This window comes from Pituophis catenifer, unplaced genomic scaffold, assembly GCF_029215685.1.
Source record: "Pituophis catenifer annectens isolate HBS135680 unplaced genomic scaffold, rPitCat1.0.hap2 SCAF_2, whole genome shotgun sequence".
NCBI lineage: Eukaryota > Metazoa > Chordata > Lepidosauria > Squamata > Colubridae > Pituophis > Pituophis catenifer.
This window is the reverse complement of record NW_027256882.1, coordinates 136,952,061-137,023,333: the sequence shown is the minus strand read 5'-3', so window position 1 is coordinate 137,023,333 and position 71,273 is coordinate 136,952,061. Positions and strand designations below refer to the sequence as shown.

At 40.4% G+C, this 71,273-nt stretch overlaps 3 protein-coding genes across 8 annotated transcripts; 2 read left to right on the top strand and 1 right to left on the bottom strand.

Moving 5' to 3' along the window:
* Positions 1-14,599: 14,599 nt before the first annotated feature.
* On the top strand, positions 14,600-44,786 carry TMC6 (transmembrane channel like 6). The gene is made up of 20 exons (XM_070934685.1): positions 14,600-14,790; positions 16,198-16,322; positions 20,467-20,589; positions 20,735-20,893; positions 22,060-22,165; positions 22,320-22,413; positions 23,502-23,756; positions 24,935-25,128; positions 26,033-26,177; positions 27,477-27,629; positions 29,106-29,278; positions 29,778-29,859; positions 33,690-33,787; positions 35,907-36,002; positions 36,422-36,497; positions 37,403-37,536; positions 39,312-39,488; positions 41,321-41,399; positions 42,940-43,019; positions 44,347-44,786. The coding sequence occupies exons 1-19, from the start codon at positions 14,735-14,737 to the stop codon at positions 42,994-42,996; spliced, it is 2,382 nt and encodes a 793-aa protein (XP_070790786.1). The 5' UTR covers positions 14,600-14,734; the 3' UTR covers positions 42,997-43,019; positions 44,347-44,786.
* Positions 44,787-46,722: 1,936 nt separating this feature from the next.
* On the bottom strand, positions 46,723-57,892 carry ARL16 (ARF like GTPase 16). 2 transcript variants are annotated; one of them, XM_070934683.1, is made up of 5 exons: positions 57,831-57,867; positions 57,433-57,569; positions 55,081-55,194; positions 47,726-47,841; positions 46,723-47,613 (listed from the first exon to the last, which is right to left on the bottom strand). In XM_070934683.1, the coding sequence occupies exons 2-5, from the start codon at positions 57,511-57,513 to the stop codon at positions 47,448-47,450; spliced, it is 477 nt and encodes a 158-aa protein (XP_070790784.1). In that variant the 5' UTR covers positions 57,514-57,569; positions 57,831-57,867; the 3' UTR covers positions 46,723-47,447. The 2 variants fall into 2 exon arrangements, with proteins under 2 accessions (XP_070790784.1, XP_070790785.1); XM_070934684.1 differs by lacking the exon at positions 57,433-57,569 and having other exon boundaries at positions 57,831-57,892.
* Positions 57,893-58,925: 1,033 nt separating this feature from the next.
* HGS (hepatocyte growth factor-regulated tyrosine kinase substrate) lies at positions 58,926-70,467 on the top strand. 5 transcript variants are annotated; one of them, XM_070937661.1, is made up of 21 exons: positions 58,926-59,012; positions 60,447-60,531; positions 61,356-61,431; positions 61,508-61,600; positions 63,089-63,212; positions 63,827-63,864; positions 64,386-64,454; positions 64,609-64,733; positions 65,025-65,103; positions 65,200-65,298; positions 66,026-66,121; positions 66,548-66,586; positions 66,705-66,848; positions 67,184-67,397; positions 67,646-67,818; positions 67,930-68,070; positions 68,172-68,349; positions 68,466-68,599; positions 68,992-69,120; positions 69,320-69,415; positions 69,624-70,467. In XM_070937661.1, exons 1-21 carry the CDS (start codon positions 58,976-58,978, stop codon positions 69,735-69,737), a joined length of 2,283 nt encoding a protein of 760 aa, XP_070793762.1. In that variant the 5' UTR covers positions 58,926-58,975; the 3' UTR covers positions 69,738-70,467. The 5 variants fall into 5 exon arrangements, with proteins under 5 accessions (XP_070793762.1, XP_070793760.1, XP_070793759.1 ...); XM_070937659.1 differs by having other exon boundaries at positions 63,812-63,864; positions 65,200-65,289; XM_070937658.1 differs by having other exon boundaries at positions 63,812-63,864; positions 67,187-67,397.
* The last annotated feature ends 806 nt before the right edge of the window (positions 70,468-71,273 follow it).

Sequence of the window (71,273 nt, the reverse complement as noted above, 5' to 3'; positions counted from 1 at the left end):
TTTTCTTTTCTTTTCCCTACCTTTCCTCACTTGTCTCTCCCCTTTCCCCACCCCTCTCACTGCTCTTTTATTTACTTTTGTATTTTGCATTTTATATTACTTTATAACCTAATAAAAATGTATTATGAGAAAAAAAATAAATTTTAGAGATGCTCAAGACTGAATTGTAAAAAAAGCAGCTGGTGTTAGAGAATTTACAGTTATATAACTTAATAAAAAAAAAAACCAGCCCTGCTCACCAGTTGCAGCTGACCAAGACAGAACCATGCCCTGACAACACCAGTCATCTTTCTTAGCCCATGACACAGCCTTGTGTATGAATGACAGCATTATTTGTACTGGTAAAAAAGCCAACGTATCCCATCACAGTGTTATGGTACAAGTAGTCCTTGATTTACAACCATTCATTTATTGACTTCAAAGTTACAAAGGCATTTTAAAAAATGGCTTATGACCATTGTTCACACTTATGACCTTTGCAGCATCCCTGTAGTCACATGATCAAAATTCAGAAGCTCGGCAGTTGGCATGTATTTATGAGGGCTGCTTTTTGTGACTGCCATATAATCCCAGAAAAAAAAAATGGCTATTTTGAAGGGTTGCCTATAGGTTTTTATATTTGTGTATTTTACACTCTTCAGAGCACCAGTTTGGAACTCAATCCAAAGCACTATATAGCTCGACATGTTTATTACTATAAAATAACATTTTCTGGTTGCAAAGTAGAATCTGTGGTGGAAATGTTACTATTTTAAAGACATGTAAATCTTCTATCAGAACATCAGAATTCCTTTGGAAGTGAGGATGATCTTTCTGATTCGATAAATTTATTTTATATGCCACATTTATATATTGTCCAATAGCTGAAGAATGTGTGTGTGTGCATGTGTGAGAGAGGGAGGGAGGGAGGGAGGGAAGGAAGGAGGAAGGGAAGAGAAAGAGAGTGGGAGAGAGAGAGAGAGAGAATGAATGAATGCCTAGTATCATGAAAACCAAGAGAATGGGGCTGGATCCATAATCCAGATCTGACACCCATTGTCCCTTTTTATTTAGTATTTATGGCAGGTGGACATATAACAAAGCAATGGCAGAAATGGATGAATACCTGCCTTGATCCACTACAGTACTTTAAACATTATGTGGTCTTGGTATGTCCTGTTTGCCAAGTTGCTGAGCCAGTGCGGAAGTTGGATATTTAGTGCAGTATTTTTCAACCTTTCAAGGAGTGTTGATGGTCTCTCTCAGAATTCCAGGTGTTGAAATCCACATATTTTAAAATGGGCAGGATTGAGAAACACCGGTTTAGCCTCTAGCCTGGGATAAGGAAAAAATACATTCAGGGAAAGTCTAACAATGACAGCAAATTAGGCCTACATCTTTGTAAATGACCCATAGGTGCCATTGTCACTTTCTCATGGAAAGCGTATACTCTAATCCTCTACAATATTCCTAGTACTGAATGTTAGGAAAATTGAGAGAAAGATAAAAAAAAAAGAACCCCAAAACATACTAATTGTTAAGCTAAGATTCAACATTGGAGTGCCAGGGACTGCTCCAATGACCATACCTGATAAATACTATTGCCTATATACTGAAGCTTTCGAAAAGGACATTGAAAATTATCAAGAAGCTGAAGCAACTTGCCTAACTGAAAATGATACAACCTTTCAGGCCTTCAGTTTAGAAAAATGGCAAACAATGGGAATATAAAATTGTGTGGGATGTCAAGACAGCAGATAGACACCTCTTTAATAATTCTGGAATTGGGTTCATATGATGAAAAAAAGTTATGAGAGATTGTCTCCTCCCCCCAAAAAACCCGCAACCAAATATTTCTTTACACTCTGCATAGTTAGACAATGAAATCTACTAACGTAAAATGTGGCAAAAGCCATCAGCAAACAGCTTTAAAAGGGATAGCAACTTCACATCAGATAGGTTAGGTCTTATCTATATTTGTTAGCAACGATGGTTAAACATTCAAACATCCTGTCGCTGGGAAGGCAAATTGGGATGGCCTTCTCATAGATACCGAGTTCTCACTTTAGAAACAGAATGCAGGATGAGACAAGACTGTAATATACTTATGATTGATGTTCTTATGATCTATGTTGCTGCTTCTAATCTTGGCAGGATGGCCAGATAAGGATATTTTCCCTAACAGGTCCAAAGGAGTGATGTGTATATCCATAAATAAAAGGCATGATCTGCGCATGCGCAGAAGCATGCGTGTGCGCTCCTGTTGCAAACCGGTAGTAAAGGTAAGTGGAACCCATTCCTGCCCCAAACCCCCAAAATGCACCATGCACCACCCTGCCTGCCCCCTGCACATGCACGGCAGAGACCTGAAAACCATTTGGCCAGTGGGAGGCACACGCGCATGCACGGCGGAACTGAACTGGGGCGACGGCTCACATGCCCACAGAGAGGACACTGTGTGCCACCTCTGGCACGCATGCCATAGGTTTGCCATCACGGACATAGACCAATATAGTTAAGAAGCTATATCATCACAAAGTCCTTTGAGAAAAGCAACCAACATTTAACAAAATTTGTAAAAAATTAGTTCCTTCATTTTAGATATCAGAAGCAATGAAAATGAGTAAGTGAGATGAGGAAATAATGCACAGGGGAAGAGTGGTAACTGAATGCCTGCCTCCTGCATCCCCTAAAATGACATTTCCTGTTTTTGATAGACTTGGTGCACACCAATCCTCCCAGAACTTACAGTTTGGCAGAAACAATTGGAGTATCAGCATACTTGGTAGACCAGACCAGAAACTCAACTCCACAGGAGAACTAGAACTGTACCTTATTGAGATTGACTACAATAACATAATTTTTATTATCTCTAAATATTTCCTACTGACTCAGTTCTCCAGTGAAGATATGAAGAGAGACAGTTTGGTGTAATGGTTAAGATGCTGCCCTAGAAACCAAGAGGTTGTGAGTTGTAGTCCTGCATTAGACATGAGTCAGCTGGGTGACCTTGGGCCAGTCACTTTTTCTCAGCCCAATCCACCTCAAAGTGTTGTTGTTGGGAAAATACGAAGAGGGAGCATTATGTATGTTTGCTGCCTTGAATTATTTCTAAAAAATAATAAAGGCAGGGAAAAAAACTAATACATTATTCCAGAAGTGTTGCCAGAAAGAATGTTGACTGGTGTCATAACCGTAATTCATGCATGCCAAGAGTAATGGCTGCATCAATTACAACTGCCATCATTCTCAATATATGTCCAGCAGCCATATTAGAATAATATATTTGAGAGATGCTAGACCCATAATTTTAAAGTGACTTACTACACAAAAGTAAGTTTGCCATTCATTGTTTTTATTAATCTTTGTACGTAGCCAGCCTCTAGAGGTCTCCCTTGCCTTACACACAGTTTGATTAATGGTTTAAAAATTATTAGCCCTGTAGATACTATCAGACAAAGATGGATAACTTATCATCCTACTGATGTCACTCAAATTAGCAAAACCAATCATGAAGGCTGTTGTAATTCAACAATATCTGCAAAGCAACAGCTTACCTACTACCATAGAAGGTATAACAGGGAATCCCCAAACTATTTGTTCAAAGAGCACTTTTTTACATTTTAAGAGCATGCCATGTGGGTTAAAAGAAACAAACAAAAAAGTTGCCATGAAAGCTGGTCCATTCACAAATGATTTCCATTAATTGGAGTGACCAAAAGGCAAATTGCCTTAACTTCCTTGTTTTCTAGTCTTCCAAGATCCTATTATCAATCTATAGTTTAATTTTGGGGGTTTTTATGATCCTGTAGGCACATTTAAAAAAACCAAAAAATTGAGTTATAACATCTGCTATTTTTATTTTATATGAATAGGAATCTAAGCCATTATTGGAAAAAGATGACTAGAGGCCAATGTTTAGTTTTGCAGCATGCTGATTTCAGTTTGGTAGAAATAATAGCACTCTTCACACACCAGCTTTGATGTTTTTATACTTGGGCAAGAAGGAGGGAGGGAAACATTTATCCCTTCCTGTGGTTGATGTCATAATGTCATGAGAGAGTCTTCTTCGGTCATCCAGGAAGTAAAAGGCTGAGTTACAACCCCTCCTTCTCCTCAAACATTGCCCAGTCTTATCTATTTGTGCAGCTGAAAAATTATTTCCTGTTGCTTTTTTTTATTTCATCCAGAAAACCTTTCCCAAACTGGAAGATTATAGTTGATGCCCTCCTGAAGCTGCCTTTGCTCACTAGACTGAAGATTTAGAAGGATTATGATAGACTTGTGTCCACCTCTTTCCTAGAAGAATGAAATATTTTAGGAAATATTAAAAAGGCAGAATATTATGTTTCCCTGGATGAGAAATGGAGAAGCATGTTTTAAAAGATGAAGCAGCTCCCACCTTCTTGCCCCCCACCCTTTGTCAAGGGGCCAAAGGCAGAAACTCAATCTTTGTCAATGGACCATCATCTGCAGCACAACAGGACCCATCTAGCAACAGAAACTCACCACATGGCACCTGGGAATATTACATCAGCCAGCAAGGCTAGCTAAGACCCCCACCCCCTGGGAGTCTGACAACCAATCAGGATACTCTTTCTGGGCCCCAGGAAGTTCAAAGCCAGAGAGGGCATAAAACTTGGGGACTCGCTGCGTCTCGCCCCCTTTTCTGTTCAGGAACTCAAACCATGTGATCCTGTCCACCATTAAACCATCTTTCCAAGTAGTCTCCATGTTTCCAGTGTCTTTTTCCCCACTTGGAGCTGAACCCAGAAGGATATCTCTTCCTACACTTGAATACTGGACCCTATCTAACAACATGAAATTTGATGGTGAAAAAAGTAAGATTCCACATTTAGGCAAGAAAAGCCAAGTGCACAGGTATAGAATAGGTGGTACCTGGTTCAATAGCAGTTAACTGTGAGAGAGATCTAGGAATCCTGGTGGAGAATCGTTCAAATACAAGCCTATTCAAATACAAGCAGTGTGCTATGGCCATCAAAAAAGCCAATGTGTCCTAAACGCATTAACAGAGATAGAATCAAGATCACATGAAGTGTTAGTTCTGCTTTATAATGCCTTGATAAGACCAAACTTGGAATACTGCATCCAATTTTGGTCGCCACAATGCAAAAAAAGATGTTGAGACTCTAGAAAAGGTGCAGAGAAGAGCAGCAAACATGTCTGGGGACTGGAGGCTAAAACATATGAAGAACAGTTGCAGGAACTGTACGTGTCTAGTCTAGTGAAGGGGCAAAGGGACTAGGGGTGACATGATAGCACTGTTCCAATATCTAAGGGGCTGCCACAAAGAAGAGGGAGTCAATGTATTCTCCTAAGCACCTGAAGGCAGGAAGAAGCAATGGATGGAAATTTATGAAGAAGAGATCCAACCTAGAAATAAGAAGACATTTCCTGACAGAACAATTAATCAGTGAAATGGCTTGCCTCCAGAAGTTGTGGGTGCTCCATTAGTGGAGGCTTTTAAGAAGGGATCAGACAGTCTGGAATGGTATAGGGTCTCTTGCTTGAGCAGGGGGTTGAAGTGGAAGACCTCCAAGGTCCCTTCCAATTCTATTCTTCTATAGCCACAAGTGACTACGTTCAACCATCCTTGAATTCCAATAATTTTTATCTAACTGTAAGCAGGTGCTAACCATTAGTTCAAAAGATTCTTGTGCATAGGCTGTTTAGCAATAAATAAGTTTAATAAGATCTTCTTGTGTGGTCTTTCCCGCCTGATATTGAAGCATTTATTCAGTAAATTAAAAAAGAACACAGAACCAAAAATTGGCTTAATTGAGTAAAGCTAACTATGGGCAAGTGTATCAGAGGTGGTATTCAGCAGGTTCTGTCCAGTTCTGGAGAACCGGTAGCAGAAATTTTGAGTACTTTGGAGAACCAGTAAATACCACTTCTGACTGGCCCCACCCCCATCTATTCTCTGCCTCCCGAGTCCCAGCTGATCGGGAGGGAATGGGGATTTTGCATTATCCTTCCCCTGGAGTAGGATGGGAATGGAGATTTTACAGTATCTTTCCCCTGGAGTGGGGTGGGAATGGAGATTTTATAGTATCCTTCCCCTGCCACGCCCACCAAGCCATGCCACACCCACCACGCCCACAGAACCGGTAGTAAAAATTTTTGAATCCCACCACAGAAGTGTATTATGCAAACATAACCTACTGTATATGTTGTTAAATGTTTAACATCACACTGGAATTATATGTGTTGTTTTATAAGAAAGATGCTTCCTATTTTTTAAAAAAACTTTTCAAGAAACCTTAAAAATATGGATTAGAATAAATCAGTCTAGCATGCAAAACAATATATTTTATCCCTACATTACAATTACAGCTAATTATTACCCCTCTGCTTTGCCCTCACCAGACAATAAATACAAAAAATTTCTGACATGAGTTTAGATGTTGCATGCATAGAAGCCCTTCACCCAATCATTGCATAGCTAAGGTCAACTAAAGAGCTTGAGGGAATATTTCAGGTTTCAATTGCCAGCCTTTAATTCATAAGTGCATTCTGATTAATCTAGTATAAAACTGATACTGACTATAGTTAGACATACTAATTTTAGACCATGACATTACCCGTTACAGCTCCCACACCCTTAGTAGAACTGTGGAATACTATGAAGCATATTATTGTTTTTCTCCTTCCCCACCCTGCCATTCTGTTTTACACTCAATTCAAATATTCCTGGTAAGTTCCTTGGAGGAACAAAAACTTAAGATTTGCTAGCCCTGATTTTAAATAAGAAGGAAAACAATGAACATGCTTTCCCTCTGAAGAGTTTCCTATCATAAACATAAATTACAGGATCATTATAATTACCAGACTAGAAGGGAATTTGCTATTTTGGCTTGATGCTCAGCAGTTTTGTTTCGCAACGAGTGCCATTTATTGGAAGAATGGTTTTATACAATTACACTTTTTAGAAGTAAAAATAACAAAATTAGCATAACCATAAAACTTCCTGATCTCTATGTCAGACCTGGAAGCCATCTTTTTCGTTGGATCTTCAGGCCTGCCACATTTACTACTGTGGGAAACTGGGAGGGGGGATTGTATGGAGCATGGGTGATATATAGTCATAATTACATTCCTTTCTCAGAAAGTCAAGGACATCATGCCCTACACCTGGACGGCTGGAAATGGGAGGCATCTCCAGTTGGGACGGTGCTTGGATTGGACCATGTGATGGATTTGTGGGTGTTGGGCAGGGACTTGAACTTTCCTTTCGGTGGGGAAAACCTGGAAGCTTTCAGATTCGGGTTTTCCCAGATGTGCCAATATGACATCTCTAATAAAATCAAACTTTGAAGAAACTTAAGCCTCGAATTTCCTTTCGTTGGGAGTGTTACTTGGAACCCTGACACTCTAGCTGTCAGCTATAAGTTGTTTTTAAAGTAGTATATACACTATTGCAATATCTTAACTGCAGTGAGTGCTAAATCATCCAGGTAGTTGTCCTGGCCTGTTTTCACCCCCATCCTGTTTTCTGCTTCCATTATCTTTGGGTTCAATATTTCCTTAGCTTCCAGGTCCATCTGATTTTCTATACTAAAAATAAATTTATAGAAGTTTACAGACTGTACTACATATTCCAGTGTTACTTTTATTTTCAAACAGAACTTATCTGGCCCTAAATGAATCCTGCAAACTTTCTTAAAGGTAAAGATCATAGGCAGTGACAGTCTTAGAGTTCTGCAGAATGTTAATTATTATAATAGCCTGGCTGACAGTGTCTAAGCAGACTTGGGAGTTGACAAGGAGACCTCCAGAGAATACCAAGTCTGTAGCCTTAGCTTGGGAAATTGAAAAAAAAAAACCCAGAAGGCGGCCAGTGTGAGCTATCCTTTATCGTTGCCAAGAAGCTACATAGCTATTTCTGTGAAGGTACCAGGAATCAAGCTCAGCTCAAAATTAATTTATATGGATCCATTTCCAGGAGAAGTCAACTACTGTATGCAAGGAGTTTCCCTGTAAGCAATCTAGTATAGGAATAAAAAAGAGGGGTGGGGGGGAGATATCTGCTTACAGGGCCTTTTTTTAAAGGAGGCAATACATCACTTCTCATAATTCAAATTCTTCTGAGAATGTCTTAGAAAGTGCCCCTTTTACTCTTCTGCTAAGAACCACTCAAGTCAAATATTTTAAATCATTACTTTTTTTTTTTCTCATTATAAAGAGTGGAAATATTTATATGTAACATTTGTAATACTCAAAACATCTTGTCCCTCCCTCTCTGATTAATGGGATCCACAGCTCCTGCTCTACCGTATATACCGAACCAATGCCCATTCTGACTGGTCCTTATGCACGTACCAAGGAGCTGGAAAGAAGTCGCTAGACAAGAGAAGACCACTATGAGAAAATATGACTTTGATGACTTCGGTTTTTCAAACCTGGCGACTCCTAGAATTTCCAGGTTAGCAAGGGTTGAAGCCCACACATCTTAAATTTACAACCTTGAAAAACATTCACTTATAAGTTGTAGAAGCCTCCTGATAGAGTAGTTGGTCTCACTGGATATGAAGGTTACTCTTTTGTACAGAGGAAATTTTTCTTCTCGCAAGCAATTTTCCGTTTATGTTGTGTAGAACTTAAAGCAAACCTAAAAGCACCTTTCCTGCTCCATCTTTCCTGCTTTTTTTCAGGGAAGAAAAAAAAAAAGAACTACAGCTCCCAGAGTCCTTTGTTGTTCAGGTGAAGCACAGGGTGTGTTCTAGCCGCCAGGACTGGGGTTTCCTTTGGAGAAAAAAAGTTTTCTTGGTGTGAAGAGGAGCCCTTTAACCTGATTAAACCTGGAGGAATAACTCACAAGGTGAGTGAAAAAGATAACCTGATGTAACTGCAGGGCTAGGTCGTGATTCCAAGAGTTGTAAAAAGGCTCCGTCTTCTTTATTTTGTAAGGTGTTACTTTTTCTCGCACGTTTTACAATTGTTTATTTGTAATAATCGGGGAAGGAGTGGGGGGGGGTGTCTCTTGGTTGCAAATTGAGGCCTGAATATGATCTCCGTTACTGCGATCGCTATCCTGGATCTCAGAAATTCCATTGTCCAGCATAGGATTTGCTGCAGGCGGGAAACTCACCCGAAGGACGCAGCTACAAGGATTCCTGAGTGAAGTAACTGACCTCTGAAGTGAGGCCCTGGTCCTGGAGGGGCTAAACCATAAAGCAGACTAAATGTAATATAAATAAATGCACTAAAAATGCTTTTGCTTTCTTTCTAATACATTCCAAGCCCAAAACAAAAACAAACACAAACAGCATTTGCTATTTGGCCCGGAGAGAATCTTAAAATCAATTATTTAATTGTAGGATCAGGCAGGGTTTTCGTTTTAAAAATTTCGCTTAAAAATAGCACATCTTTTCTACCTTTTGAAAATCTGAAAGGGGCAATAGAAGCAGTAGCTATAATGTCGAGGTAAATCAAAAGAGGCAAGATTTTAACACACAGGTCTCCCAGGGAAAACGGGGGCTGCTTCTTTATGATAAAATATCACTTATTACAACCCACATACTGCATAATTTACTTCCAGTAAGAAGTTCAAGAAGAAGTGCTTCTTGTTAAATATAGATCTCTTAGGTCTATTATGATGGGGTGGAATGTAAAACTCTGCAGAATCCTCAGAAACAAGAAAGCACCGACATTGCTAGACTTTAAAATGTACTTATAATGAAAATGAGCCTGTCGCCTTTTCTGAATAAGTCTATGTTTTGTAGGATGTTAGGTTTGCCTCACTTTTTACATCATTCCCTCCAGAGGAGCACTTTTAAAGAAAAAAATAAAATAAAAAATGCTAAGGTCCTGAGCAAGTTTAAACACCAGTAATTGTAATAATCTTCCTCCTAGATAAATAGGCTGAGATCTTCAATATGAACATGAGTAGAAGAGTTGTTGGAAAAATGATTTTTCTTTCCTAACCTTTTTGGGATGCCCCAGTGTTATCAGACAGCTCATTTTAAGGAGGCGACTGCCAAGAATATGCCCAGAGAAAAGGGAGGGTGGAAGATGAGACAGCAGCCTGGACTGCTTGGCACAGTGGGAGCCAAAATCCTTAGTTATGCAGCCTGTCCATTCTTCCGAAGCTGCATGAATGAGAGAATGTAAAGGAAGATTGCCATTAGCCAGTGGAATAGGATGCTCTTGACGGAGGCAGTGCTTTACTTTGGGACTATGACAGATTTCAGGAGCTGAGGTGGCCTTTGGACAACCTTGTGTTGGTAAGTAACCAAGCTGTAATTTTTATTTTGAGGAATGATCTACCAAATGCATTGGAGATATACCCTTTTTTCCTATGTTTTTCTTTGATGGATATAGTACTGAGCTGCCAGAGAAATTGGCAGAATTAGGAAGAGACAACCTCCTGCGAGGTCATTTCCCAACTTTCTGCTGGAAGCCAGTTTGTTGGGTGATAACTTTTGTACCTTCTTATCCAGTTCTCTCCTTTCCCCTGCAACTGTGCTTTATGATTATGAATTCCTCTGGGCAACACCATAGATACTGGCAAAAATATAGAACTGCAATCAGGTTATTCTATGGGAGCTGAAACATTTTTGTTTCACCATACAATATATGCACTGTGGAATAAATTTATGAAAATATAATCTGTCTGAACAAAACATTTAGTTTCTCTTAACTCATTCTCTTGTACCTGCACACTATTTTTGTGATGTGCGCATGCATGCACACATGAAAGGGAGCATGACCTAGAGCAATGGGCTGGCTGGTTGAATCCTGATTGGCTCCTTAGAACTCAGGCGTGACCATGCCAATTATAAATTCTTCCTCTGGCTACCAATAAATGATCCAAAATTCATTGAGATTTGGGCTACACCAATTGGTGTAAATGCTCCCAAAGATCTTCAGCTGCAGTTTGTTTCTGAACTGAACAAAACAATCCAATCTGGGTTTCTAAGAGAGAAAACAGTGTGGCTCACTAGTAAATTGGAGGGGGGGGAACGACTATGAATCCTATAAACTATGATGCATGGCAAAGCCACTTGAAGACACCCTCTCAAAAAAATAAATACTATTGAAATGGGGAAAGTACAGATAATTGTTACTGTGCAGATCAAGGCTCACCTGAGTCGATACCCTCCAAATCAGATTGAAGATAGTATACACATCGCCTTGAATGGCTTAGACAGTGATAAAGTTTTGCTATTCAGTTGAATTGGTGCCAAAGCAGGACAAAAGGCTTCTAATTCATTGGAAAGGCGGGCAGCCATGACGGGCAAGCAAATGCATTTCATGCATATCATTTATGCAGCAGCTGGCTCCTTGCATTCTGTGGAAGTGAAAGAACAGGAAGCTTGACATTTATGTGTAATCCCTAGGTCATGCCAATCTGCATAATGGGTCTGTTGGGGTAACGGGTTATAAATTGAACTTTCAAAAAAAAAAAAAAAAGAAAACGCTGCTCATATCAAACTTGAAGCATTTTAGAGTAGAAGTAGGCAACTCCCTTGGCGCCCACCAGATTCCCTATCCATCTGACAATTTGTTTATATTCTACTTAATTTAAAACAACAAATGGAAATTGAGGTGCTGCAAAGAAAAGTGCCAGTATCTAGCTGCAACTGTATTTGCATAAAAACTGTTAAATAAAAATGGTGGGTGGCACCATTGAGGGAGGTGCACATGATTTAAAAAAAAAAGATGTTCTCTATTGCTGCTACTGTTGAGTTGAAGTGCTCCTGGACATCCTTGAGTCAGGAGAAAACTATTCAGACTGCCCCTGCAATGTCATAATAAGCAGAAATGTACTAATTTAACCAAGTACAGCTAAAGGTGACTGAAGACTCTCTCACTCATGGGTTGGGAACAAGATGAAAGCAGTGTCATGGAACATTGCAGAAAAACCGGTACCAGAGCATGCTGAATCTTTGGTTAAGTGAAACCACCAATCAAGTGTGGGCTCAAGCTTCCAAAAAATTCCTACCCAGTATGGTGGCTGAGGAATTCTGGGAGTGGAAATCCACTCATCTTAAAGTTGCTAAGGCTGAGAAACATTGACGAGAGGTTTGCTCAGAAAAATCCAAAGATGTGATAATAGCAGAATAAACCAGCTGATAGCTAGGAAAATAAAGAAGTGGAGCTGGTTTGAACATGAATATACCTATCTCACCTGGTCCATTAGTCTTTCTGTTCCTCAAACATCCTGGCAAACCAAAATTTATGGAGAGACAATTTATTCTCCCAAGACTTTCTTCCTTTCAGAACTTGCTAGTGGGGGAATTGTTTTCCTTCTCTGTGAAGAGTGTTCCAATATCTAACAGGTTGCCACAAAGAAGGGGGGGGGTCAACCTATTCTCCAAAGCATCTAAAAGCAGGACAAGAAGCAATGAATGGAAACTAATCAAGGAGAGAAACAACCTAAAACTAAGGAGAAATTTCCTGACAGTGAGAACAATTAATCAGGGGAACAACTTGCCTCCAGAAGTTCTGGGTGCTCCAACACTGGAGGTTTTTAAGAAGAGATTGGACAACCATTTATCTGAAATGGTATAGGGTTTCCTGTCTGAGCAGGGGGTTGGACTAGAAGTCCTCCAAGGTCCCTTCCAACTCTGTTGTTCTGTTAAGAAAGGGATGCTTTTACTTGCTTCGAGAGATGAGCAAGGATGTTCTCCCTGCCATCTCCTGGATGTGAAAAGACATTCCATATAGAGCAGGGGTGTTCAGCCTTGGCAACTTTAAGACTTGTAGACTTCAATTCCCAGAATTCCCCAGCCAGTCCTGGGGAATTCCTGTTTGGCTCATTCTGTACTACATGCTTTCCTTCATACAAGAGGACTGGGAGAGCCATCAACTCCAGGAAAGAAATAAAGTTCCAGAGTTTTGCTGCTGCCTCATTTGTTCAGCAAGGATGACAAAGGTTGCCTAGCTGAGGCTCAATATTTTAAAGTGTGGAATATCAAGAAGTAGTAGCTCAGGCTTCAGGATTTTCTGAAAACCTTAAAACAGCAGCTGTTAGGTAACCTAAATTTCCTGGGACTGTTCATTTGTTGCCACACCCATAGTTCCCCAAAGCCATGACTCTAGCTTTGTTTACCCCTTGTGTAGTTTGGGGTCAGGAAAAGATTAAGGCTCTACAAAGCACTGAAAGCTGCTACTTCACAACAATCTGCCTGAAGCTGTGTCTAAGCTGGAACTGCCTTCCAATTTTTGCAACAGGGGAGGTGAGAATACATAACAAAGCTCAAGGATTTGTGTTTCAGAATACTCTTGAGTTCCCTCAGAAGTTTGGATTCTGTCTTTATCAGGCTGGAACAAAGACGTCTGATAGTCCATGTTCGACTTCTGGGGTGGACCATCCTTGTCCTTGTATCAGAAGATAAAAATATGCAACATATTGTTGCAAGCTCCACTTAAAATCACATTTTTATATTAAAACAGGTCAAGACTGGTTTGCTGCTGTCTTTTTCTTGTCATTTTAATGAAGTTTTATTTTGCCCCACCCTGCATGACAAGGTCCTAAGATCTCCAAAAAGCCAGATACATCAACAGCCACAGTATGGGACCTTTCTTAAAGGGAATGATAAATAATGTGAGCGAGTTCAGACTGAGAAGCAGAAGTGGGGTTTTTTTTCCCAGTCAAGAGCTGTCCTGGTGAAGATAATTACTTAATCACTTCCCCAAGAATAGCGTATGTACTGACCTTATACTTAAACCACAAGTTTATAATTTCAAAAAGCAAAGATACCATAAAGTTCTTTGCTATCAGTATAGCAAAGTACTAGCGTCTTCTACAGAAAAACAAAATATCTTTCTGAATATAGTAAAAGCATGTTGCAATTCTTGCTGAGCTGGGTGGCAGGGAACGAGCCAGAGAGCTTCCTGGTGTTGAACCCTGACAGGATGCTCCGTTTTTATCTTTCATAGGCAACAAACTCACTTCCTTTCTTCATTCTTCTCATGCTCTATTGAGAGTTTTAGCCCTCTGAACCTGCACAGTCAGTGGTAGAAACAAACTTCCTGTCAGGCAGGAAGCTTGGTTGCTTCATTTGCTGGTGTTCACTCACATTCTCCTCTCAGGAATGCAGGAACTGGGCTTTACTAACCCTTGGAAGCCTAGCCCATCCTGGAGTATTGAAATGCAGAGTTACTTATCTCCCTTAGTGACAGCTGGGCTGCTTGACAAGGATTGAGATAGTCAAGAGAAACTTTTATGTTAAGTCTTCTGGCAGTGAAAGCCAGAGATGCACCTGCAGGTAAGTGCACGGGAGCTTCTGCTTTCCTTTGCAGAAATGATTTGCTTTTCTACTGTAAGTCAGAAAATTACGAAGTTTGAGCACCAGCAGCTGTATTTGCATTATCTGAAATGCAGGCATCCAGCTTGAATTGCAGCCTTTGTCTCGACCTTGTTTTCCTTCCTTTTTGTGTGATTTGCTCACAGCAGACCAGGCAGCTCTTGTGATACACACTTTCTAAATCTTGTAGTAGGAAGAGGCGGGAGAGCCCAGTACAGCTCTGTGGGTCTCAAGTTGTGTTCTTTATGGCATATAGGCTTGAACGTAGTGGCCTGCTGTTCTTCGATCTTGAGAGGGAACAAGAAGACATCAGATATTAGACCACAGTCTGAACAATTTGTTAGAAGATGTGGATCCCGAATCGTCTCAATGTAACCAGCTTCATGTGACATTGATTCTTTCTGTAACCTGCATTTGGAAATGTGGTGGAACTGAAAAGTGCAGAGGCAAGCAAATTACTTGTGGAGTTATTTATCAAAATGTCCCACACGGTGTCTTTCACCTTTCAGGACTTTGAGAATGGAGAACCTACCAGGTGAGTGTGGTTCTTTTTTAAATAGGCACATTTTTAAAAAGTATATTGGAACTGTATTCATTCCTGCCTTTGGAAAAGAAAGCATGTCATCAGATGGTTAGAGTTCTTCCAAATTATGTACAAAGCTGAAAATTAGCATGTATTGATTTCAAACCTTTTCAAAAGCCTGAAAATAAGACTTTTCTTTTTCTATATTGAATTATTAGAATACTAAAAGTAGAATTCTTGTTAGCATAAAGCATGGGAAGGAATATTGGTGTGTGGGAATTCTGTTGCCTGTTTATGAAAGCTGGATAGAGGAGTTCCCAGTAACAAATACAAATCATTATCAACATTGGAAAAAAAAGTTGATGGACTATTTATATGCACTGATGATGTTACCTAGTTTGGTAATGAAATATTGGCAAGAAAACCACCAAGCTTAGAGAGCACCAAAGACCCCAAAGTTCAACCTTGAGCTATAAAAATTCTCTTACTATCGGACTATTTATAATCTCCAATGTAGATCCTTGGGAATGAGTGGGTAGTGCATAAATTGCCCTACCGTGGTTTCAGTTATTCTCAGAATAGTCTACAGTGTTAGGAAAATATTAGTCATTGCTTCTAAATGTTTTGAGTATCACTGCCTTAGATCTGATGTTAAGACATGTGAAACATGTTTTGTCCATTATTGAACCATATGGTACTAAGATTCACAAATTACTATTAATAGAATTTTAGCCACAGAGATCAAAAGTTCAGATTCATATATTACAAATTCTGGAAGAGACAGGAATTGATTGATTCTACCTCAATATTAGATTGGTAGATAATCCTTATTTCCCGAGACTTAGGACAGAACATACCAGAACAGTATACAGCTATGCAATAAGGATTTACAGAATTTGGATGGAAATATGTTAACAGTTTAATTAAATTAGAAATAGAAATGGAACAATAAAATGCAATTAGTAGAGCACTAAAAGATATGATGCTGAGATTAATGCCTACCTTACAAAACTACTTTCCAAGATGTAATAATCAAGACTTTGTTATTTGTTTGTAGTTTATTGTTTAAACATATAAGACTTTGGTTTCACTCTCATTATGTAGATCTCCTGGGTGCCCATTAGTAGATGCTTACATAAGGCTCTGAAGGCCCTGAGGGGAAGTCTTTGTAAATCATGTTTGATCACGTGGTTAGCAATTCTCCATCCCTCTTATGTATTCTGTCTGCTTCTTAGACTCTGTCATGGTTTGCTATACAAACTGTAATATTCTAATACGTTTTGTCTCCTTCCATTTAGTCATTACATATTCCCAACTACTAACTAAATTCCATGTGAAGTTGGTGAGATGTTAGAGACTGTTGTTTTAGGGATCCTGTTAATTAAACAGTTGGGCAGACCGATTCTCTCTTCCCCACAGCCAAGACCTAAGCCCATATGATGAAGGGGCCGTGCATGATTCCTTCCACCAGCTAATTAAGGAGCAGAGCAGTTTGGCTGAGCAAGAGTTGGTGGAGATGCAAGATCTGACTACCAGGAGCAAAGGTGAGACAAGCCATGTCTATATAGCACAGAGACTTCCTGATGATTATCAGGGATATTCAACTTGTAGGTAAATAGTTGGGGTGAAAAAGAAAGATGTGTAACTTTTAAGTGGTATTTCCTGATTTTTCTTCAGAGAACAATGTGAAAAGCTGTGCAGCCTGATGTTACAGCTTTTTAACTTAACAAAATGTGGATGAAGAGATGTTTCTAGAAAGCATTTTCTTTCTTTTCAATCATTGTATCTCTGTATAACCAGCACACCTACAGCTAAACAAAAATCCTTGGCTTCTTAACTACGTTTAACAATCCTGTTCACAGTAAAAAGTAGGGTGAAAAACAAATGCATGATCTCATTTTATCCAAGATTGGCTTCAGAAGCAGTGAAAGCTCCGCAATACATTTATAGCCAGCATGGATTTTAATTTGAAGTAGTAATAATGACCTCTTTCACAAGATTGACATGATACCAAATAAGATAACTGAAAGGGCATTGGAGATAAAGGTGAGCCTATAGAGAGTGGTAGGTCAAATCAAAATTGGAGAACTAACCAAGATATGGGATCTACGACTGAGCAAAAACCAAGACTATAAGGGGACCCCACCACCCAAGAAGAACTCAGCCAATACAGAAAACTCTGTTAATCTTCTTTTTCTGTCCTTTAGGACCCAGTGGCTCACTGAGAGAGCTGGGTCAGGCCAAGGCATGAATACATTTTACTGAGAATATTTTTTGCAGAATAGCATTAAAGGATTATTTGCCAGTGGAGGAGGTTGGCATGCAATATTATGGCACAAAATTGTATCTTTAATCTTCCGCCGCAGAACAAATCGTTGATGGAAGAGACAAATTATAGATAGTCCTTGTTTAATAACTGCCTCATTTAGTGACCATTTGCAATTACAATGGTGATGGGAAATATAGAGCAACATAATTGAAGGGACCAATCTCCTACTCAAGCAGGAGACCCTATGCCATTCCAGATGAATGGCTGTCCAATCTCTTCTTTTTTTAAAAAAAAAAATTTATTAAACAGACAAAAATACTTACAAACATGTATACATAAAGACAATACAGGAAAAACATACTAATTAAATAACAACTAACATTGTTTCAGCCTATCGGCTGACTTCTAAAGAGCTGTTGCATCGGTGATTATTTTCTGTTTCACCTCTATTTGTCTATTAGAGATCTATTTTATGTGCTTACTTGTTTTTACTTTTTTACACGTCCAAGACTTAACTTTATACTCTATTTTTAAATTTTCCTCTGTGTGTAAGTATCTATTACTTCTATATATCCTTCTAATAACTGTTCTAACTATTTATACATACAGTCATGCTGTCTTCCTCCTATGTGATTGTCTATGTTTCTTGGTTAGATTTTGCATAAGTATTATTTTATCAATCCTATCTTTCCCTCTAGCCAGGAATACCATCTTTGCCAGACTGCATAATAATCAGTGTCCTCTTTCTCTTGTAGTTCTTTTGTGAGTCTGTCCATTTCTGCACATTCTGTTATTTTTGCGATTATTTTTTCTTCTGTTGATAATAGTTCTGATTTCCAATTTTGAGCGTATACTATGCATGCTGCTGTTAGGATATGGATAATGAGATATTTTATCTCTTTAGTCTGTTGTGGTGTGGTCATTCCGAGTAAGAAAAATTCCGGTTTCATATCGACCTTCTGTTTCGTTATTTCTTCTATCATTATCTTAATTTCTTGCCAGTAATGTTGTGCTCTTCTACAAGACCACCAGAGATGGTAATATGACCCCTTTTGCGACTTGCATTTCCAACACATTGGTGACACATTTGGAAACATTTTTGCCAAACGTGCCGGTGGAAGATGCCATCTGTAAAACATCTTATAAAGGTTTTCTTTATATGGTATCGACATTGTCAGTTTAAGATTTTCTGTCCATAATTTGTCCCATTTTTCCAATTCTATGTTGTGGCCTATATTTTTTGCCCATGTTATCATATTTTCTTTCACCGTTTCCTCCTCCAATTTGTAATTTATTAAATATCTGTAAATTTTGGTTATCATTTTCTCCTCTGTACTTTTTAGTATCTTGTCTAGTTCATTCGGTTCGATCTGAAATCCATATTGTGTCCGATCTGCTATATATCTTGACTTTATTTGACAGTATGGACACCAATCGATAACTATTCCCCGGCTTTCCAATTCTTGCCTCGTGTATAATTCTCCTTCACTACTCAGTAGTTCTTGGTAATTCCTCATCTTTCCTATTTCTATGGTGTTTGGGTAGATTAAGGCTTCCACAGTCGACAACCAACGCGGGATCTTAGTGTAGTGTTGTTTTCTGATTTCTTGCCACGTTTTGTATAATGAGCCTCTGATAATGTGCCGCTGAAAATACCCATGTTGCTTATCTGTGCCTTCCCATAAGAAGGCGTGCCAGCCCCGATTCAGATCAAATCCCTCTAAGTACAACGTTCTCTTGTTTTTTAAGTCTATCCATTCCCTAATCCAATTTAATGACGATGCCTTATAATATAACTCCCAGTCTGGTAAACCGAGGTCTCCCTTCTCACGGGTGTCCTGTAAGCATTTTATTTTAATTCTGGCCTTCTTTCCTTGCCAGATGTATTTCATTATTATCTTATTAAGATCATTGAAGAAATCTTTTCCTGGGCCAATTGGTATCACTTGAAAGAGGTAAAGTAATCTCGGTAATATGTTCATTTTTACTGATGCTATTCTGCCCAAAAGTGACAACTGTAATTTGTTCCATATTTCCAAATCCTTTTTAATTTGTTTCATCAATTTAATATAGTTATCCTCTCTAATCGTTGTTGCTTTTGTAGTGATCCAAATTCCCAAATATTTTACTTTCTTTACAATCTGTATTCCTAATTCTTCTTCCAATTTTGTCTCTTGTGTCTTAGTCATATTTTTTGCCAAGACTTTAGTTTTTTGTCTGTTAATTTTGAGACCCGCTACTTTGCCGTATTCTTCTATCTTCACCAGTAATTTAGTTCCTACTGTTTCTGGTTGTTCTACTATGAACACCATGTCATCGGCGAAGGCCTGTAATTTATATTCCTCGTTTCATATCCGTAGTCCCTTTATGTCCTCTTCCTTCCTTACCTCATTTAGTAAGGCTGTCCAATCTCTTCTTAAAATCCTCCGGTGACCCACAACTTCTGGAGGCAATCTGTTCCACTGGCTAAAGACCACATCTTTTGTCCATGTCTTTCTGAAATCATCAAGGCATCTTCCTGCCATGGTCAGCAGACTATGCAGAAGAGGCCTGAGAAACCTCTATCTGCATTTCAGTGGTTCACTTCATGGGGCAGCTGCCTTCAAACACCTGAAACAGAACTTAAATGATTCATATGTCCATTATGAAAGTGAGTGTTAGGACTTTATTCTTCTCCCAATCAAAAGCTAAGAATATTATTTTCCTCCCCTTCAAAATAACTAATTTGTGTGATTCATATAAAGTGTTGATAAGAATTAGAGGTCTTGCCCTTGATTTTTCTCATGCTATATTGCATTTTGAACCGTGGTGGGATAGTGGTCAAAGTGCAGTATTGCAGGCTAACTCTGCCCACGGGCAGGAGTTTTATCCTGAGGGGTCTCAAAGGCTGATTTAGCCTTCCATCCTTCCGAGATTGGTAAAATGAGACTCAGATTGTTGGGGACAATATGATATTATAAACTGCCCAGAGAGTGCTGTAAAGCACTATGAAGTGGTATATGAGTCTAAGTGCTTGCTAAAAATTTTACCTATTGTTGCTCTAGAGCTGATTTTGAGCATTTCATTATTATGTTATTTGTGAAACTTGGATTTGGAATCTCTTGTTTTTTCTGAAACACAACTGCCTGTACACAACTGTATTGGCACAAGGATCTCTGTCCTGTAAATGACAGGGAGTGACTCAGTCCACCTAGTAATCTGTCATGTTATAAATATTTGCTGTAGGAAACAGTAAAATAAATTTAGAATGGATGTCTAAGTTTTAAAATGTTACAGTAGGAAAAAAAACCATGCTCATTTGGGGAAATGGCTCAAAAGGAAGAAGAAGGGAAGATGTGGAGATTTCAGTTTTGACAGGACAATTCATAGCAACTTGGCAATGCAGAGAGATTGTATCGAGCACTTTTCTTTTTCTCCAGAAAATCTGGTTCATCCCTCAGATCCGACTGGAACTTGGAACCCATATGCACGGCTGGTTGAGCACCCTGATTTCTCTTCCACCACATTGCGCATCCTTGCCAATATGCCCAGCCGGACTATTGGTGAGTTGTGATGCTCCCGTGTAGCCCCTGTCTATTTCTTTTGATGAAGAAGAATTTCAGGATAGGGCATGTGAAATGTGGGAATTAGCATAGAGGACCATCCTTTTCTCCTTTCTGTAGTGACGGTCTTCCCTTTCATTTGCAGGGCGCAGCAGAGGAGCCATCCTGTCCCAGTATTGCAACCGCACTGCCAGGCGACGGCGACGGAGCAACCGTGCCCCTCTCCAGGAAGTATCCCGTTCTGCACGGCCTAGTTTTCGAGAGCTGTCCCTAGAGTTGGATTCCAGTTACAGAGAAGAAGACCGTAAGTTGACTAAAAGAGTAGGAAGATGCCTACTAAGCAGAGAAGTAGTGCAAGAAAAATAGAAGTGTATATTTAAGTTATCGTGCAGTTATTAAGAGTAGCAATAGCAATAGCACTTAAACTTATATACCACTTCACAGTGCTTTACAGCACACTCTAAGTGGTTTACAGAATCAGCACATTGCCCCCAACAACCTGGAGTTCATTTTACTGACCTCGGAAGGATGGAAGGCTTGAAACGGTCAGGATCGAATTGCTGGCAGTCGGCAGAATTAGCCTGCAATACTGCTTTGGCCACCTAATGAGAAGGAAGGACTCACTGGAGAAGAGCCTAATGCTGGGAAAGATTGAGGGCAAAAGAAGAAGGGGACGGCAGAGAATGAGGTGGCTGGATGGAGTCATTGAAGCAGTAGCTTAAATGGATTCCAGAGGATGATAGAGGACAGGAAGGCCTGGAGGAACATTGTCCATGGGGTTGCAATGGGTCGGACACGACTTCGCAACTAACTAACTAACTGCATTCTAACCACTGCACCCCCACGGGTGCTTACCATAAAGAAATCATCTTGATCATATGTAATCCAGCCATTCAGGCATTGTAATCTCTCAGTGCTTCTCACAAAATAGTGATGAAGTGTTACAACATGTCCTGCTCGGTGGAGCAGCTAGTCGTCTTTGACTGATTTTGCAAACCCAAGCAGGGTTTGACCTGATTGGGATCTAGATGGGAAAACTCTAGAGAGTGAAGTTAGGAAGTATTCTGGGAGAGGAAAACTAGGAAAGTATCCATGAAATCCTGAAGAGTCAAACTTGATTCGGGGGAGGCCATTATAATATTCCTCACTGAAAGAGATGGAACAATGTACACTTCCAGAAGACCTGAGAGTGAGAGTACCCTTGCTCCCTTATTTAACCTCTAAAGATGACTTTGTCAGGGTTCTTTTCTTGGTCAGCTTTGCCATGAAAGGCCACAATATGTTTGCTTTTAGTAGAGAAGGTGGCGTTTCTTTTTTCACCTTCCTATACCTTTAAAGAAAAAAGGTGATCCTAATTAAAAGTGGAGGAAGGAAAGCATCCTTTTTTTCCTTTCTGTAATCCAAATGTTTGCACTGGAGATGCAGCTGGGCTGCCTGACCTTTGACCTCACCTCTGCATTTCCTCCGTAGCCAAGTATATTTTGCTGGTCAAAGAACTCCAGAACCTGCCAGTACATCAACGCAATCACATGCTGCAGATGATGCCTCTAAGCTTGGCTGAGAAGCGCAGACTCAGGTGAGTGCCTTTAATCCTTGTTAGTGTTCTGGTCATAAGATGCTTTTGGAGGAGAGAATCTACTTCACTGCTCTTCCTCCCCAAAACAATTTTTGCCATGCTTTAAGTTCACTTCTCTTCCCACCCACCCCCCTCCGCCCCTCATCTCTTACAGGCAGGATTCAAGTGGGCATTCAGGCACCTTGAGGAAACCCAAGCCAACGGGTCGCTTGTCTTACTGCAGCTGGATTAAATACCACATCCTAATAGTAAGCCATGTGCCCCACTTGACTTTTATTGTGGCAGGTGAGAAATAAGTGGACTCAGAGGACTTTCTGTGTCTTTCTCACGCTGCTATGAGAAAGGAAACTTTCACTGGAGTCTTTCTGTGAAATTTGTGACTATTCAAAGACTATTCTGGAAGGTCTTTTTGCCAATTCTTGATATAAGTATAAGTATAATTTTATTTCTATACTGCCCTTCTCCCGAAGGACTCAGGGCAGTGTACAGCCTATTTAAAAACACAAGACAAACATCAATTAAAAATTTAAAATTATTAAATAAATTCGGCTCAATTTAAAACCCCAGAAATTTAAAATACCCCAATTTAAAATTATTATGTTGATAGCCTTATACTTATACTTATCAAGAAAGCATTAGCAAGTTTTAGGAGGATCTTTCTTGGTCACTGTGTTGAGTATGAAGCAGGGGGGTTTGACGTTTGCCAAATTCTGGTGAACAGGATGGGAAAAGTGGTTTTTGGTTCAAGCAGGCTCAGAAAAATAGGCTAGAGCTTTTGGGACAATAGGAAAGGGAGCTGCTGTGGTCTTCTTGCCAAGAAACATAACTTGCCAGGCAAATAGAAATAATTCCTACTTGGAGGCACGGAATGTTTCTTCACTCCAGTGGAAGCTGCAAATCCTTCCCTTCAGCAATAATTTTTTATAGCATAAGAAGGAGATGATGAAGAAGAAGTACGCACTTCCTTTAACATGAGTTTAATAATCTGAGTTCCCGGAAGACTTCTCTTTCCATATTTTAATGCTTTTGCTAATAGTGTTCTGGGCTTGAGAAAGAGTCAATTACCACACTTTTCTATTGTGCTAAATATTGTTTCAAACATTTAATTTTTTGCAGTACTCCTTCAAGTAGGCAATTGCAATCCCTATTTCTGTTATGACACAATAAGACTGAGAGAGTTTCTCATAATGAAGGCTGGGGTGACATGTTTCTGATACACGTTGGACTATACTATTATTTTCTGTCAAATAAAAGGGATTGGAAGGTTACTCCAAAGTCGTCGTCTTGTCATGTTTTCATCTGAAGTTGACCCTTCTGTATCCCATTTTTCTTGCAGGGCTTCCGGAATTTTTGGTACAATCTGCTGTCCTTCATTCCTATTCTCCAGCCCTGGCATTATTCCCTCAAGAAGATCAGTGGCCGCTTTGGCTCTAGCATCCTCTCCTATTTCCTATTCCTCAGGACGTTGCTCTTCTTCAATCTCTTTATGTTCCTGATCCTGCTGGTCTTTGTAGTTGCTGTGCAGGCTGCTTTCCCTTCTGCCATACCCAACAATGTGGCTTTCACAGGATCTGAGCTCTTAACTGGAGCAGTGAGTATTCTGAAATCTGATAGCTTTCCTTTACTAACAGAATTAGTCCCACGGGTAAAGACCGAAAAAAATCCTTTCACAGAGGCAGCCAGCCACCTCAGTGATCCCTGGCTAACATGTGCCATACGCTAAAAAACAACAACAAAACCCCCCTCCAACTAATAGAATTAATTAACAGAGTGTATCACCAGCAGTTATGAATACTTATAATGACATATTTCTCTCTAATCTATCCAGTTGCACAGTAGAAATTTCGCTTAGCCCATGAAAAGATTATTTTAAAATCCAGATAAAGCCTGACTCCTGCACTATGAGACAAAATGGGAAAAGTATAACCTATTGATGTCTGTCAATTTTGCCTTTGACTTTCAGTCCATAACCTTCTACCAGAGTCAAACTTTTGCTTGCCAATCTACGGTATTAGATTAGATTATTGCCATAGTAAACAACACACCTATTGACTTTTAGTCTGTAGCACATGTCTAGATGATTGATAGATGCCTGTTCACTACCAGTGTTTCTGCTTGTAGTCTATACTCTGGAAAGGTGAACTTGTTCCAGAAACAAAAGAATAGTGTTTGAACTAGACCAAGGGCAGGGGTGGGCTGCTGGGGGTTCGCAGGGGTTCGGGAGAACCGCTAGCTAAGATTCTGTGCAGTTCGGAGAACCCCCAAATCCCACTCCTGTCTGGCTCCGCACCACCCACCCTGCTCCACCCCTCCCAGGAGTCCCCACGCGGCCCATTTTGGATGCAAGTAAGTGCAGGGCGCGTGTGGAGGCTTGGGGTGGGTGAAAAATGGGTCTACTGGAAAAACGGGCCTACCGGAAGGGCCTCTGGAGCCTGGGGAGGCTGTTTTCACCCTCCCAGAGGCTCAAGGAAAGCCTCCAGAGCCTGGGGAGGGCAAAAATGCCCCCCCTTCTGGCTGTGGTGCAGGAGGCCAACTAGGCCATGCCCACCATGGCCACACCCACCCAGCAACCGGACAGAGAACCCCTGCTCAAGGGGTATAGGTTACTTCTATGTGATTTTGGCGCCTGTGTAAGACCATTTCTATGAATCATCTGTGGCTGTAATTTTAATAAAGAGTGAAGTATTTCAGTATGGTTACAGCCAGGGCCATCTTCTTCAGGAAAGGATAACCCTCCAAAGGATTGACAATAATGTATTTTCTTCACAGGGCTACTTCAGTCACACAGTGATGTATTATGGCTACTACAGTAATTTCACACTGAATGCCCCTGATGCTTCTGAGGCTAATAGCACCCATTACAGGCAACACACACATAGCCAGATGTCCTACAATATGCCTCTGGCTTACCTCTTTGTTACTGGAAGTGCCTTCTTTGGAATCTGCTTTCTCTTGATCTACAGGTGAGATGAGATGCCTATTAAGCTTCCCTTTGAATAAGAGCCCAGCTGATCCTTTCTTTTCTGCCTGGGATAAGAACAGTCTTCCTAAATGCATTTAATATGTACTTGCATCCCTTTCAGGTAGGATTTAAATAAACATTATTTTTATCGTTACCCCAAGTGGTTTTCTCCTACCTATCAATATTTATTTTTCTTGGCTGTGATTCTCAGCAACAGGGAGAGGAAGCTCTGCTGCTCCCCCAGACTTTTGTATTTCAAAATACAAAAGCCTGGTCCATCTGGACCAAGAGCAAAGGATTGTGGGACATCTTAGTAGAATCATCAGACTGATACACTACAGTATATAGTGTATATACTATATACACTATAGAGAAATGGTTACTCAGAAATTAGCCTCACTGAACTTGTGAGGGGGGGGTCTTATTTCTTCAACATAGGATTATATTGCAAGTCTTGTGTAATTTACACATAAATTATTTGAACATAAATATTGTAGATTGTTTCAAAACAATTTCAGGCTTCTTAAAATGATCATTTAAAACGGGTTTAAATAATTAAATAACTTGATATTCATCATTTTCAAAATGCCCAGCCCCCCCCCCAAGAAATGGTTTGATATCAAATACTCTTAACATTATTCCTGTTACAGCTTTCCCAGTGCTCTTAGCAATCTTGCCTCAGGCAATTTACTCAAATGTATAATATTAAGCTTTACAATCTTACATAGGAATACCTGCCTATTAAATACAGTGAAATTTGCTTATAGCCCTGCCAATCTTTCCACCAGACAGTTAATTCCATCCTTGCAACTAACAGAGTGACCACAAAGGCTCTTCCTTGAAGAAAGTTTAAAACTGATGCTTGTCTAACCAGCAGATCCTGATGTCTTTTTTTCTCCTCACAGTTTGTCTCACTCCTTTGGGGAAAGTTACCGTGTAGGCAGTGCCTCAAGTAACCTGGCAGTCAAAGTCTTCTGTTCCTGGGATTACAAAGTGATTCAGAAACGCTCAGTCCAACTCCAGAGTGAGAACATTCGCACACATCTGAAGGTAAGTGCTGAACAGAGCTGTGTAGTCTGTGAAAATGCAAGAACTAAATTAACTGGGAAATAAAATCTCCAGTGTTAGTGAAACAGAGAATAGAAATGAGAAGTCACAGGTTTAGTTGAGAGTGCATTTGAAAGAAATGGTGCAGCCTTTTAATGCTGAATACACACAAATCTTCATTTTCACCAAACTTTCTGCAAGTAGGTTAGCGAGTAGCTGTGAATTCTGACTGACATCTTGCCTGCTGCTACAGCCCTAGTGTGCAAAAGAAGGGGAACAATCCCAACTTTCCATTATATCCTTTGGCTGAATGCTTACAGAGTTTCAAATTATGTGAATGTTTGAGCCATTTTCTTCTTTTCCTTATAACTAACTTCCTCAACCATGCTAGCAATAGTACCATCCCATGTGGTGCCTAAAATGTTTATTGCCCCTCATGATACAGGACATTTTAGTGAACAAGAATCAAACCTACTGCCTTGAACTTATGACGTTCCCTGTCTCAACTGTTCATACTTCAGTCAGGACAAAGGGATTCTATCTGCAAGAAATAAATATGCGTAGTGCATTTTACAGGAGGGCAAGAGAAAAACATGTACCAGTGTGCCTCTTAATTCTGAAACTGTGGGTGAAGTGAGCAATTTGCAGCTTTTGGTCTCTGCAAGCAGTCAGATCAGTCTTTTGGCAAGGAGCTATCTGCCCCTTCCTTGGCAGGTCAAGAGGGAGAGAAGGGTGCAACTGCTAGTGATAGGTCACTGACTACATTATACTCCATGGAAATTTGATCTTCATGCCAACAACAGTGACGACAAAAAATTTCCATCCTATCTTTTTAGCAGCAGGAGAGAGGATGTGGGCAGAATAGGAAACCTGGCCCTATTCATGCTCAGTGGCAAAGCCTTCTCAGAGTGGTAGTACTGAGCATTAATAGAGAGATGTAGATTGCATCCAAGATAAGATTTTATGTACCCTGGAGGTTTCAATGTAATTTGCCTGAAGCTTGTCTTTTCCTGTAATTGCCTATTTTTGTTTACATCACATTGCCACTTAAAGCCTACAGTTCACTTTTGAGGCTCTAGTCCCTCTCCAGAGATTTCCTTTCCGAAAAATCAGTGCTGACTTCTCATTCATTGAGAATCTACTTATGTGTTAAGACATAACTGTACTGTTACACTTTCATTATTGAGTCACATGCTTAATCCCTTTTAATCATGAACTGAGCTGTTTCTCCTCTCTCTGTCCCTCCCTCCCTCCCTCTCTCTCTGTATCTGTATCCTGTTTTTCTTCTCATTTTTTTTCCAGGAGTGTCTGGCTGAGCAGAGGCTGGAATCCTGTTTAAGCTTTTCTAAGAAAGTTCAGGAACTCGTAGTCTTGCTGGTGACCTGGACTGTATCCCTGAGCACTGTTGCAGGCACTGCCATTGGTATACACTACTTTTCTGAATACGTACATCAGGTATGTGAGCAATAGGGTTCCTGTTCAGATACCTGCTCCTGCTTCCTGGGAGAGAATCATGAGAATGAGATCATTTTCTGGACTCATATAATAAATCAAGTCTCAGGAGTGGCAGGAACCTCTGAGAAAGGGAAGTCAAAGCAGGCAAGATGGTGGTTGCAGCAGGCACATACAAAGGGGCAGGACTTCAGTTGCATAGCTGCAACTGCTGTCTTCCTGGGTTTTTTTCCCCCTTCCTGGGAGATGCCACTGCTCATGACACTTATACCAATAACAGTAAGTCTTGGATTTGTGCATTTATATACTGTCATAGGCACCGATCAGAAAATCTTGCCCAAAAAAATATGCAGGAACTTGTCCGGGAAGTCTCTGAAAATAAGACACAATTGAACTGAAGAAAAAAAATGTAATAACCATGTTTATGGTCAGAAAGCTATTACTGGACAGGATAAAATGTAATGTATACATCGATGAAGAAAATAAAATGAATGTAAGAGCATAGGTGAGGGTTGTAATAGAGTGATCTTTCCTAACCTTGCATTCTCCAGGCATATTGTTTTATTGTTCTCATCACACTCAGCCAACATTTCATGCTTGCTTTGTCCGATGAGAGTTGTAACTATAGAGAACAAACACACTGTGGTTATACTTGGCTTCTATAAAATAACCATTCTTGGGAATAAAATTAAACTCTTAGTTTCAGCAGAATCATAATCGGGGCCAAGAGCATTGAGCTACCGTCAGCCATCTTAACTGCAATGAAAGAAGCCTCTTTTCCAAGATGACTGTTTCAAACAAACAGTAATTCTTCAGTCATCATGGAATTATTGCACACACTCTGCTAACTAATTACAATGGCCCAACTTGTCTATAGGGATTTGAGCGAAAGTTCAGTTTGAGGGAAATTCTCCATGTTCCATATCGACAGTTCCATTTGCACTGAATGTGGACATGCTACTTTTCCTGGTGGTTTCATGTATTCTTTGGGCATTTAATGCATTGAATAGCAAGGTATCATGATGCACTGATTAAGATGTTGGTCATGAACCAGGGTAACCATCTGTCAAGTCTCTGCTCAATCATGGAACTCATTGGGTGACATTAAGCTAATCACCTTAGCCTATCCCAGATTGCTTACAGTATGGTGTGGGAAAGCTAGTTTGGTCTAATGGTTAACACATCGAGCTAGAAAGCAGGAGCTTGTGAGTTCAAGTCCCACCTTAGCCATGAAAGCTATCTAGGTGATCTTGGCCAATCAATCTCTCTCAGCCCAACTCACCTCACAGAGTTGTTGTTGTGGGGAAAATAGGAGGAAGAAGGTGAGTTGCATATGTTTGCTGCCTTGAGTTATTTGTAAAAATAATGAAGATCGGATGCAGATAAAGAACAATAGCATCAGGGAAAAACTCTCTATGCTGTCTTGGTTTCTTAGTGAAAAAGTGGAATATAAATGCATGTGAATGATTTTCTTCTTAGGTTCTGCATGAGGAGATTTTGAAAAACAACCATGCTGGGAAAGAGTTGCTGCTCCTGGCCCTGCCTCTGGTTGTGTCTCTCATTAACTTGCTTATGCCCTATTTTTACAACCTCCTGGCTGCGTGGGAGAAACAGGAATCTCCAGTCCTGGAGGTGTACATTGCCATTACCAGGTAATTAAAAAAAATCTCACAGCTGAAATGCAGGGTGAATGGGGCTCGACCGCATCACATTGTTGCAATATTATTAACCGTTTATAAAAGGGATTTAAAAGCCATTTCCACCAGCAGTATTGCACAGAAAAAGCTCAGCCCTCAATGTTTTTCTTTTCCATTCCCCATAAAACAATTTGCGCAGTCCAGCCAGAACAAGACGGGCGAGCTGTGCTTACAGAAGTGAGCTAAATCATGGTATACATAATTTTTTAATAGAAAGAGCCATTTGTACCTTTGTTTTTATTGTGCAGCTAGAAAAGAGGAAGCACCTGGGGCTTAATCTGCTTCCCTCTTCTTGTTCTGCCCACAGTCTGCCTCCTTGATAAAAGAGGCCTTCCTTGCTCCAGGTGTCAACTGGAGGGAGGCAAGAGAAGCAGGGAGAGAGGATACCTGATGGTGATTCCTCTGATCCAAAAGCAAACTTTTTCTTAGGCTTTTTCTTTTTATTTTTCCCCAGGAATTTAATTCTCAAGACGATCATCTTGGGCCTACTGTCCTACCATTGGTTGAGTTGGAAAGTGACATCTTCAGAGATTCAGGTCAGTTCAGATCTGAAGTAACTCAAGACTGTTCCTGGAACAGTTCAAAAAGGGTTAATGGCTCTGCCCCTCTTACATTAGGCCAACCACGAATCAATGGTTTTAGGAGTTGTAGAACAAAAGAGCTTTTTCTCTTGGTCAATCCAGGGTGGGTTATGCCAGAACGACAACCCGTGACTGCCAGTTATGAAGAGAGAAAGGGCCTTTAGGACATGAAGGGGTTCTGCAGGGAGTAGCTTTTCCCATTGAATAAGACTGGTCATCCAGACTTAAGTGTGGCTTTTCTCTTGGGTCATAAGCTGTGGTGAGAGGGTTGAGGATATGAAATGGGCAGGCACACACATCCATGTGGGCAGAAGCAGACGTTTCCTTTTTCTTTGTGGGCACTGAGAATACCATTTTCTATGTTTTACTAGTTTTTGACAATCAGGCTCCCCAAATTTGCAGTGCATCTGGAGAGAGCAACAAAGGGATTGGGAGATTGCCAAATGCCCACCTTCAATACAGCCAATTCTGCAGGATTATTAAACTAAACTACGCTATATTTTTATGGAGGAAAAAGATTCCTGAGTTTTAGACTACAACCCAGACTCGCTAGTACAGATTCGAAATGGAGTTCCTGCTTTTTCCAAGCAAGACATTTCTTCCCAGGCCCATAGATTCTTTCTGCATGGCAGGGAGCAGTGGTGGGATTCAAAATTTTTTACTACTGGTTCTGTGGGCATGGCTTGGTGGCATGGCTTGGTGGGCATGGCAGGGGAAGGTTACTGCAAAATCCCCATTTCCTCCCGATCAGCTGGGACTCGGGAGGCAGAGAATAAATGGGGGCGGGGCCCGTCAGAGGTGGTATTTACCGGTTCTCCAAACTACTCAAAATTTCCACTACCGGTTCTCCAGAACTGGTCAGAACCTGCTGAATACCACCTCTGGCAGGGAGGGACTCTACTCTGATAGGCTTGGTGAGTGCATGCTTCCAATAAGAGAGAAGCTGATGGGCACAGAGCTCTGGAAAGAGTGCAAGAGCAGATTCAGTATTGCATCCTGGGGTTCAAAGTACATTTTACTAGGTTTGTGAGTGTTTGCATGCCAGGGAGAGGTATCTGAGCACTCCTGTATTATTGCAGCTAAGAAGACAGTTACATTATAAATGCTGTAGTAATAGATACCTGATGGCACAGTGTTGCCACTGAGACTTCCCATATGAGGAGGTCCTTGGTGCTTCCTGAGCTTGATTGTTTTCTTGCAGATGTTTCATTACCCTAACTAGGTAACATCATCAGTGCTAGTAAGGAGTGCTGTTTGCTGTCAGTTTATATTCTGGTGTCTTGCCTGTCTGTGTGGGTAGGGGCGGTCTTAGAGATTCTTTCATTGGGCTGTTTACTGATGGGTCTTTGGCAGCTTGTTAATTGAAGTTAACCTTGGAGTTAATCTATGATCTGGGTGCTGATTACTGGAGGAGAGATGCTGGAGTGTTTTTGTTCTCTTTTGGGCTGGTTGATAGTCTATAGATGTTGTTAATGTCTATGTGTCTATTGATAATAATAATAATAATAATAATAATAATTTTATTTCTATACCGCCCTTCTCCCGAAGGACTCAGGGCGGTGTACAGCCTGTTTAAAAACACAAACAAAACAACAATATAAAATTTAAAATAATTAAATAAAGTGGCTCAGATTTAAAACCCCAATAAATTTAAATATCCCAATTTAAAAGCTATTGTGTTGTTAGTCCGGCCTGGCGGAATAATAGGGTCTTCAGTGCGCAGCGAAACGCCCGGAGGTCGGAGATTTTACGAATTTCCGGGGGCAGTTCGTTCCACAGGGATGGGGCTCCCACAGAGAAGGCCCTCCCCCTGGGCGCCGCCAGTCGACATAACTTGGTTGACGGCACCCTGAGGAGACCCTCCCTGTGGGAACGGACTGGTCGGTGGGAGGCTATTGGTGGCAGGAGACGGTCTCGGAGGTACCCGGGTCCTATGCCATGGAGTGCTTTAAAGGTGGTAACTAACACCTTGAATCGCACCCGGAAGACCACTGGGAGCCAGTGCAGCTCGCGCAGGAGGGGTGTCACATGGGCACAACGAGTTGTGCCCATAACCATCCGCGCGGCAGCATTCTGGACCAGTTGGAGCCTCCGAGTGCTCTTCAAGGGGAGCCCCATGTAGAGAGCATTACAATAGTCCAACCGGGAAGTAACAAGGGCATGAGTGACCGTGCGTAGGGCGTCCCGATCCAGAAAGGGCTGCAACTGGTGAATCAGGCGAACCTGATAAAAGGCCCCCCTGGCCACGGCCGTCATATGCTCTTCTAAAGACAGCCGTGCATCCAGAAGGACACCTAGATTGCGAGCCCTCTCTGTGGGGGGCAGAGATTCACCCCCAATAGTCAGCGATGGCACCTGCTGACTATATCGGGGTGCCGGAAGCCATAGCCACTCGGTCTTGGAGGGGTTGAGTCTGAGCAAGTTCTTCCCCATCCAGACCCGCACGGCCTCCAGGCAGCGAGACATCACATCAAGGGCATCGTTGGGGTGGTCTGGGGTGGAGATGTACAGCTGAGTATCATCAGCGTACAGATGGCACTTCACCCCAAAACCACGGATGATCTCACCCAGCGGCTTCACATAAATATTGAACAGGAGGGGCGAGAGGACTGACCCTTGCGGCACCCCCCATGTGAGACGCCTCGAGGTCGACCTCTGTCCCCCTGCCAACACAAACTGCGAGCGGTCGGAGAGGAAGGAGGAGAACCACCGCAAACGGTGCCCCCTATTCCTAACCCCCTCAACCGCTGCAGCATGATACCATGGTCGATGGTGTCAAAAGCCGCTGAGAGATCTAATAGGACTAGGACAGAGGAGCAACCCCTGTCCCGAGCCCTCCAGAGATCATCCACCAACGCGACCAATGCCGTTTCTGTGCTGTACCCCCGCCTGAAGCCCGACTGGTACGGGTCTAGATAGATAGCTTCATCCAGGTGTCGGGAAAGTTGTCGTGCCACCACGCTCTCAACAACCTTCGCCACAAAACGAAGGTTGGAGACTGGACGATAGTTAGCTAATTCATTAATTAATTAATTAATGATGGCTGATTTCTGCCAGGTTTCTAGAAATTCCCTGGAATTTTTGGACTTAGCCTAGTCTAGGATTGTCACATTTTCCCAATTGAAACTATGCTTAAATCATGTCGATATGCTGTGAAATTAAAGAATTTTCCTCATATCTTCTGACTGCCAGTTGGTGTTTATGGATGCATTCTTCTATAGATGCGTTCTGTCACTTCTCATATGTCTGCAGTCCATTCCCAGTTACAATACGTTTCCTTGCCTTTTCATTTGTATTAAAGGCTCCTCAGTCTTTTTCCTTTGAGTCAAAACTCTGGCACAGGACTTTTTAATGTTCCCTTCTCTTATGATCTCAGCAGCTTGCTCCCAAATGCAAGCCAAGATGACACAGACAAAGAGCATAAGGGGACAGCTCTTTAGATCTATTGTGATTCACTTCTTTATATGGGAATTAAGAAGCACCACCCGCTCTTCAAGCTTTGTTCTATTCAAAAGGTGGTCTCTGCTCCAAAGAAGCTGTGAGTTTTATAGAATGATGGGATTTCAGCCTGAAGGACTAGACATTGAAAGAGATCCTGCATTAAGCATTGTTAGCTTCCTCCAGGAGTAACCAGGTGCCAAAAGAACTGAGCAGTACATTTTTGTTAACTTTGGTTTAGCCTGCTACTCGGTGTTCGTTTGACTTCTGTAAAGGGGATAGGGAAGGCTGAATGGAGAGAAGCTCATCTGCCTGCTCTAATGCAAATGACGCTTATCTTTCCACAGTGCTGGGAAACCTTTGTGGGGCAGGAGCTCTACCGTTTGATGGTGATGGATTTGATTTTCATTCTCCTGGATGTCATCTTTGGAGAGCTGTTATGGAGGTAATAATTACAATGGAGATAATACGGAGGCAATCAGATGTTCTCCACCTGATTCCATCAAATGGTGGGGCACATACTTATTTAATGTAGGCAACATATTCTAAATCTTAATACACAGGTAATCAAAAGAAATATGCCCTATAGGTAGTCTCGACTTAACAACCACAATTGAGCCAACATTACGGTTGCTAAGCAAGACGTTTGTCAAGTGAGTTGTGCTCGTTTTACAACCTTTTTGTCACTGTTAGGTGAATCGTGTTGTTGTCAAGCAAATCTGGCTTCCCCCTTAATTTGACTGATCAGAAGCCAGCTGGGAAGGTTGCAAATGGGGATCATGTGATCCTGGGGACAGGGCGACTACCATACATGCATGCCAATCGCCAAGCAGGCAAATTTGGATCACACGACTATGGGGATACTGCAACATACTCATAAGTATGAAAACTGGTCATAAGCCACTTTTTTCACTGCCGTTGTAACTTCAAATGGTGACTGAACAAATGAGTGTAAGTCAAAGACTGCCTGTACCACTCTGCTTATGCATGTTTTTGAATAAGATTAAGGATAGAGGTTACATAGCTGTGAAAGAGCATAGGATGCTATCTTCGGGCATTAAAAATAAGAGATTTACCCTTTATTGCAATGGGAAGAAAAAATTGATCCATATACTATATTATACAGGTACCGTAGTTCTTGTTTAGTGACCACAATTGGGACCAACAACTCGGTCATTAAGTAAAACATTAAAAAAATCATGTGATAGCAGTTACAACTTTACTTCGACTGTCCCTTGCTTTACAGCATCAGAAGGATATGACCCCAACTGCCAGGGGAGCCCAAATGGTAGGGAAGGTTTCCAGCATTTGAGTCATGAGGAAGCCAGGTAAAAAGGCAAATCTTATAGCCTTTTTACCCCCTCCCTGCCCTTTAGAGTGCTCACCTGGGCACTAGGATAGTTAGCAAGAAGAGAATTGATATTTGTATTTACATTCATTGGAGAGGAAGAAACTACAAGAAATTAAGCAGGCACAAAAGGAGGAAGACGCAACAAAAGGAATGCGCTACAGGTAGTCATTGCTTAATGAGCCTAATTGGGACTGGAATTTCCATCACTAAGCAATGAGGTCATTAGGTGAAACATCATGTGACCACACTGCTTAGTAACAGCAGTTTCAGTAATCCCACTTTTGGTTCTTAGGCAAGGATCTTGTGCTTCTGCCCTTCCAGGCTTGCCTCTGCTTCAGCTCCCCAACTCCCCACTCTCCCTACTCTGTCTTTCCCACCACCCCGTCTTCCCCATCTCTGCCCTGACTGCAGAGGCACCGCAATAGCCATAATTTTGAATCATTGGTTCAGTGTTGTCATAACTTCAAAAGGATTGCTGAAGGAATGGTTGTTAAAGGGGGATTACTGTAGCTGAAGTGCCAGCCATAAGCTACAAAGGAGGCAAACAAAAACCTTTAGTGTAAAACTGATTAGATTCTGATTAATTTCAGTCAAGCTGATTAATTGTCACAGAGCTGACCTTGCTAACATTCCCTTAGCATTTTCTAAGGAAGGTTACATTGCCTTGAAAAGCAGCTATGGAAAAGAGAGCTTGTTTAGGCAGTCTCTGCTGTGTGAAGGGAAGGGGTAGGAAAAAAACGAGTCAGTCACAGGATAATGTTTACTAGCTGATTGTAATGATCAAGAGGTGACAGAGGCATGTAGCAAACATTGTAAAGTTGCTTTTTCATCACCATGTATCCGCAGACGGTTGCTATCCAAGGCAGTTGCTAAAAACAAGACCTACTCTACGTGTCATCCTAAATATAATTCTAATTATGTTAGGTATATTGGACTTGTTTCAGAGTAACCTCCAATAGGATTGTGTTGTTAACCCCTTATGATGATGCTACTCCAGGTAAATAAATGCCAACATAAAGGGTCAACTCCTAAAGTGGAAACTTTGGGGGTCTGAAAAATGTGTCTTTTTTTACTTAGTAGACAAGTATTCCAGAAATGAAATAACTTGCTTGATATTTTGAATAAAAATATATAGAGGATTATATATATATTATAGCAACACCAAAATCGATTTTTGAATTTTTAAGCAAGGCCTCTTCTCTCTTCTTTACAGGATCATATTGGAAAAGAAGTTACAAAGTAAACAGAGGCCTGAATTTGACATTGCTAGAAATGTGCTAGATTTGATTTATGGGCAAACCTTAACCTGGTGAGACTCTTTCTTTTCCTTCTGTTGGTTGTTTCTTGCTTTGTTCTTTATACAGAAAAACCCAATTACAAGCTTCAAAGTATGTTGATCTTTAGACCCTTGTGTGCATCTGATTTAAAATAATTGTACCTTGCCTTTGTCAAAGTTTTCAAAATACTTCCCCAACACATTTACTGTATATATTTTAAGTTTTTTAAAAAATACATTGGATTAACCTCAAAGACATGTATGTGAGATGGAACCTTGATGTTCACTATAGTTCATTCTCTGGTCCGTCCATTTCCATCTCTAAATCAAAGCTTTGTATTACTTTAAGCAAATGGAGTCAAGTTTGGAATTGTGTTAGTGCATTGCATCTTAATGAAATAACAGCTAAGCAATATAATAACATTTCTTCATCTTTTTAATTTTTTTCTTAGGCTGGGGGTTTTCTTTGCCCCACTTCTTCCTGTGGTCCAAATTCTCAAATTGCTGCTGTTGTTCTATGTTAAGAAGGTAATTTAGTTGCCATTTTTATTAGTTCTGATGCATGTTGCTTTACTTGGCTGACAGCAGAGGTGGGTTTCAGCAGGTTCTGACCAGTTCTGGAGAACCGGTAGCGGAAATTTTGAGTAGTTTGAAGAACTGGTAGTAAAAATTCTGACTGGCCCCGCCCCCATCTATTCTCTGCCTCCCAAGTCCCAGCTGATCGGGAGGAAATGGAGACTTTGCAGTAAACTTCACCTGGAGTGGGGAGGGAATGGAGATTTTACAGTATCCTTCCCTGCCACATCCAAGCCACGCCCACCAAGCCACACCCACAGAACCGGTAGTAAAAAAATTTGAAACCCACCACTGGCTGGCAGCATGCATGGACAAAGGACAGGAGTGTGGAAGTGGGTACAATATTAGAGACACCAGTCTGTATCAATATCACCAGTATACAATATCACCCCCCGGCAGAATGGAAAAGTTAGCAAATCGTACTGAATGGGAGGAGCTGCGTTGACCAGAAGACCATTTACAGAAAGGCAAATCCATCAGGTGTTCTGGCCCAAGAGGAAGATGTTTATTTCACGCATTCAGAAGCAGCAGTGAATGAAATGCACCGTTACTCTGAGATGTGAATTAGAGTATTTTTGTAAAATATTTTTTGTATAAAAATGCTTTGGGAGGTTACATTTGCAAAAGAAAATATTTTGGCCATGGTTTATTTTCCCCTCCTTAAAATCACCCTACATTATTTATTTATTCCTTTGCAGAGTTTAGACATAAATTACCCTTAAAGCAGAGGAGAGGCATTTATTGTCTATAGTTCACCTGTTTCAACATACATATATACTGCATGTAAGTTTTACTCAGAAATTACTGCACTTAGGAATAAGTAAAAATCCATGAATTTTCCTATGAATCTGTCTTAGGTCAGCTTGATGAGAAATTGTCAATGTCCCAGCAAACCCTGGCGTGCATCTCAGATGAGCACCATCTTCATCTCTTTGCTGTGCTTCCCTTCATTCCTGGGTGCCTCTGTATTCCTCTCCTATACTATCTGGGCGTGAGTAGATTTTCCGTGCAAAATAACCTTGCGGTTACATTCCAGATGTGAAATATTTCAAACCAAATAGTCAAAACTTCCACATTTCTGTAATCTCCATTCTGTCATCCATTGTCTGATACAAAACAGATTCAGTTTTGGTGGTTTTAGGGAGAAGGGGGCTCTCACAGGCATTGTGTTGTAAAATTTGTATCTCCACCCCATATACAAGTTACCATGTCACCAAAAAAAGTGTTCCTTTCTTCCTAAGAGGCCAGTCTTTTACCAAAGCTAGTTCATTAGTACTTGCAGCAGAACCATTTTAACACAATTGGTTGTCAGGTCAGGAAACTATAGACTGTGTTTCTAATAAAGTGACCCTGTGATTATTCTGTCATTGCAATCTTTAGTATGTTCTTGTTTTAACAAAGCACTTATTTTTCCTTTGAAAAACATTATCTTAAGCTGTTGCAAATTGCTCTTTCCATTAGTGTAGATGTCACAATTAAATCTGCTTTATTTTCCATTTTCAGAATTCCAATTCACACATAGTTGCATATGTAGCATCTTTTATATATGTCTATGGAGATTCTCCGTCATCCAGGTCATGGTAGTCCCAAAGATGCTTTTTCAAAAGGCGACTAGACTTAATTTAATTTAATTTAATTTAATTATTTAATTTAATTTAATTTAATTTAATTTAATTTAATTTAATTAATTTAATTTAATTTAATTTAATTTAATTTAATTATTTAATTTAATTTAATTATTTAATTTAATTTAATTATTTAATTTAATTTAATTTATATACCGCCCTTCTCCCGAAGGACTCAGGGCGGTGAACAGCCATAATAAAACAGTGTACAAAATAGAATTTAAAAACAGATTAAAATAATTAAATCATAGGCCGAATTTAAAACTCTCATTTAAAACCAATTTTAAAATCCCATTAAAACCAAATTAAAACCATTTATCCCATCAGAGCGGCTTGCTGGACAGGGTCTTCACTGCATGACAGAAGGCGTGGAGGTCAGGGATCCTTCGTATGTCTGGGGGCAATTCATTCCAGAGGGCAGGGGCCCCCACAGAAAAGGCTCTCCCCCTGGAGGTTGCCAGTCTACCTTGTTTGGCTGACGGCACCCTGAGGAGGCCCTCTCTGTGTGAGCGTACCGGTCGGTGGGAGGCAATCGGTGGCAGAATGCGGTCTTGTAGATAGCCAGGTCCTAAGCCATGGAGCGCTTTAAAGGTGGTAACCAACACCTTGAAGCGCACCCGGAAGACCACCGTGAGCCAGTGCAGCTCACGCAAGAGAGGTGTTACATGGGAATGACGGGTCGCCCCCATTATTACTCACACGACCGCATTCTGGACCAGTTGGAGCCTCCGGGTGCTCCTCAAGGGGAGCCCCATGTAGAGAGCATTAAATAGTTTTGTTGACGATATTTCACTTCTCATCCAAGTAGCTTCTTCAGTTCTGATAGTCAGAACTGAAGAAGTTTCTTGAATGAGAAGCGAAAAATGTAAGAAAAAGCTAAGTGCTGTTGGCCTTTTGAAAAAGCACCTTTGGCACATCTTTTATATATTATTAAATAAAGAAGGAACATATGTTAAGAGGGAAATTGCTTTTTATATGTTGGTGCTATAAATTGTGTTTAATGAATACTGAAAACACTGGTTTTATAATAGGCAATACAGATTACATATGTGTAAAATGAAGAATTAAAATGTGGTTGTTACATGAGTTACATTTCCTTTTGCTTGACATTTTGATACTCGGCTTCTCTTTCCCCATACAGAATAAAACCATCAGAAATGTGTGGACCTTTTCAAACTTTTGATACTATCTATGATTCTTGGAAGGCATGGGTACTAAAGCTGGAAGAATCCAATCCAAATATCACTTGGTTTACCTGGATCCATCAAAACCTCTTCCAGACTTCCTATTTCCTGTTGTTAATCATTGCAATGTTGATGTAAGTTGAAATGACAAATTTATTTAAGCCTAGAAAATCATAAACACTTGTTAGCCACGGTGCATAAAATATTTTTGCAGATGTATGTACCATGCAATTGAGTAATTGAATAGTATGGATAAAGGTTGACTGCATGCCATTTTTCAACCTAATGTAGCATCAGGATATATAAGAAGTTGTTGATGGTTTCTGCTGCTGGGTATCTAAGTCAAACAGGAATAATTTGCCGTAGATTTTAATTTAATGTAATGTTTAGTTTGGTTTTATCTGAACTTCTAGGAAGTTCATGAAAAAGTGTTAATTTGTGTTCTTCCAAACAATGTAAAAAGCCTTAAAAAGTTAACTGAAAATATTGAATAGAAAATGATTAATGATTTGGAGAAGTAAAATGGAGACTGAATTATAGAAAGATATATAAAATACAATTAATATTTTTAAAACTGCAAATTATGTGCAGTATTAGTAAAGAGTTATAGAATGAACTGTCAGTTTAAAAAGTTTACTTATTAGTAAACTTTTAATAAAAAATAAATTGATAAATACAATACATATAAATTTAAGAGTTATGGTGGCACAGTGGTTAGAATGCAGTACTGCAGGCTACTTCTGCTGTCTGCCAGCTGACTGCAGTTCAGCAGTTCGAGTCTCACCGGCTCAAAGTTGACTCAGCCTTCCAGCCTTCCAAGATTGGTAAAATGAGGACCCAGATTGTTGGGGGGCAATATGTTGACACTGTAAAATTGCTTGGAGAGGGCTGTAAAGCACTGTGAAGTGGCATATAAGTCTTAAGTGCTATTGCTATTTTTTTACAATTTGTAATTGTGGTAAATGTTAAATTAGTACTCACTGATTCACCGTGTGATTCAGAATTAAACTAATTATCCAACATGAAATGCAGAGTTTTGAATTTATTAAAAGGAATAAAGATTCTAAGGCTAATAAAGCAGCATGATTACATAGAAAATTATGAATATGAGGTGATTCTGCAGAAAAAAATAGTACAATTATATTTAGCATGAAGTAAGTTTTTCAGCATTAAGAAGCCCTCTTTGTTTATGCAAAGCTAAGTAAAATACTTGAAATTTAGTTGAGATAGTTTTTAATGTTAAAATGTAAGATGTACAATACATTATACTATTAAGATCTTAAAATTTGCTGTTACTTTAACATTTATAATTTTATGTTTTGTTTGTTGAGTTTATATTTTTTTTTAATGAAAATTCAGGAAATAGATTTTTTTTATTTTTGCTGAACTGTTGATATTTTGTTCACAATATTACATTCATAGCGAGGTGGCATATTTTATATCCCTGCATCTCACAATGTCAGCCCTTATAAGATAGACCATACCAGTAGTAAGAAAAAATGTCATGTAAGTCAGTACTATTTTCATTGTAACAGCTGCAGTAACAGACTCTTGCAAGTCTGAAAGTGCTTTTTCACTTTATCTTCGTGTGAAGAAGCCTGTCTGAGATATTTATTCAAACTCGTATCTTGTAGTGGGCTCAAACTGGGCTTGCCTTAGTATTGGCTCTTCCTCCTGTCCCTAAAGGCCACCCTAAATGCTCTATATACGCAGTGGGTAGAGGTCTCAAGATGCTCACCAGAAGATATATGTATTTTAGAAGTGCTGGCTTATCTGGTCATAGATAATTGATTCCTCTTGTTCTTCTAAAGGACTATGTTCCCTGTTCTCTGTTTGAAAATACCGGGCAAAGCCATTGCCTCTTAGCAATTCTCTTAGCCTTTTTGGAGCACACATTGTTCTTCTCAGTATGTGCTGATTAATTTATCAGCATAAATATCATATTCTCCAATCTTGTGTTTTACAGGGCTGCGATCTACTTCACCATTGAGATGGTAAAGGGTCTTCGGAGTATCATTTCAATACTAAAGGGTCAGATTGCCAATGTGAGTACTAAATGGGAGTGGTTCCCCTTTTTAAATAATTTTATTTATTTATTTATTTTAATTTGATTTATATGCTGCCCTTCTCCGGAGACTCAGGGTGGCTTACAATGTGCTCAGCAATAGCCTTCATCCTTTTGTATATTTATACAAAGTCAGCTTATTGCCACCACAACTGGGTCCTCAATTTACCTACCTTAGAAAGGATGGAAAGCTGAGTCAACCTTGAGCCTTGGCGAGATTCGAACCTGCAGTAATTGCAGGCAGCTGGTCTTAATAACCAGCTTAATAACAGGGTGCCTTAGACCACTGTACTACCAAGGCGCTTTTAAACACAGTGTGAAAAGAAACATTAGCAATTAAAAGGACAAAAAAAAAAAGAAATATAGAAAGTACTGTGGCCTAAAAAGCAAATATTTAAAACCTGCATAAACTGAGATTATGTATACATTCATTTGAAACACACAAATATAAACATCTGGATTTATTTTTATTTATTTTATTTATAACATTCTTATGCAGTCCAACTCCCCTACAAGGTGGGGAAGCATGATCAGCAGAGTTTATATCATCATTTATCCAATTCCACATTTCCAGTCCTTATTTCCTCCAGTCCCAACAGCTATTAGCTTTTCCCCATTTCTACCCTCACCACTGAAATGTTTCTATCTAAAACAGATCCAATCTATTTCATTTCCAGAGCAAACATACATTTTGATTTGGATACAAACCCCCCTCCAAAAAAACCTGCTAACCATTGTAGGCATTTTCTGTATCCTTATCCATTTTTAGTATTTCTATCTAAACAGACAATTTTAGATAGGAATAATCTACAATGAGTTACATGATTACCGTGCCTAAAAATGGAGACGAAATCTGATTTAAAATATTTTTAAAGGAAAAAAATCTTAGAGACTTTACTGTGTTTATTCTCAGACAACACTGTTTCCTACATTGTAAAGACCTCTAATCCAAAAAAAAAAGTTTGTTTGGTTTTCTGTTGAACTTTGTTATATGGCAGCTAATAAAAATATTCATTTTTAATGTTGCAACATTTTATTTGTCCTGAAAAAAGAACAGAATTATACAATTAATTATGAACGTACTGATTTCCTCAAAAATGTTCAACCAAAATGGGTAACTAAATAGCAATTGCCAAAGTTGGTAGTATTCACCAATTTAATCACACTCCTTCAATTCAGCATTTTTCCTTGTGACTTTTTTTAAGAAAAAAGAGCTTGTCTTCCTGCATTGCCCAACTTACACTAGTTGTAGCTAGGTTGTTGAGGGGAGTGTGCTGCAAACTGTCTGTGCCCAAAGCTCTACAAATAAAATGGACCTCCTACTCTAGGTACCTGAACTGTAATTCGACTTTCCCTTTCATACCTATTTTGCCAATCATAAGTAAACTTTTAACAATCAACGCCAGCATAAAAAACAATTAGCAATTCTGCATTGTATTTGCTTCAGCATTCATAATGTCCATGTTCTATTAAGAAAGTCAATTTCCTGCTGCTCATCTTAAATGTGTCTCATATTCCAGGAAAGAGAAGACAAGAAGTTTCTCATTCAAAGGCTTCATATTATATATGAAAAATGAAAGTACAACAGGGTGAAAATGAGGTAAGGCCATTTGGAACTAATTAGGACAGGACAGGACAGCGATATGCCAAACAACAGGACCCAAGTAGTTGGCTAAAAACTTTGCTCAAACTAGCCGACAGGCTATGCTAAATCCACACAGCTAGTAGCCTCATACCTTATAGTTTAGTTTAGGAATTCTGCAATAGTTGTTTTGTTTTTTCCCTCTTTTCAGTAGACCAAAATACCCAAGTGCAGTTACAGGTTTCCCTAAGCCCCTTCCTTCAGTGTACAACACTGTAGCAAATTACCAAATTTTGTCTAGAAAATTACAGGCTCTGAAGCAAATATATTTCAGAGGAAGGCACATTAGTCTTGTTTTTGTCACACACACACACACACACACACACACACACACACACATAAATGAGAAAGACTATCCCCACTAAACTTAAGATATTACGCTGCCATGATTGCGGGAACTTTCTATGGAAGGACGATGACCAAAGCAGCAACATGAACAGGTGGATGCTGAAATCTTGCTATGACTCACAACATTTTTTCTAATAACGTTTTTCTTCCATTTAGGCTCAAGACTGAAAATACTTCCTTCCATCAGAACTATAGCAGGCATGAGAAAAAAAATGAAGAGAGTCTGGGAGAGGGGGGTACACATTATAATAGATGCTTAGGCTGCTATTATACAGGTAGTCCTCAACTTACGATCACCATTGAGCTCAAAGTTTATGTTGTTAAGTGAGAAATTTGTTAAGTGAGTTTTGCCCATTTTACGACTTTTCTTGCCACAGTTGTTAAGTGAATCACTTCAGTTGATACGTTAGTAATCACTAGTTGTTAAGTGAATCTGGCTTCTCCATTGACTTTGCTTGTCAAAAGGTCGCAAAAGGGGATCACCTGATCCCAGGACACTGCAACGGTCATAAGTATGAACTAGTTGCCAATCATCTGAATTTTGATCACATGATCATGGGGATGCTACAAAGGTCGTAACTGTGAAAAACAATCATAAGTCACTTTTTTCAGTGGCATTGTTAAATTTGAACGGTCACTAAATGAACTGTTGTAAGTTGAGGACTGCCTGTATTTGTTTACTCTTGGGAACCAAGTCTTTAGATCCTCTATTCAACACATAGGATGCTAGAGGACATTATACAGTAATTCAAGTACTGTATATATGTCTGGGATTTTATTTATAAGCAAAGATGAGGTTGGACTGTATTTTGCAAATTGGTATTTTGAGGACAAATGTAAAAAGGCAAGATAAGGGTTGAAAAATGTGTTGTCATTAGGAATTGCATTATTCATTATTGACTCTAAAATCATCACTAATTTTCTTATTACATTACAGATCCATTTTACCTTAGCATCTTTACCAGCGAATGTACCAAGTGAACCTTTCGCTGAAGGACTTCTTAGGAAAAGGAGAATAGATATGTGGCTATCCAGAACAGGTTTGATGAACATGTTCATGCTGCTGAAGACATCTGACCTTGACGCCCTTCACTTCCTGCATGTGAATGTTACCTACCTTTAGTTGAAGAAGTTATATTCTAACTGTTTGCTGGGCATTCCAGTTTGTCTTCAGCCAAATGGAAACCTTTCCTGAACCAGACTAAGAGCTTCTAGACTTCCTGAAGATTTTTACAGACAATTTTTATAACAGAGAATTCAAACTTATATTTTATAATGTGCAATGATCTAAGTACTTTGTTTTGCTAGGATTATGAAATCTATGACCTCACATGGAAAGTGTAGTTACTGGAATGAAATCTTTCTTACAAAGGACCTCATGGCTTAATATTATTAAAAATGATTGTCTTTAAAAAGCTCTCTAGTTACCTAAGAGTAAATTATATTCCCTTTTAATTCATTTGCTATTAATTGCCTAAGTGATGGTGAACAGTTGTCATTTGTTAAGTTCTCATAGTGTGCAGTTACTCCAACATGGTTGTGCATGCCTACATTTTAATTCATATCCTTTGAATATATTTTCACTTCAGGTAATCTGAAGTGATTATTGCTGATTACTGCTGATTGAGCACTAATCTGTAGAGGAAATCTTAACTCTTTGCTACCTCATCTTTTATTTTCTTTGTGGAATTAAGGTGTACAATTATGGGCCATTTTTCACAATTTCTATGTTCCAGACAGTAAATAAAAACTGCAACTTTCTTTTTAGAATTGTCTGCCCACAAGAGTCAGGTGAGTGAAAGATGGTATGAGAATGTGTGTCACGGTGAAAGCAAAGCATGTGTTTTTTTAAAAATAAAATGTTGCAACCTAAGCCATGTGTTCAAAACTCACTGAAAAATTCTAGCTGCTCTGCCACCTAATGCCTTATGAAAATAAATAAAATCCCATAATAAAATCTAACGCCCTTTACCTCAGCTGTGCAAAATATTTTCCCAAAGATGCTAACTAGTGGTGGAGCAGCAGAACTAACCTCATTTCTGGACATGTCATATCTCCAATCTATCCATGTTGAATATTAAGGATAGACTATGCTTGCTTGCATTTATACCATTGGAAATGCTACTTTAACAATCAATTATGAAATATGTTTCCAAATCAGAGATTCAGAAAGCAATGTAACAGGACTAATACCAGCTCTACTTCTTAGAGGTCAGTGGCTCTCCCTTGCCAGCTCTATTTTTTTACTTATTCTCTGAGCCCAATCTAATTCCTCAGGGAAACCGTAATTTATTTTGGCCTGCAAACTAAATATCTTCTAAAGAGCAAATTACTAAAACAAAGTTACTAGTAAATTTCAAAAAAATGAAAGTAACGACAAGCCTTGTACAGAATGATGTTGTAAGAGCTGCTTAATCATTGACACAATAAGTGGTCTTTACTTTATGAAATATTTATTTCAAATAAATATTTATGTTTCTAATTTAGAGCATTGTCATAGAAACACCAGTAAGAAAATATGGCAGCATAAAATAGGTTAGTTCATAGCTTTCAGATGCATTGAGTTCATAATTAACCTGTTTTTGGTATTAGGCTTTCAATTAATTGCAATTAATGCAATTAATTAAAGCTCCCACTAAATTAGGTGTTTATGGAGAGTGGACACAGAGAGATACAGCATGATGAGAAGGGAGAGTCAGTTCTACTGTGTTGAATCTACCCATTTTGTGAGACAGGAAGAGAATGTCATTTGTGTTCACCTCTAGTAAAACCATCTTTGTGATTGTCCAGCAGTAGGTGCAACTGGACTGAATGCCAGCATTCATTCTGTAAATATTCTTTACTATACTTTTAACCCTAGTATATAATTGGTTTCTTATAAGCCATTCAAAGACTCTCAAGAGTCACTGAATTGGAATAAGTAAATAAATGCATTCAAATAACAATTTAGTGGCTCTGATGGATGCCACTGACACCACAAGAGAATAAAATGGAAAGCTGAGAAGATAAAAGTTAAGTGAAAAGAGTGACAGAAGAGCTGAGGTTTAAACAATACATCCAATAGTGATAAGACTCTCATCTCGTTACATCTTACATTTTACAATTTTTAATTGGTTGAGAGAACTAATTAGTCGTGCAGAACTTTAGAATTTGTACATTGCATACCCATTTTGTAATTCAGCTATAATCTATTGACATTGTTTTTGCTGATGCCCCATGACTCAGCTAATCTGGTTCACATGAGCTCATCAAAAACCTGAATTCTAAGAATGTGAGATTCTTGTGAGAAGAAATCAAAGTCAAGGAAACACCACAGAATTAACACATTTCTAATGTATCTCACAGAAAACCAATAGTATACAGTGTAGCAAACATACGTCATGTGTATGGCATTTAATACAGATTAATGTTGCCCCTGCACACTGGTCTGGATGGGCTTTCTGGCTGAGGAATAGCAGAGACTGCACCATTGGCAAAAGTTATCTGCTAAATCCCATCAAGTTAATACTTCTTAGGTCTGAATTTTTGGTTAGATCATTGTTGTAGAAAATAGTTAAAACTATTGACAACTAAAACACAAGAGACTATGCACACAAACTCTTGAATAAGGTACTCTAGACTTGAGCAATCTGAATTTCTAGTGTGTTATAGAACAGGATTTTGTTTGCTTTGTACTTCCATCAAATCTGACTTCATACAGAGCACAGAAACATGAGTGAAATTAAATTTCACGTTGCCTACAAAACCTGATTGGTACTTCTATTACAGCATATTTTACTTGCCATTATTTCAACTCTACATATCTTCATCTAGAGAAAATGATACAATACTGTATATCATTACTGGGCTTACTGTTAGAAGCTACAATATTCCCTTTCAATGCATCTGCATTCAGTAGCAACAATTCAATATGCCAGTTAAGAGGCAATCCACTGAATAATTTAAATGACATATTTCTACATCAAAGTATGTGATAGCAATGTTGATCCGCTGTTTGCAGGAAACATTTCAGCTTCCTGACGTTTCCAGATTCCAACTTCAATCATGCAGGGTGGATTGAAACCACTTCATTATATCAGATAAGCCCCTGCCATCTCGTGCACTGATCTCAACCACAGTGATAACCTGTTTGGCACAAGCAATGATATCTTGAATTCGGAATAATGACTTCATCTCCACCAGGGACATGTAGCATGGTAAGTCACTAGGATTCAGAATAGTGAGAAAAAAGGTAGTTACACACCCATTTCCATTTTGAGCTGATAAAAGCCACTAATGTAAGTCTTCTGTGTGGAAATTCAGCTTAATTTTCTTACATTTTGTTGAAAATGAGGAGGACAGGAACTGATGTTAGCTGTTCAGCAGAAAGGACAGACAGAAGCTGGACACAGGATGCGGAAATCTGGGTAGGGTTGGCAGCATCAATCATATACTGCAAGAGACAGGGAGCCATATACTTAAATAATATCCTAAAGTACTGTATAAGCTTGTTTTCTTATTTCACTATTTGTGCTGTTTGCCATGGGAAAACTAGAAATACATAAAAATTTGGTACAATCTGAAATCTATACTTATAAATCTATAGACAATGGGCTGTAAGACTATATTTTTACAACCCTTTAACCCCTTTATTCGGGATGGAGTTGGAGCGATTGAATGGAGCTGAGCGGTTTACTGGCTGGATGCCCTTCCTGACACTTACCGGTATGCAGAATTCGCACAGGTATCAGGAAGGGCATCCGGCCATTAAACACATTAAACATTAAACACTCTGCTCCATTCAGTCACCCAACTCCACCCCAAATAAATGGCTTAAAGAGTGAATGCTAAATATAATATATGCATACCTACGTATAACTAATTTGTTTACCCTATGTACAACACTTTACATAGAGGTTTAGAATTATATTTTCTTATAAAGGAATGCCAATTGTGTCTATCAGCCCCACCAGATCTGGCAGAAGGGATATTCTCCAAATCCCATTGATTAAAGAGCATCACTTGGCAGGACCCAAGAGATGTGTCATTTTGTAGCATTGCCTGCCCTTTTGGCGCATCGTTCTTCCCAAAATTAGATCATCCCCCAACTTGGCTAGTTTCTCCGGAGTCCTTAAAACCTGGCTTTTCTTTCAGGTATGTGGCTGGGAAGTAGTTGTGATTATGAGTTGTGCAAATTTGTTACTGATTGGTTTAGCCTTTGCTGTTTTTCATTTTTTCTTTCTCATGTGTTTTTATATACTGTATTTTGTGTTGCACAAAAAAAATCTGAAGACCAGATTAGGGATCATCCTGGAGACAATTTTAATCTAGTTGGTTGCTGAGAGTCGAGACACAATACTGACTTGATGGCGCACAATAAATTTTATTATGTTGAAGTTTTCATTGGGTTAGTTATTCAGAGTCACTTTATATGAGACAGGGATCATATAAATCTAATCCTTAAACACTCTAGCCTAAGAAATAAGAGTGGGAAATTTACTTAGCAACAATATCCCTAAACTTTTAGATTTATATATTAAATATATGTTGAGATTATAAATCCAACTGAGATGTCCCAGAACATCTAGAATCGCTTAAAAACCCTCAGAATATAGTTCTAAACTTAGAAACATGGTTGTTAAGAGAATCTGGCATTGACTTTGTTTGTCAGAAGGTTGCAAAAGGTCATCACATGACCCAAGACACTGCAACCGTCATAAATATTAGTCACTTGCCAGGCATCTGAATTTTGATCATATGACCATGAGGATGGTGCAACAGTCGTAAGTGTGAAAAACAAGTCACTTTTTCATTGCTATTGTAACTTTGAACAGTCATGAAAGGAATAGTTGTTAAATCGAGGACTACCTGTATTTATTTGACATTTTTGCCCACTTACAGCAAACAAACTTTCAGCAGGTTAAAATCTTAATTGTAACGAAGTACCCATGGCACAATTATAAATTTAAACTAAACAATACAACAAAATTAAAAAATAAATTTAAAAAATTACTGCTCAAGTGAAGAACAGAACTAGCAAATAGAAAGAATAAATAAATTGCAACAAATCAAAAACTTTGAATAATGCTATCTTCAGTAGTTACCAAAATAAATAAATTAATAAAGTAGGAACTGATTGAATGTTATGGGCAAGATGTTCTAGAGCAGGGATGTCAAACTTGATTTCTTAGAAGGCTGCATCAGGATTGTGTTTGACCTCTGGGGCCCGGGTGTTTGTGGCCGAGGTGGGCATGGCCAGTTCGACGTCACTCATCAAGGCTCCCATTTTCGGTCGTGACTTCCTACTGCAACCCTCTGCCAGCAAAAATGGAGCTCGGGGAGATCGCATGCAGCCCACCTGGGCTCCATTTTCGGTTGTGATGGGTTGGGAGTGTTGTGGGCCACATACAACCCATGGGTTTGGCACCTCTGCTCTAGAGTGCCCTGTAGCTGCACACCAACCACATTTTTAATAAGCATGTTCCCACCCCCAAAGGAAGAATAGAGACGAAGTGGTAGGGTTGGGCCCGGAGGGAGGGGTCCCTCTGGTTGAGATGTGCCCACCAGGCTTCAGAGCATTCCATCAGCCGAGGGCCCAGGGGAGGGGCGGGGGGGGTGGCGGTTATTATTAACGAAGGTCTTAGTCCGAGGGAGACCACTGTGCCACAGATTGCCAGATGTGAATCCCTCTTTGTGAGATGGGGTCATGGGGTTCAGATGGGCTTGTTGCTTGTGTACCTGGCTCCCTGCCGCGCGGCAACGGCCCTGCCCGAACTCCTTGACGTGATAGCCATGGTGGCAGTTGATACACCCAGGCTTATGGTCATGGGTGATTTCAACTTGCCGTCCATCGGTGAAACGTCTGAGACGGCTCGGGAGTTCATGGCTTCCATGACGGCCATGGACCTGACCCAACTAGTTCATGGCCCCACCCACAGGGGGGGACACACTCTGGACTTGATTTTTGTCTCTGGCCAGTGGTTGAGTGATCTTATTATAGGGGATATAGACATGGAACCCTTGTCATGGTCAGATCACTCGCTCCTTCGCCTGGACCTTCGAACCGCTACACCCCGCCGCAGGGAGGCGGAGCCAATAAGATGGGTCTGCCCCAAGTGCCTGATGGATCCTGATAGGTTCCAGATGGAGCTTGGGCCATTTCCTGAGGATCTAGCACATGACTCGGCTGAGGACCTGGTAGCCGCCTGGGATCGGGCGGCTGGTGGGGCCTTGGACCGAGTCGTGCCTTTGCGGCCTCTGACCCGGTGCCAATCCTGCGCAGCTCCTTGGTTTACTGAGGAGCTGAGGGAAATGAAGCGCCAGAAAAGATGCCTGGAGAGCGGTTGGAGGGCCAGTCTCGCTGAATCTGATCGAACACTGGTAAGGTTGCATATTAAGACCTACCTAGTGGCGATAAAGACGGCAAAGTTTAATTACTTTTCCGCCTCTATTGTGTCATCAGGGAATTGTCCGGCCGCCCTGTTTAGGGTGACCCGCTCCCTGCTCCATCCGGGAGTGCGGGAGGATCCCCTGGAAGGCAGGGCGGAGGATTTCGGACAATACCTGTATGACAAAATTGCTCAGATCCGGGGGGATTTGGACTCTGACTGGGTAGATGAGGCAGGGTGACAAGGAATAGTCTTGAGAATGTTATCTGGGAGGAGTTTGATGCTGTGACTCCCGGTGATGTGGACAGGATTTTGGGGAAACTTAGTACGGCCACATGTTTACTGGACCCGTGTCCCTCCTGGTTGGTACTGGCTTCCCGGGAGGTTACACAAGGCTGGCTCCAGGTTGTTATTAATGCTTTGTTGAGTGAGGGTTACTTCCCCGCTGCCTTGAAGGAGGCGGTGGTGAGGCCTCTCCTCAAGAAGCCGTCCCTGGATCCGGCAATATTGGCCAACTATCGTCCTGTCTCCAACCTTCGCTTCATGGCGAAGGTTGTTGAGAGTGTGGTCGCGCGACAGTTTCCACAATTCCTGGAGGAAACATCTTATCTAGATCCGTTCCAGTCGGGTTTCAGGTCTGGGCACAGCACGGAAACGGCATTGGTCGCGTTGGTTGATGATCTCTGGAGGGCTCGGGACAGGGGTTGCTCCTCTGTTCTGGTCCTGTTAGACCTCTCAGCGGCTTTTGATACCATCGACCATGGTATCATGCTGCACCGGCTGAAAGAGTTGGGGGTGGGAGGCACTGTATTGCGGTGGTTCTCCTCCTTTCTCTCCGACTGGTCGCAGTTTGTGTTGGCAGGGGGGCAGAGGTCGACCTCGAGGCCTCTCGTCTGTGGAGTGCCGCAGGGATCGGTCCTCTCGCCCCTTCTGTTCAACATTTATGTGAAGCCGCTGGGCGAGATCATCCGTGGCTTCGGGGTGAGATACCATCAGTATGCTGATGACACCCAGCTGTACATCTCCACCCCAGGCCACCCCAACGATGCCCTTGAAGTGATGTCTCAGTGCCTGGAGGCTGTGCGGATCTGGATGGCGAGGAACAGGCTCAAGCTCAACCCTTCCAAGACTGAGTGGCTGTGGCTCCCGGCATCCCGATATAGTCAGTTGACTCCATCACTGACTATTGGGGGCGATTCCTTGGCCTCCACAGAAAGGGCTCGCAATCTGGGAGTCCTCCTGGATATGCAGCTGTCCTTGGAGGAACATCTGACGGCTGTAACCAGGGGGACCTTTTATCAGGTTCGCCTGATTCGCCAGTTGCGGCCCTTTCTTGATCGGGATTCCCTGTGCACAGTCACTCACGCCCTCGTCACTTCTCGCCTTGACTACTGCAATGCTCTCTACATGGGGCTCCCCTTGAGGGGCACCCGGAGGCTCCAGCTGGTCCAGAACGCAGCAGCGCGGGTAGTGATGGGAGCAGCATGGCGCTCCCATGTAACACCGCTCCTGCGCGAGCTGCACTGGCTCCCGGTGGTCTTCCGGGTGCGCTTCAAGGTGTTGGTTATCACCTTTAAAGCGCTCCATGGCATAGGGCCTAGCTATCTTCGAGTCCGCCTGCTGCTACCGACGACCTCCCAGCGACCTGTGCGCTCCCACAGAGAGGGCCTCCTCAGGGTGCCATCAGCCAAACAATGTAGGCTGGTGACCCCCAGGGGGAGAGCCTTCTCTGTGGGGGCACCTACCCTCTGGAATCAGCTGCCCCCAGAGATAAGGAGAATCCAAGACCTCAGTGCCTTCCGCCGTGCCCTTAAAACCCACTTTTTCCAGCAAGCCGGGCTGGTTTAGGAAGAAATTTTTTAAAATTTTTAAATGTTTAATTGGTTTGTGGTTTTTTTAAATTTTGGGCCAAATTTATATAGATTTTAATTGTTTTTAATATTTGTATTTCATGTTTTTAATTCTGGCTGTGCACCGCCCTGAGTCCTTAGGGAGAAGGGCGGTATATAAATTGAAAATAAATAAATAAATAAATAAATAGTCATCACATGCAAATGGGTCCAGGGACAATCTCTTGAGGAGACACACCACAGGCACTTTCAAGGTAGCTGACCTTAATTTCCTCCCTCACCCAATCTGTTCCCTGTCTTCCAGATACCCGAAAGAGCCAAGAGAGCAAGAGGGATGAAGCACACAAGGGACAACTAAAAGGGCACACTATCAATTTCATTAAAGTTCAAAGGATAGAATTTATTCCGGGTAACATGGCTAGATGGACCACAAAGAATCAAGATTTTGATGAATCAGAGTAGCCTTCACGAAAATTTGTGTTAAACAGTCACAGGAATAGCACACAGATAGCCCTCGACTTACAACTGATCATTTAACACTGTTTGAAGTTATGACAGCCTTCAAAAAAATCTACTTATGTCCCATCCTCAAAATTATGACTGCCATTCCCCCTCACCCAGTGGTTGTGTGCTTGCATTTCAGGGGCTTGGCAATCAGCTAATCTTTATGACCAGCTTCAGTATTCCCTGGTCATGTGCCCTTGATTTACAATATTTTTTGCCATTTTTTGGCAAAAACCACCTATGTAGTTTGTATAACAAACATGTGTTCCACTTAACAATATTGATGACTCACTTTACAATAGTTATGAAAACAATCACAAAATCAAATTAGATCACAAGGTGCCTCAATTATAATAGCAACAACTTACAACCAAAATTCCGGGTTCCACTGAGGTCCTAAGTCGAGGACTACCTATATACATCTTTCTGTCTTCCGTTCCTTAAATGTCTGTGCCAGTGCAAGAGGTCAGACTGCAAGACGTCAGATGTTTTATGGCAGCTATAAATCTTACAACAGTACAGCCCAGGAAAAATAAACAAGGAGCCTGGGTTCCATGCAGACAAATCCTAGTTCCAGGAATCAGAGCTAAGTATATTCTTGTACTGATCCAAAATTCAGTCAGGGAATCAAAAACACGGTCGGAAAGTCAGGCCTAAGAATGAGAAGTTGCTTACCAACAGAAATCTGATCCACAAGCCCTTCTTTTATAACATGATTCAGGCTTGCCTGTTTCCAAAGTCAAATCTCTTTTGAGGGCCCTTATGAAGCATTCACCCCTCTGAGGTGAGAGTCCCTGATCACAAGGTGCCATTTAAGAATAATATTATACTCCTATTGCCTGTACCAGGCATCTGGGTCTTTAACCCAAAGAGCAGATTTTTGAGAGAGCAGTGTCACTGCCCTCGCACAACCAGGTTTTGGAAATAAACAGTACACTAGATCTGCATGTTCATCAAGTTGTAGACAAGAAAAGTTTTATAAGGACTGCATCGCAGCTGACAAACCTATGCACTGACACATGTACAGTACCAGTGGGCCAGCTAAATAAGCTCCCAAAGCCACAGCCTCCAAGAAGATCCAGATACCCTCTAGCTCAGTGAGTAGCTGCTTTACTTCCTCCCTTTTTCTGCCAAGCGTCTGCCATTGATCTGCTCACTTATCTTCATCCTCCCAATTTACAACATTGCACTTTTTTGCCAACTCCAATATTACAGGATAAGCATGACCACAATCACCCAGAATCTTAAACTCTACCAAAAATAATTCTAAGTAGTAGTATCCTTCCAATCTGACCTCACTCTCCCTTTCAAAAAAACATTCATTGTTTAGCACCATCTCTCATTCCTTTGCATCCATATAAGCAGAAAAGCTGGTGTGCCACTGGTAGAAGTTAAAAGGCCTCTGTTCTTGCCCCCCTCCCAGTCCACTTTTAGCAGCTCTCTGAACTTTTAACTGCCAACCAGCCCCAGAATAATCACACAATCCTAACACTTCCCTGACTCCATAAAAGAGCAGGAATCCCTCCAGGATAAAGAAAAACGCCATATGTAGATATGAAATACACGTATCTGAAGAAAATTTTCCTTTATGGATTTCACACAGGATCAAACCCCAAATCAGGAGCATCTACACAGGAAAGATACATGTTAAAACCAGCATGTTCACAAATCTCCTTGCTCACATCAAGGACTAGCCCCTCTATAAAACTACGCCTCTGGACCCCATTTCCTATGTAGTCTACCCCAAAAGCAAATCCCTTTGTTCTTGGGAATAAAATTGGATTTCTTTTCTCACAGTATGTCTGGATTTCATGTTTTAATTTGTTTTTGTGCTACCCTGGCTTATAGGGCCCCAAATTATTCTTCTAACACCATAAAACTGGTTATAATCTTGCAAGTTTATTATAAAAATACCACTGAATTATACATAATACATTAATGAATGCTCACCAGGACAGCATGGCAGTCACTATAATAACTGGACCAGATAGGACCCATGCATCCTCCTAGCTCTCGAATTGTGATCTTCCTTCCTATTGGGAGATCAGTAAGATTTGTGCCTACCTGCAAAAACACAATCATACAAACATATACACAGATGTAAAAATGAATTGATGTATAACAATACCATAAACTACAATAGGTCTTATTCCTAAGAATCTGTGCACAGAACTGTAAATACTATCTACTCTGTTAATTAGGTTCCTTATCCTGATATAGTAATCTAACTCTCCTAATTCTAATGAGAAAGAGCAAAATCTGAATATTTTTCCATAAAAAGTTCTGGTATGCAATATCATAAAGTTGTTTTCAGGATCCTCAGAAATCTGAGCTCTATTTTCAATGCAAGGTCTGATATAATTCAGTAGTGCCAGAAGGCCTTCTGCTTTCATTGATGGTATGTTTTCAGGATTTAAATATCCAAAAATATCCATGTCATATACATACTATTGAGCTATGACTAACATGACTAACATTTCCACAGGTAACTTGCCTTTTCCAAGAGTGGAAAATAGCAGCAGCTGAAAAATCATAAGTTGGAGGGGACATGATAATAATTCAACAATTCATTTATTTATTTTTCACATTTTTAAACTGCCCATCTCCCCAAGAGATGAATGCTATTGGGTAAATACATAATAACAAGCCACAGATGGACACGTCCCATACCAACACATATTTTATAATGTGTGTTGGTATGGGACGTGTCCATCTGTGGCTTGTTATTATAAAATATAATGGAAGGAAAATCATAACAAATAGAGAGAATAATAAAGTTTGTCCCAGAAGAATTAATTCTGAGGGCCACCTACTGGCTTTAATTACATGAGGCTTTAAAAACCTGCTTTGAATGAAGACAATCTGAAAACAAGCATGAACTTGATGATTAGTAATTACATTGCAATAGTGACAATCAACTATAAAATTACAGTTAGAGCAGCAAAAAAGTTATTTTTTAGAGGTATCTGTAATCCTGTAGTATTATGATGCACAATGTGAACTGAGCTTTAGTTAAGTCCTACTGGTATAGTATATCATAAAGCGGTATAGTGTGTACTGTCTAGTGAACACACTAAGCCAACATTCACTATCTTTATTAGAAAATTTGTAAAGATTTAATGAAGTACTATCAAAGTAATTGATGTTACTTCTTTTAGCAGTGACAACTTGCAACAAATGTTTTCTGTTTTCTCTTTACAGAACTACAACTAATAATATGATTGTGTCAGGTGATGCCATAGTATTTCAACTAAGTTAATGTCACAGCTTTAACTTGGATATTCCAAAATTCAGTTTTCTTCTGCTTCAGTCATTTTGATGTAGATCAGGGGTGGTATTCACTTACCTTCGCTACCGGTTCGCAAATGTGAGTGTGCGCACACTCGCTTCACTTGCATGCGCAGGGCCTTCCGCGCATGCACAGAGCATCAAAAACGTGCATAACTGGGACGTGATTATGTCCAGGTGGGTAGGCGGAGCCACCCGCAGCTACCACTATTGGTTCACCCAAACCAGATAGAACCAGCTGAATACCACCACTAATGTAGATTTATATGTATTTTACTATTGTTTTGTTGCATGAGCCACATTCATTTAAGCATCAGCTCATGGACAGATACCCTGCCATTTTCCTGATAAATCTGCTGACACAGCCCAAAATTTGGTTTTTTCAATTATTGCAAGGTGAAAGCAGTCCCATTCTTTATGCACTCTTCTGTTAGAATGCAGTATGAAATCCACAAAAATCTTTCAAGCTCATAATTCACTTCTACAAACCTGTGTCATGGAGGGAAGGTTCCAAAAGAGGCAACCAACTTTTTACTTAATTGAGAAGAGTCCCTCAAATTCATGCCTGGATTGTCATCAAATTAATTGAAACCATCTAATTCAACTTGAGTTGATTATCCTAGGCTTCACATATTTTCCATAGCAGAGATATTAAATACTCTCAATGTTCCATAAAGACATGACACTGTGCAGTTTTCAGTATTGTTTGTTTAGTATAAAGGTACTAGGCTAGAAATCATGAGATCTAGTCTTGCCTTAGACATGAAACTAACTCGGTGCCTTTGGGCAGTCATTCTCTTAGACCTAGAAGAAGGCAAGGATAAACCACTTCTGAAAATCTTGCCAAAAAAACAGGGATTAGTTTAGGTAATTGCCAGGAGAAAAGGCTGACCTGAAGGCATAAAAGAGCTTTCTCTATTGTTTACTGAAAATACAAACAAACCTAAGCATACATCATGTGATATCCAACACTGCAACTATTAATCCACTAGGCTAGCAAAATATATTCAGTACCTCAGCACCACACCATGGCCATTCCCTCAGCAGTTTGTACAGTCTGACTAACAATACTCTGCCAGCCAGCTTTTCAGCCATTAGACAGGCTGTGAAGAAAAGAGCCTAATGCAGAAGGCATATATCTCACTCTTGCCCTATAATATTGAGAAAAGGGGAGGGAGAACAAAAAATTCTGTTTAAGGGTACGTATATATTAATGTATGGATGAACATGAGTCTCCTAATTCTGTTTTCCACTTCCTCATATATTGTACCTACCAGCTCCAACTATTTATGTGGGCTCAATTCTATACACCAATCAACCCTGATCTATTCAAGCAACAGTGCTTAAAGAATTTCTTTCACTGGAATTCTTTTCACCAAAACTAGTGAACCAAAGATAATAAAAAGCCATACCGTTGGCAAAGTAGCTGGTGGGTCTCCGAGGTCCTTGGCACCACATTTGGAGCTCAGCTGTATAAAAAAGCCATTAAGGAAGATGGTAGGAAAGAATAACATTCAATACAATAAGATATAGGTTGGATTGAAATTTTCCAGAATAGCCTTTCTCTCAGATGTCTTCCATTGCCTATGCTTATCTGGGAATTATGGAAATATTTCTCAAAGATCATTACCTGGAAAACAGCAGGATATGAGTAGGAAAGGCTGCTCAAGGAGGAGATCCCATTTACACCCTTGCCCAATACAGCAAGGACTTAATATTCTGTGTCATAAAAACCTACTTTCCAAACATCAAGCAGCCATTTTTTAATTCCATTCCTCTCTTTGACTCTTAACTCCATGCATTAGCCCCAAGATTCTTACAAGAGAGGCCAAACCCCTATAATTTTTCCCCGGGGTGTGCATTTAACGATTTAATATTGTATTGTATGCTGCACTTGGAAAAAGTAATGGCAGCGGATATTTCAAGCCTTCCTTTTGCATTTAAACTTCATTAAAATTAAATACAACCGACACGGGTATTTTTTTTTCTTTTTGCACTGTCATACATTTAATGGATGCCCTCTTCAGTCCCATTTAAAACCACAGTTTAGCAATCACAATTTAGTCATCACTTTCTGCAATCTCTAGAGGCCACCCTCACTCAGTCCTATGCAGAGGCAAGGCGCACCCACCACCTCTCCTCGCTCCTTTCTTTTCCCCTTCCTCGCCAGGCGCTCCTCTACTTCGTCCGCCTTTGACCCAACGAACCCCGCTTCCCTCTTCCTCGCCGGGGCCCGAGGATATTCTGCAGCCGCTTCACCAGCAGCGTCTTCCCCACCCCGGTAGCCCCGAGAAGCAGGCAGCAGAGAGAAGTACCACAGCTTCCCGCCATTCCCATAGCAACCAAGGCCAGACCGTCCGGTCGCCAACGTTCTTCGCAAGCGTTCCATTGGTTCGGAGCGACAGCTGGCTTCGTTCACGCTTCAACCAATCGCTATAAGGCTTGCCGCCGGAAAGCCCGCCTCTCCGTTGACTGGAAGGCGGAAGCGGGGCCTAAATTGCGGAGACGTCGGAAGGGGAAGAGCGGCGGTCCAGCCTGATCTTCAGCGGGGAGGACAATGGGGCGAGGAGGGGGCACCTTCGAGCGCCTTTTAGGTACCGAGTGGGGGGGATAGAGGGGACCTTGGCCTAATCCTGCCTCAGAGCTTCGGCCTTCATTTTAACGCTCGCTGGAGCAGCGGGGCTGGATTTCCTTGTTTCCCTTCGACCTCCCTTTCTTCAGCTCTTGTGCAAAAACCTTTCTGTAAATCGCGCCTCCCTTTTCTGGGATCTTTCGTGGCTTCTGAAAACCAATCAGGACTTTGAAGCGTTTTCCCTTTCGTGTCCTTCCCCACCCCCCACACCCCCAATATACACCCATATTGATTGTCCTGTATTTATTGGTAGGATCATTGTCCTCGTTCCACAGATTGCTAGGTTGTACTTCAGCGACAAAGAGGTCGACTGGAGTGATTAATAATGTGATATTGCCCAGTGTCATGTGATGGGATTGCAGAATGACAGTATTATTCACTACTCAGACTAAGTACTGGCTCTCCTTTGCGTAAATGAGGGGTGGGGGGATCTTTTGACCAGCTTAATACATTTTGAATGTATGGAGTGATATACAAATGTTTAATTTGGGGGGGGGGAAGAAGTCTCAGTTCCTGTATTTGTAATTGTACAATGCTGCTGACCTCATCACTAACCTAGAATCAGGTTCTACAAGGTGACTGATTGTACCAGGAAATAACTGACTAAGTACTGGCTGAATCAAGGCAAATGTGATGTGTTGCATTAGGACAAATATCAATGGAAGGAAAATCTACATTTCACAACCACCACCACCCTTTCAACAGTCGACAAATTAACTGGTGTTTTTGTGTTGATGGGAAAAAGGCAATGATATTCATTTCCTCTTTAAATATAGTGCTGTATTTGAATATGGAATGTTAGAATATACCAAAGTATACCATTCCAAAATATACTTAAATTCCTTCAAGAAATTTATAACATGACAGGGAAGGAGAAAAGACGGGTGAGAGAGTGATATGCAGAAAGATTAAATACGTACAGAAGCAGTTACATATAACTAGGATTTATTGTACATAAATGTGGAAAAAAGTACCAAAGTTTATGACACAAGGAAGTTTGGAGGAAGAATTAGAAAAGAGGAAGTGAATAGGTTACAATCTATTGTAAACTTGATGATGGAGATGCTAGAGTGGCCTGATTAAAGAAGTCTATTTATTGGGGACGATGAAGTAATTAAAGGAAATTAAGATATCTGGGCAAATGATAAATGTTATGGTTAGAGAAGTAAATGTTAGATTCGGCAGCTAAGAAGTCAGCTTTGCTGACAAAAACAATTTATAAATGCTTGCTAATAGCATACATTAAATAACTAATAGCTATAATTGTTTGTGATCTGAAGTTCTCATTCATCTGTAATAATTCCCGTCAGAACAAAAATCCCTTTGTCCATCAATTCTCTGATAGTGAATATAAATTTTAATTTGTGCCTGAATGACTTATCTTGTTATCTTGCAGATAAGGCCACAAGTCAGCTTCTGCTGGAAACAGACTGGGAATCTATTCTACAGATCTGTGATATGATTCGTCAGGGGGATACCCAGTACGTGCTGAACTCTACCATTTTATCATTTCCCCTATTTTTATGCACTTTATTGACAAAAGAAGCATTCCTTCATTACAATTAAACTTTAAGCAAAGAATGAGTGGAAAGAAACATGCTGCTAACACAGAAATTTGAATCTATGTTTATCCATTTTCTAAAGCAATGAATTTCATAGCTTAATTGTTTGTGTGAATAAGATTATTTTCTCATTTAGATGCAGTAAATAAACTGCATTCTAATACTGTGTGTGAAAGAAAATATATTTTCTGCTATCCATTTTTTCCCCTTACATGCATGGCTATATCATACTCTGTCTGCTTTGTTAATTAAGAAGCATTCAACACTATTTTTTTCCTTTTTTGCGGTGCCCTTGTTTTGCTCATAGCTGCATCTTTTACAGCTCAATAATGGGGTGGGGGTTTTTTTTTATGAGAAATAACTAATTTAAGATGCAGTTGTAAAATTGATTTATATTAATTATTTCATTGGCAATTTTTATTTTTAATTAATTGGCTAATTATTCCTAGAAAATCCCAGAACAACTTGGTGCTACTTGGGACTAAGCATATAGCTGGTTCCACTGTGGTTGGCCCTTTAGCCCATTATTCTAGGACATAGTCATTTGGGATATTTTCTTTGTCTAGGACTAATCTAGTCATGACTTTTTTTTGTTTTTCTTTTGTCTTGGCATATACACAGCCTCCTTCATCAAGTGTTTGCATTTTGTAGGTGATTATACTATGTTTCATGAGAGAAAAAATGTTATCTTGCAGCTTTCATTAGACTGAACTGGTTCTCTTTTTTCCCACATGATTTCCCAGGGCTAAGTATGCTGTGGGTGCAATTAAGAAAAAAGTCAATGACAAGAATCCTCATGTGGCGCTCTATGCACTAGAGGTAAGCAGAAGTATAATCACACTCCCAGGTCTCTGAACTTTACTTGGGAACCAACTTTTGTATATTTTTCATGTAGGTCTTGGAATCTGTAGTAAAGAATTGTGGTCAGACAGTCCATGATGAGGTGGCTAACAAGCAGACCATGGAGGAATTGAAGGAATTGTTCAAGGTAATAGCACTTAGGCCATTTTTCTTTACAGTAAGCTAAACTAGAGAAAAGTGTTATACTGGAGTGAGGTGGAATAGATTGACTTTGCTGTTATTTTTCCCCTGAAGGTTTGTGTTAATATTACATAACAAAAATACTACCTTATTTGACCTTTTTTAAAAAGTAAACAACACATAAAAAATGCCAAAGTCCTAAAAGTTTTATTTTTAAAAATCTGTTTGGGCATTAAAAATTGTAATGACCTTATTCAAGCATAGTATGTTTATGCATTTATATATACACATACCAGATCTAACATATTTCAATTAGCCTGAAATAGTTTTAGAGCACAACCATTTCCATGTCTGTACATGTATTTGTATAGCAAAGATTTCAGCCTGAATAGTTGCGCATACTTATATCAGTGTATGTATTATTGATGCTTTCATTGCTTGAATACACTCACTACTGGATTGTTTTCTTCCTTATTATCATCACATTTTTTAATGTGTGGATTTTATCTATTAGTGTCAAATGAAACATAACACTTTCTATGCTTCCACTTTATCTCTAAAAAAAAATAAGTGAAGAAAAATAAATGTTGGATAACTATGCAGGTCTTGTACTCTGATTTGCTAGTCCTTAAAAATATATAGATTTAATATATATATATATATATATATATATATATATATATATATATATATATATATATATATATATATATGTATATATATATTAAATCTATATATTTTTAAGGACTAGCAAATCAGAGTACAAGACCTGCATAGTTATCCAACATATATATATATATATAGTATACACAAGTGTAGTAATGCTCCTGTAGCTAAGTGGTGGAACACATCTTTTTCCTAGAAGAACATTCCAGATTCAAATCCTGGTCTCTTTTTGCACCATAGAGTAACATGACTCCTCCCACAAAGTCCATTTTTACTGTTGCTCTCTTAACCGTAACCCTATCCAATTTAGATCTTTTCCTCATGATCTTTCCTGCCATACAATATTTCAGCCTCATTCCATAAATGGTTCTTGATGGAAGCAATATACTATTATGCAAGGTGAGAATGTGCTTGTAACTGCATCTTCAGTAATGCAGAGGTAATCCTAGTGTTCAGGGAAGAGTATTTTTCTACAAGAGCCTTGCTGTACCTTTAACTTTGTTTTTTTAGCTTGTTGCAGCAGGAAGAACCTTACATGATTTTATGTTTGTGAGGTAAGATCAGTTGTTTGTGTACCAAAACACCTCTTAAAATTAGATACAAATTTCTTCAGTGAGAATAAATGCTTAGGAAGAAATTATTTTAGGTCCCTAGTCATATTGTACATGTTTACAAGCAAGGACTAAACAAGGGGAAAAGTTGGGTTTAGCTTTTGCTGCTCTGAGGAATGATGCATTGTGTATCAGTATCATAACTCAAACAGTGGAAGATTGCGAGCTCAGTTCTGCTGGCTACAGTGCCTGATCTTGACCCTTCCTATTATCTGCAGAGACAAGTTGAAGCAAACGTTCGCAACAAGATCCTGTACCTGATCCAAGCATGGGCCCATGCCTTCCGCAATGAGCCCAAATACAAGGTGGTCCAAGATACCTACCAGATCATGAAAGTAGAAGGTGAGGAAAGACAAGTAGCCTTCCATTGTGGTATTAAGGCCATTTGTGTGGGTAATATGTCTGCAGCTGGGAATTTGGAGAAAAATCGAACTTTCCATTTATTTATCAAATTTATATGACCTGAAAACCCACCTCATAAATTTACTGACATTACTAAAGTGCTGGTGGCAATTGCTTAGTGTTTCAAATACTGATCATAGCCATTTCACTTCTTGGGCCTATCTCAGTCTTCTAATTCTGGAGCCACCAGATACACCGGCTTTCAAATTCTATAATTCTTATCCCTTCTGACTCCACGATTCTGGACATAGTGACAATCAAAAATTAATCCCTTTGCCCTTGTTCATTGTCACACTGACATTCATGGGATTTAGTGGTCAAGTGATCATCTGGAAAGATTCTGAAGAGTTCTTGCAAATAAATCATGCCCTGTAAGCTCCCTATCTTTAGTTAGTAAAAAAAAGAGACTTTGGGGCTTTGCCCACATGAGGCAGAGCATAGGGAAGCATGGAGACAGTTGCTCATGTGTAGTCCTCAGACCAATATCCAGGGCCCAAGATTTGGCATGCAGTGGCATGACAGTGTTAATTTACCTACAGGTCATGTTTTTCCAGAATTCAAAGAAAGTGATGCGATGTTCGCCGCAGAAAGGGTAAGTATCCCATCTGGGAAAGTGGCTCACCTCATTGGGGGAAATAATTTGGACTTTTTTGTAGTAATTACATCTTGACTGTGTAGCATATATTTGTTTTGTCTCTGCTTTGATGACTGTTTCTAATGCTGAGAATTTGGGATGAATCAGTCACCAGCATAACAGCTGGTTGAGGCAGGTGATAAAACACAGCCTCTCCTCTTTTTTTTGCTATCAGTACATTAGGAATTTTCCTAATTCTTCTCCACTCATTACTTCACATCTGAGAGTGATTTGTGATTGCAGTTATATTCAGACAGACAGCTTATCTTTTTTCAACTTGCAAATCAACAAAAAGATTAGTTCACACTGAACTTTTACTGATCATTAACGACACATTATATCACTGAATGCATTTCCTTTATCTGTAATGCATTCTAGCATAGCAGTACTTTTGGAAAACTTTGCACATTTAGGATCATGGCAAAGTGTTATAGTGGCCTTTTTTTGGTACTCTAATTGCTGTGTTTCTATGCGGTTAGGCTCCTGATTGGGTGGATGCAGAAGAATGCCACCGGTGCCGAGTTCAATTTGGTGTGGTGACTCGCAAGGTGAGTACTACTGCATCCTCTGATCCTGGGATCACATGCTGAATGTGACGCAAGGTTTCTGTTAGAGGTACTAGGAGAGAAGAGGGCATTGGCTTTATGTTTTCCTGCGAGATGTTTATCTTGGATAATCCTGATAATTCTGGTATGTTCACAGCATCATTGTCGGGCCTGTGGGCAGATCTTCTGTGGAAAATGCTCATCCAAATATTCCACCATCCCCAAGTTTGGCATAGAGAAGGAAGTACGAGTATGTGAGCCTTGCTATGAACATCTCAACAAGTAAGAGCTTATCTGTGGAAGGGGCTACTACTACTACATTGAGAGTCTGAAAACAATGGCTGTTTGTGCACCTCTGCTTTTTGTATGTGGATTTTGCAGTGTGGGATTTATAAAAATGAATGGCGTAACTTCTCCTATCCTACAGAATGCTGTTTCCAGAAAAATTGCTAGTTGGTTCATTGCAGATTATAGTTTAATTGTTACTGGGCCCCTCTGCTTTCTCTTCCCCATTCTGCTTAGCAAGAGGATAGTTCAGCAGCAGTCATGACCTTGTCCTTTCTATCCATACAGGAAGGGAGAAGGAAAAGGAACTGCTACCACAGAACTTCCTCCAGAATACCTGACCAGCCCTCTTTCACAACAGTCCCAGGTAACTCCTTGCCTGTTTTAGGTCTCTACTCATGTTTAATTTAATTCATCAGTTCCAAATAGTAGGTATAGTGACTGCTGTTTGTTCTGCCCATAGCTGCCCCCAAAGCGTGATGAAACTGCCCTGCAGGAGGAAGAAGAGCTACAGCTGGCAATTGCACTTTCCCAGTCTGAAGCAGAGGAAAAGGAAAGGATGGTTTGTGTATTGATCATGATTCTTTCAAGTTGTCACAACTAATTTTCATTAGTCATAACTAACATTCCTATCAATTCCTCATGCTTGGCTGCTTTGTGTTATTATAAGAATTTATTTAACAACTCAGGCTTCTGCTTTTTCCTGTGACAGCCTATTGTCCAGTTGTGAGAAATTTGTGCTAATGTCACTTTTGTCTCTTAAGTCAAAGGGAGACCCTTAATTACCAAACAGAAGTCTTTCTGATAGTCTCTCTCACCTAAACTACTGTTCACAAATGATCCAAAAATTGAATTCCTCAAGACTTCTCAATCTTTGCTGCATTCAGAAGGTTACAATATCACATTTTGTTTTCTGACATCAAATTATCACTGATGTACTGTATTTTAATGAAATATCCTCATATATAAGATATTGTAGTTCTGACTGTCAAAAGGATGCTTAACGCTTCCTCATAAAACTGTAATAATCCAGATTTGAAGGGGGAAATATGATTTGGAGTGTGTGGGGGCACTTTTATATGTTGATAACTCCTTAAAAATGTGTCTTCCTAGTCTTGTGTGTAATCCCAGGTTTGATTTATGAAGGTACCAAAGTGTGGTCTGAATTATCTTTTTTCCCTTTCAATCCTTACACAGTGCTACTCTTTTCTGTACTACATCTCTCATGCTGATAAACATCAAAAAGTAATTAAAGATGGTGGTCTTACGTTCTTACTTTTCCTCTGCAGAGGCAGAAAAGCACATATTCTACCTACCCCAAGGCTGAACCCACACCAGTCACCTCTTCAGCACCCCCAGGCGGTACCCTCTATTCCTCTCCTGTGGTAAGAACGCAGCCTTTGGCAGAGAATAGCCAGCAGAGAAAGCTTTTGGACCCCTGCAGGCTAAATACTTTTTAATTGGTTTAATTGGTTTATTGTATGCAAGTCAGAGTCAGGTTTGTGAGATGAGCAGCTATATAAATCTGATTAGTCAATCCCAGGAATCAATTTTGGGGCTTTCGGTGACTCTTAAGCCACTTCGTTTCTCATTTACCACGACAATTCAGTAGTATCTTGATCAGGCTAATGAAGGATATTTGGAAGATGAAAATAAGAATTTGTTTTTGCTCTTATCTGCCTTGCTTGAGCAGCTGATTTGCAGGTCTATTCTCAAGCATTTGATATATATTTTTAAAGGATAATTAGATTGTGAGATATTTTCATGATGTTAATCTTACTAAGAATAAAAAATTATATGTCTTTTTTCAGAACTCCTCTGCTCCTCTAGCTGAGGACATCGATCCTGAGGTGAGACTCCAATCTTTTTAAGTTAATGAGCTGGTCTAAATAATATCTGACAATAACTTGCTGGTTTGAATAATGTATTGGCAATAACTTACTTTCATTTCTCAATGTTTCTGGGCAGTTGGCTCGATACCTGAATCGCAACTTTTGGGAAAAGAAACAGGAGGAAGTGCGCAAGAGCCCCACCCCTTCAGCCCCACTGTCTATGGGGGAGCCAGCAACCCAAGCTACAGAAGTCCCACCTGCCCCACTTAGTGTTGTGGAGGTAGGAACGAAACCCTTCTGCGTTAGTACAGTGTCACTCTCTAAGCATCACTCAGACTCAACCACATCAATCTAGGGTTTGGGGAATATTTATTTATGAACTGGGAGTAGCAGCACTAAAGGAAAGTTTAAGAGTGAGTGCTAGGCTTTCTTTTTGGGAGTTGTGAGTTTGTTTCATTGTGGGTGCATCTATTCTGGTGTGGGGTTTACGTGGACAAACAGTAGTAGCCATCTTGAAGAACAAAATTAACTTTTAATGAAGCAGTGCCAGGATTCTAAGGCAGGAGAAGGCAGAACCTGGGACTTCTGGTCAGCAGTTTCCAATCTCTTCCCCAGCAGCAATATCAGAATGGTGAGACAGATGAGAGCCATGAGCAGTTTCTGAAAGCTCTGCAGAATGCGGTCACCACCTTTGTCAACCGTATGAAGAGCAACCACCTGCGAGGGCGGAGCATTACCAATGATTCGGCAGTTCTTTCTGTCTTCCAGTCCATCAACAGCATGCACCCCCAGCTCTTGGAGCTACTGAACCAATTGGATGAACGTCGCTGTATGTTATCAGAAGCTGTGTCCCTGATGTATGATTTAAAATAGATTTAGAGTTCCCTTGCCCCCTGTTGAATCTTAGCAACCTAAGTGACTACTGCTACTTTTCGATTGGTGTGGGGTTAAAACAATCCGGTGCTTCCCAATCCTTCTGACAGTTCCGCTTCTGCTTTCCTCTTTTAAGAGTTTTGGGAAGGTGTGACTACAGTGGGGGCAGCAATGAGACTCCAGCCTTGTCTTTCTTTTCCACAGTATATTATGAGGGACTTCAAGATAAACTTGCCCAGATCCGGGATGCACGTGGAGCCCTAAATGCCCTGAGAGAAGAGCACAGAGAAAAGCTGCGCCGAGCTGCAGAAGAGTCAGAGCGTCAACGTCAAATCCAGCTAGCTCAAAAACTGGAGATCATGCGGCAGAAGAAGCAGGTGAGGCTTGGACCGTGATGTCCCAAGTTTGTTTGGAGCAAAGATTCATCTGCTATCTGAAAGCATAATGACTACAGTGCCTAATACATCCTGCGTTATTCCAACCTTTAGGAATATCTGGAGATGCAACGGCAGATAGCCATCCAGCGCCTTCAAGAGCAGGAAAAGGAACGCCAGTTACGGTTGGAGCAACAGAAGCAAACAATCCAGATGAGGGCACAAATGCCTGCTTTCTCTTTGCCATATGCACAGGTATTTGAGTGAAAGAAGACTTGGGAGGCCAAGAATTCCTTTTGCTCTTCCCTTTCCTGCCTGTAAAGTTTACAGGAACTAATCTTGATTTCTGTGTGTAGCTGCAGGCCATGCCTCCTGCCAGCGGAGTGATCTACCAACCATCAGGACCCACAAGCTTCCCAGGCACCTTCAGCCCAGCAGGCTCTGTGGAGGGCTCACCCATGCACACTGTTTACATGAGCCAGTCCACCCAGGGCAGTACAGGACCCTACACTGCGATGCCTGTGGCAGGAACAGGTAACAGAAGTAGAAGAAAGAAAAGGAGTGGGTGTGGATTTAGCCCAGCCCCTTACTAATAGGCTACAAAGCTCAGCCTAGAAGGATAACTTTCATCTCTTGTATGTTTATTTCAGATCCTGGCATGGTGACCACCTACATGTACTCCACAGGCAATAATAACACACAACCAGCCCCACAGGCACAGGCAGTGCCCACCACAAATCCTGCTTATTCTTCCTATCAGCCCACACCTACGCAGGGCTACCAGGTACGATTGATCTTGAATAGCCCCCCATCTCACCCCAAGTCAGGAGACTAGCTCCTAGCATTCTATTGGTTGTGTGAAGACTATAAGCCAGTGTGGCGCACTGGTTGAATTAACTCTGGGAAAATCCAGATTCACTTCCCTATTCAGACATGAAGATCACGGGGTGCTCCAGGGCTGGTCAAGTCCTCATCTTAATTAAGGAAGATTTCTCTCTTCTTTTACTTGTGGAAAAAGCAGACTTTCCCAGCTTTCTAGAAGCAAAAGGCATCGTATTTTATTTGTATGTTGAAGCTTGTCTAGACTTTCCTTGGAAGTTTCTGGGTATCAAAATTTTCTGCTCAAATTTGCTATGTACGGGGCATCTTGATCCAGCTATCTTCTTTACCCTGCAGAATGCAGCCGCCCCTTCCCAAACGCAGACAATGCCTGCCATGACACAAGCGCCCCCCCAGTCTGGAGGTACTATGGGTTACATGGGCAATCAGTCAGTGCCAATGGGATACCAGCCCTACAATATGCAGGTGAGGAAGTTGTTTCAATTACTGTGCTGTTTCCTTTGCTGAACATCATGAATGAGAAGGTTATCAGCAGGAAGATTTATAGGGAATATGTAGTTATGTTCATAGTGATGGGAAAATTCATTTCTAAAGCCCAAGTAGCTGCATTTCAAGAAGGGCCACTTGTTGTAGTGCAAAGTTTGAAACTCTTTTTTTCTGATAGAACCTTATGTCAACTCTCCCTGGCCAGGAATCAGGTCTGAGTAGCCTGCCACCCCAGCAGCCTTACCTGTCAGGACAACAGGCAATGTATCAACAGGTAAGTCTTTGACCAAATTTTCAATGTAATCCCTTCCCCTCCCCCCACTCCAAAACAATACTAATGAATTCCTTGACCTTATTAGCATTAAGATAGTGACTCTATCAACCCTTGGACTAAAGCAGCAAGTGCTGTTAATTCTTTTCTATAGGAATTTCACTGAAAGAAATGCTGCCTTACTCTGCTTGCTTCCATTTATTTTTTGCAGATGGCACCCTCCGGAGGGCCTCCACAACAACAGCCTCCTCCCCAGCAGACACCTCCCCAGGTGCAGCAAGTGCAAGGGGGAAGTGGAGAGGCTCAGCTTATTTCCTTTGACTAATCTCTTGGGTTACAAGGCAAGGGAGGGATGGGTTTCTAAAACATTGTAAAGCTATCATTTCTTGGTCACTGCTGTACTTGCTACACCATTGCTGTTCCTTTTGTGCTGTTCCCTCAATGGGGAGAGAGGAGAGTTGAGCTGAGCCCTTGGTGTTGGGTAATTTCCCACTGTCTGTCTGCATTTTCCCATTCCACCTGTCTAAAATGCTGCCAGAATCAAGAATCTGTAACATCCTATATGCTGCTACCCAGCTATGGAGAGATAGTGGCCCACAGCCCAACTCACCTAGCTTTTCATTAGTTGGATAACAGAGCTTAGTTCTCAAGCAGTCACTGGTATGTAGACCATTCAGGAAACTTCTCTAGTTCGGGAAAATAGCATTTAAGCATGCTCTAGAGTCAGAATTTATGAGATCCTGTGTATGGCATGGCCCTGAGCCTGCATTCTCTCTCTCTCTCTGTGGTCACATCTAGCCAAACAAGTGACCTTCACTTTGCCCAGCACACTCAACTTCTTTCCTCACTAATTTTTGACATCTCTCCACCACTTCCCTCCATGTCTTCTGAAAACCCCTATCTTGAACACAGCCTATCCCAATCCAGTATGTTTTTTAAGTCCTCACCCCATCCAACCTATCTTTCCTTATGGCTTTGAAGATGTGTGTCTCATACTTAGTGGCTGGTGTAGACAGAATGGAATCAGTGACAATAAAAATAAGTATTTAAAACTTTCCAGTCTCTACTTCTGTTACAGCCCTGTGCTGGTATTTTAGTCTTTACATAAATGTGCGTTCTACCAAATATGTCATTGGGGTGTGATTACTGAGGTGCTCCAACAAGAATACACGAGACATGCTGTGTTCCAGGACTCAGAGAATTTTCACCATTTACCAACTGAAGAATTTGTAGAACTATCTAACTTTATATTCAAAAGTTTTGTATCCAGACAGAAGGGCCACGGAGGTGCAGAGCCCTGCACAAATCCTTCCACTGACCCACCAGGCCAATTGGAGCCAGCAGTTTTCTGACTTTCAGAGGCTTCTTCTCATCTCCGGTTAGAGAAACATTACTTTCATGCTCTTAATATCTTGGATGGTCTTCAGCCTGCATCAGCAAAAGTCCATCTAGGAAAGGGAGCCTCATTTGGAGGACATGTCTTCAACAATACTAAGCATACTTCAGTCCTTGATGAGTTCATAAAATTGGATTCCCTGTGTTTGGTTTTCCATTCCGCAACATTCCAGGAAGTTCAGCATCTATCCATTGATAGACTTTAGTATATTTCCGTTGAGAAGGTGCATTGATCTCTAAAGTAATGGCAATAAAGGCCTTGGCAGTTAGGCCTTAATCTAACTGCACACACTTTTGTTACTGCATTATGGTCTGCCTGTCTGTTTCATGCATCTTATGGTCTAAAAATAGGTCGATCTAAAAAGAGTAATTCCACAATAAATTTTTGAGGGGAATTATAGAATTCCTAAAATACACCTAGAAAGTTTTTTCTAATTCAGTGGTACATAGTACTTCTGTGACAGGA

Excerpts from the sequence above, each read along its gene's own strand:
- TMC6 (XM_070934685.1), top strand. The coding sequence starts at position 14,735 with ATGTCCCACACGGTGTCTTTCACCTTTCAGGACTTTGAGAATGGAGAA. Across the intron at positions 36,003-36,421 it reads TATGGGCAAACCTTAACCTG|GCTGGGGGTTTTCTTTGCCC; the intron begins GTGAGACTCTTT and ends TTTTTTTCTTAG. Across the intron at positions 41,400-42,939 it reads TAAAGGGTCAGATTGCCAAT|GAAAGAGAAGACAAGAAGTT; the intron begins GTGAGTACTAAA and ends CTCATATTCCAG.
- ARL16 (XM_070934683.1), bottom strand. The coding sequence starts at position 57,513 with ATGGCTGAAAAGCTGGCTGGCAGAGTATTGTTAGTCAGACTGTACAAA. Across the intron at positions 55,195-57,432 it reads GGCCATGGTGTGGTGCTGAG|GTAGGCACAAATCTTACTGA; the intron begins GTACTGAATATA and ends GTGTTTTTGCAG. Across the intron at positions 47,614-47,725 it reads CTCCTCATTTTCAACAAAAT|TGACTTACCATGCTACATGT; the intron begins GTAAGAAAATTA and ends TCTGAATCCTAG.
- HGS (XM_070937657.1), top strand. The coding sequence starts at position 58,976 with ATGGGGCGAGGAGGGGGCACCTTCGAGCGCCTTTTAG. Across the intron at positions 65,104-65,199 it reads CTCTTTCACAACAGTCCCAG|CTGCCCCCAAAGCGTGATGA; the intron begins GTAACTCCTTGC and ends TTCTGCCCATAG. Across the intron at positions 68,071-68,171 it reads TCTCTTTGCCATATGCACAG|CTGCAGGCCATGCCTCCTGC; the intron begins GTATTTGAGTGA and ends TTCTGTGTGTAG.